This window comes from Coccidioides immitis (genome assembly GCF_000149335.2).
Source record: "Coccidioides immitis RS genomic scaffold supercont3.5, whole genome shotgun sequence".
In the NCBI taxonomy this organism is placed as follows: domain Eukaryota; kingdom Fungi; phylum Ascomycota; class Eurotiomycetes; order Onygenales; family Onygenaceae; genus Coccidioides; species Coccidioides immitis.
In genome coordinates, this window is record NW_004504307.1 from 1,331,930 (window position 1) to 1,404,018 (window position 72,089).

Sequence of the window (72,089 nt, forward strand, 5' to 3'; positions counted from 1 at the left end):
TTAGTCATTATATGGCAAGACCATGATAGCTAATTGGTAGGCTGGAATGCTAAGATTAGCAACTGAAAAGCAGGGTCTAGTAAGTAGTAGGCTAGCTTAGCTTCTAGAGAACTAGCTACTAGATCAGTAGGCTGGGCAGTAGTGGCTTAACTAGAATCAGAATAGTTAATACTGGCTTGAGAGAACAGTTTGTGGCGGTCAGTTATTATAGACACATATATAATAGCTTAAGATGTATCCCCATGTGTTTGCATTCCCTACAGGTCTGGTTGACCCCTGGATGGGCCTAGAACTCCAGAGCTAGAGTGGCTGAGGGCCAGAAGCTACAAGATAATATTAGATTTTCATAGAATCTAGGAAAATATCTTGAAGTCTTTGATGCAGAACTGTTTGCTATAGATAAAGCATTTAAATTAGCAAGTTCTATCTCTCAGTCTTAATCAAGATTAATATCAGATATCTGGATGTTTTCTGATAGTCAAGCTGCTATTCAGAGACTCATGAATCAAGATCTTAATTCTGGCTTATATTATCTTCAATCTATAAGAAAAACTGCTAAGTCTATTAAAAATCAGCAAATTAATCTACATCTTCATTGGGTTCCTGCACATATAAATATACATAGAAATGAAGAAGCTGATCTAGCAGCAAAGAAAGCTACAGAATTAAATCAAGTTTATTCTAAAAGATATATATCTCTTACTTATATAAAAAGACAAATAAAAGAACAAGTAATAATAGAGTGATTTGAAGATCTTTTTAATAGAGAAAGCTTTACAAATCACTACTTTCAATTTAAAATAAAATCCAGATAGAAAGCATCTACTCTTTCTATATCTAAGAAGATATGGTCAACTATTTACTAATTAAAGCTTGATCATGAATATTTCAGATCTTATCTAATAAGATTATCTGACTACTCTTTCAATTTATACTATTTCTGTAATTGTGTTGAAAATCCAAAGCATCTACTATTAGACTGCTCAGCTTATCATACTGAAAGAAGAAAAATTCAAGAAAAACTTAATATTTCTCAACTATCTTTAAATTTTATTTTTGAAACTGAATTAGACTTAAAATGGCTAGTTTTATTTCTGAAATGTACTGGAATAGCTACTAGACAGTGGCTTTTTTAAATATGCTAATTTTATTTTTTTTGATTTGTATTATATTGCTACAAGAATTATTATTTTCCTTTAAAATTAATATTATGTCCTATCTGCTATTTGACTTTTGTGGAGAAAGAACATCTTATATTGTCTTGAAATACTTTGAATTTTTTCCCTTATTCAGTTCCTACAATGTATACTAAGTAAATTCTAACAGAGAAGCTGTTAGATAGTCTTTATAGTTACTGACTGCATAAGACTATAATAAATAATAATAATAATAATAATAATAATAAGAAGAGTTTAAATAATAAATACAGATTACAGAAGACTTCATGTATTACAGAGACTATAATTACAACATCAAGAATTACCAGCATTGCAGATGTGATACTGAGAAAGAAGAATGGAAGATGTCAGCTCTACAGAATATCTCATATGTGAAACATTCAGACCATGCCAGAATTCATTAAAGCTTTTGCTATAAAGACAATTGCTTTATTCATCAAGATAGAAAGAATAGCAGATATTATCTATAACTATTAAAGAAGCTGCAAGCAATTCAGAAGCAAGATAACAGTAATAATAAAGAATATTAGTTAAGCAAGAAAGAAAAGCTTACACCAAAACTGAAAAAAGAGCTAAGCTGGAAAATACTAGAATTTAAGAAACATAAAGAAGATGTTATAAAAAAATTAAGTCTTATGAAAAGCAAGATACTTGAAGAGAAAAATTGCTTAACAGTAAGAATATTACAGATCTGAGGCAACCAGTTGCACTGAACAATATGTAAAGAAAATAATAAATTATTAGCAATAATAATATGTAAACAGCACTGAAGTAAAAAACAAAAAGAGATGAAAGAACCAGATCATTCTTATTATGATAAATTTAAGTATAAATATCAATACAAATTTCATAAAAACAAGATATTTTGGAAAATGACAAGATCCCTGCATGGTTTAGAAGAATGTAAAATCTGCACAGAATATAAAGACAACAAGTACATGCAAAGAATACATAAAATCTGATGTATTAACAAGAAAAATTGCATAATATATAATCAGGCATCTAAGATAACTCTTGTTGATTCAGAAAATAAGTGAACTGTTATAAATGAGAGTTTATAAGCAGTATGAATAGGCAAGCAAAACTGTTAACTATTAATGAACAAATCTGTTATCTCAGAGTTATAATAATCTTACTTGAATCAAAGCACACAACAGTCTTAGTGAACTCAGAAGCAATCAGACTATTTATTAATAGAAGATTCACCAAACAAGCTGGCATCATAAAGCAAATAAAGAAATACTCCTATCAGTTATCAGAACTGGGAGAGAGAACTCTGGATAGAGTTAAAAAAGAGACATACTCTATTAAAATGAAAATAGAACAACACTACAAGAAAGTACATTTTAAAGTGACAAATCTAGAGAATTATGATATAGTCTTGAGATACTCTTGATTAAAACAGCACAATCCAGAAATTAACTGACAAGAAGAAAAAATTAGACTGACAAACTGTAAATACTCTTTCAAACCAGAAAGTCATAATCAGAGACCCATACTCAGAAATGACTTAGATAAAATACTGGCTGTAATAAGCCAGATTAATCAGAAGATATCACACAAAGAATAATCAATTAATGCTAAAGAGATTTATGAAAATCTAATTTATAATAAAAAAGCAGATCAAACTATAAAGAACTTTAATAACTTGGTGCAGCTGCAAGTACAAAAAAATGATCAGAATGAAAAAATCAAAGAGACTCTACCAGAAGAATTTTGAAAATACATTAATATATTCAGAGAAAAAAATTAAAGTAACAGCTTATTAAAGTATGAACTCTGAAACTATAAGATAAAGCTACAAAAAGGAAAATAACTGACAAAACTGCTAATATACAGGTTAAACAAAAAAGAATCAGCTGAAGTAAAAAAATATATCAAGAATAATCTCCAGAAAGATTATATAAGAGAGTTAACATTATCAGTAGAATATCTAATACTGTTTGCATTAAAGAAAGACAGAACTCTACAACTATATATAGATTACAGACAGTTGAATAGTATTATAGTCAAAAACTGTTATCTAGTACTACTGATCAAGAAAGTACAAGACAGATTGAGAGAAGTAACATGGTTTACTCTAATTAATATTAAAGACATCTACTATCAGATACAAACTAAAGAAGACAACAAATAAAAGACAGATTCTGAAACAAAATATCTTGATAATGTGGTTATATACATCAAAGAAAACTGAAAGAATCATACTGTAAAGATTAAGAAAGTACTAGAAAAACTACAGAAGTACAATCTATCAGCAAAACTAAAAAAGTATGACTTTCATAAGAAAGAAATTGGATATCTTGAACATATTATGTCAACAGAAGAAATACAGATAGAATCAGGAAAAATTAATAAGATACTATAGTGGCTGACACTAAAAGAAGTCAGAGAAGTGCAGATATTCTACAGACTAGTGAACTACTACTGACAATTTATACATGAATTTTTGAAGAACACAAGATCACTTATATAGCTATTCAAGAAAGATAAACTATTCAAGTAAATAATAGAGTGCCAACAAGCATTTAAAATAATAAAAGACAAATTCAGAAAAGAAGAAATGAGAAGACATTATAATCTGACAAAAAGATGTATAATTGACATGAATGCATCAGATTATACAATAGCAGAAAGACTACAACAACCAGACAAACAAGAAAGACTAAGATTAATTACATGCTACACAAAAATAATAATACCAGCTAAACAGAACTACAATATCTACAACAAGAAACTACTGGCAATAGTAGTATCACTAAAGAAATGGAAGATCAAACTGCAAGAAAACTAACATCAAACAGAAATTATTTCAGACTACAACAACCTGCAATACTTTATAATGACAAAAGAGCTTACAAGAAGACAAGCCAGATAGTATACAGAGATACTAGTACACTACAACTTCAAGATAAGACACTACAAAGATACAGAGAATGTCTGAATGAACATACTAAGCTAAAGACCAGATCTGATAAAAAAAGAACCGAATTCAAGAACACTCTTTAAAAAGTTAAAAGAAATAAAGAATATGATTCTGGACCAACAGACATTAAGAGTAACAAGAATCATTACAGAAAAATCAAATATTAAAGAAAAGATTAAAGAAGCAATAAAGAAAGACAAATACATAAAAAAAATTAACAAAGAAAATAAACACTTTAAGAAAGAAGACAGAATAATACTATATTATGAACTGATATATATATTCAAAAAAGTCAGAAAACAAGTAATGATACAAGAATATGACACAGTTATAGCAGGACATTTTGAGACTGACAAGATAATGAAGAAGATTACAAGAACTTACTATTGGCCAGAAATGTAAATAGATATTCAACAACATGTTAAAGAATATAAGATGTATGCACAAAGCAAAGCCAACAAACATCAATTATATAGGAAACTGCAACCAATATCACAACTGCAAGAACTATAGAAATCTATAGTAATGAACTTCATCATAAAACTCTCAAACTCAAAGAACATGAAAGAGAAAAAGTACAACTTAATACTAGTGATCACTAACAGATTGACAAAATACAGATACTTTATATTATTCAGAAAGATAATAACAGCACTAGATACAGCAATAATAGTACTACAAAATATACTTGCCAACCACAGAATACCAGAAGAGATAATTACAGATCAAGACACCAGATTTACAAGCAAATTCTGAATAATATTAATAGCTTAACTGGAAATTGAACAAAAAATATCAACAGTCTACTATTTACAAACAGATGAACAGACAGAATAATTAAATCAAATCTTGAAATAATATCTGCAAGAATATGTTAATTACTAACAGAATAATTAGATTATACTACTGCTTATAGCACAATTAGCTTATAGTAGAGTAAAGAACATCACTACAGAAATGACACCATTCTACATAAACTATAACAGAGAATCAGAAATACAGAAACAACTAAGAATTGCATAATAAAAAGCTCAAGAAGCAGAACTTACAGCAATACAACTACAAGAACTGCAGAACCAGATGAGACTAGATATTAAATTTCTGAACAACAGAATAAAGCACTACTATAACAAAAGACACCAGAAGATACCAATCTTGAAAGAGGGGGAAAAAGTATTTCTAATTTAACAGAATATCAAAACTAAAAAACCTAGCAAAAAACTTGATTTCAAAAAAACTAGAATCATACAAAGTTACAAGACAGATCAGAAAAGTTAACTACAAACTCCAACTACCCAAAAAGATGAGAATACATCCAGTATTTCATATCTTATTATTGGAGAAAGCACTGTTACATGCTAAAGAAATGTGCATGAAGATCAACAAAGAACAGAAATATAAAGTCAAACAAATACTGAATTATCAGAAGATCAGCAGAAAACTTCACTATCTAGTAAAATGGAAAAAGTATAATATCTCAGAAAACATCTAAAAACTAACAGAAAATCTCAGAAATGCTCAGATGATTGTTGTAATATATTATTAATAATACTCTCATCTAGCAAAGTATTAACAAACAAATCAGAGATAATCAGAAGAGAATCTGAGAAAAAAAGATCACTTAATGAAGTAAGCAGACTCTGAATCTCTGTCTGCTCAGCTACTTTTTTCTGCTTTTTCTTCTCAAGATATTTCAAGTTCTCTACAGACTTCAACTCAGATTCAAGAAATTTACCAGCCCAGTTATAAAGCAGCTTTTTCTATTTTTAAAGATAAAGAAGATAAGAGAGAGTTTCTTGCTTGATATACTTAAGCTTGTTCTGAGCCTCAAATAATTTCTGATAATTAGCAGCAGAAGAACTATTATTATAAATACAACAGTAACCAGCATAAACACACTCACTACATCAAGAAGAATAACTTAATTTTAAACAAGTCTTACTCAATAAAGAGTATCAAGAGCAGGAAAAAAGCATTACAAATCTGAATCACTTAATAGCAGAAAGAAGATTATTCTTGTGAACATTAAAAGCAGATAACATGATGAAAGAAAATTATAAAAACACTCATTAAGAAGAAAGACAAGAGAAAATCAAAAACTCAAGAAAGAAAGAACACTCTTTTATACTCTAAAAAGTAACAGACAGAGTGATTGAAAACAATATACTGTAAAAAAGAAGAATAATATTATGAATTCTGCAGCACAATGACAGAATACACAGAATAATTGAATGAAATCTGACAAGATAAAATTATGAACTGTTGTAAAAGAACTTTAAGATGAGAATCATGTGACCAGCAATAGAACTGATAAGCTGACTAATTACACTAAGCACAATAGAATTAATCAGAGAATATAGCAAATGTATTGTGGTAGAATGAATAGAACAGCTTAGTGAGACTATCACCAGAGAAGCATCATGTATATAAGAATGCTTATTATCAGAGATCTGATGAACTTGTTCATTGTGATCAATTTTCTTACTTATCTACTAGATATCTTTGAATCAGATACTTTCATATCTTGATTACTTTCTATACCATTGAAGTTCTGTAATACTGTATAACTATACCTGATCCCACTACTCTTGAGAAGATACTATAGCCTTGCTCTGACTCTGTTACACCTGCACAGAAACTCTTTGTCATCAGAGCAAGACTGCTGGCTCAACCAAAGCATTATTAAATTATTGATTACTACCTCAATCTGTTATTACTTACTGTAATACCCTTCAACCCCCAAGAATTCAAGAGTGTCACATGAATACATAACAGCATTGCACTTATTTAGATCTTTTGTATTCCAAATCTAAAACAATTTATAAAGTCTATATTAAGTTCTCTTCTAACATTCTAAATACTCCAACATATGATTGCCTAAATCAGTACAATGCCACCAAGACCTATAAGATGAACCATGATAACATTTCATGTTACAGACCCAATAGAGATAGAATCAATGTAGAGAAAATGAACATTGATAAAGATGCTGGTAGCAGTAGAATCACTATTAGTGAGATACCAGTGAATGACACAGATAATGAAAATGCATTTCTCAATGTTTTAGATAAAACTCAAAAAGAAGAAACTCTTGAAGAAAAGAAGACATGTTTGCAAAAGAATCTAGCAGACATATGTAAATAAAATAAAATATGCAGACTGCAGAAACAGATTAAACATGAACAGATGTTAACAAGTAATGATTTTTCTTCAGAATTTCTCTTGCAGACATGACTGATGAAGAAATCAGATGACTTTAAGAATGTGAAACCTCTGAAAGCATCTTACTATTATGGTAAATCACTTGATAAGTGTAAAAGATGACTAATCTTAATGAAACAGTATTTTTGTCTGAGGAAATCACTATGAAAAGCAACAGATGCTGTTAGAATTAACTAGATATTCAGCCATTTTCATGATAAACTTCAGATGCATTGGCAGATATTGAAAATAGAAAAAGAACAAAATACTTATATCATGGAAAGAGTTTAAAATATAATATAAGAATAATGTTAAACTCAAGATAACTTGCTGTTGAGGTACAATGCAATAATATTATAATGCTACTTAGCAGAAAGATCAATCAATATCTTTATTTTTTATATACATTGCTGAACTCAAACAAGATTTAAAAAAATCTACTGAATGAATTTTTCTGTATACTCTTTCTACAGATAAAACTCAAAATAATTATTTAAGCTGAACTTGATAAGTTGCAATACTAATTAAAGATAGTTGTGAAATTATAAGAACAAGTAACTCTTATTAAGTTTATTCTAGAAAAGAAAAAGTAAAGACAGAATAACAATAACTTGAACAAAAAAAAAACAGAAAATCTCAATCTTTCAAGAAAAAGATGCATTTCAATAGAATAATAAAGAGAAACTCTTACAGTTAAAAATAACATCTGCAAAACTACTTCTGAAGATATCTGAAGAAAAACACAAATAATAAATAGAGAAGAGGCTCTATCTAAGATGTGGCCAATCAGACTATAAAGTAAAGTTTTGTTTGAATGCCTCCAACAAGTCTCAGTGGACAGACAAAAAGAATGAGAACTGAGTAAAGGCTAGAGCTGCAAAGCCCATGCATAAACCAGGCCAAATATTAGAAAGATAGAGTATCAATTTACTAAAAAAAACAAGCAGGTGCAGTATATGTCTGTTGATCACACTAACTATACTGTTGAGTGATTTTACAGAACAAGCTACACTGTTGAACTCAGATACTACAGTGGACAGCATTTTCTACAAACTGATGTTCCAATTGGACTGGAATCAGCTAGAGATGCCCATAGAAGTTATTAAGATGTTGAATGGAGCTGAGACTGACTGGTATAATATCTATAAAATCCAACTCATTATAATAGACTTCATGAAGACCACAAAGATGGTAAAATAAATGTTTGCAGTAATTAATATGATTGATATAAATGTAGTTCTAGACATGTCATGATTGAAAGATTTCAATCTGGATATTGACTGGAAGAACAAGATGTAACATTATTAGTCTTTAGAGAAAACAGTAGAACTTCTGAGTACAGATAAATTTCTTCAAGTAGTGCATATTAAGAACAAACTCTTCTATACTATTTTCATGTCAGATGACAATCAAGTCCTGACAGAGGTGCCTGAGTAGTTAAGAGACTATAAAGATATTTTCTCCAAAGAAAAAGTGACAGAATTGCCAGAATTAATAAAGGTCAGTCATCTGATTATTCTTAAAGATGGCTGTAAACCCTCATACATGCTAATCTATAAACTATCACCTAAGCAGATAGAGGTTCTACAAGAGTATATTGAGAACAAGCTCTGTAAGAGTTGAATATATCTGTCACAAAATCTGGTGAAGGCTCCAGTGTTGTTTGTGCTCAAGACTGACAGAGAACTCAGGCTCTGTATTGATTATTATAGTCTTAATGTAATTATAGTGAAGAACTGTTACTCTCTGCTGTTAATAGACAAGATATTAAGCTGGTTGGCAGGAGCACATTACTTTTTCAAGGTAGATCTACATGATATCTACCACCAGATTAGAATTAAAGAAGAAGATGAATGAAAGATTATGTTTTACATAAAGTTTAGAAGTTTTGAGTATCTTGTCATGTCTTTCAGATTATCAAATGCACCAGCAACCATCCAGTTCTATATTAATAGAGTGCTGGCAGGCCTGAGTGATGTATGCTGTATAGTTTATCTAGATGATATTCTTATCTTCTCAGTCTCAGAGAAGAAACATGAGAAGCATGTTAGATTAGTTATGAAGTGTCTAAGAGAATATCAGTTGTTTGCAAAGCTTGCTAAGTGTGCTTTTAAAAGATGAACAATCTTATATCTTAAATATATTATTAATACTGAAGGTATTAGAATAGACTCAAAGTAGGTACAGATAATTATAAAGTGATCTTTATCATAAAGCTTTCATGACATTCAGGTATTTCTGAGCTCCACAAATTTCTATAGAACATTTATATGTAAGTACTTGATTATTGTAGTGCTGTTGACAGATCTCTTGAAGAGCAGTAAAAATAAAAGAAAGAAAGAATCTTTTCTTCTGATATCTGCTGTCAGAAAAGCATTTTGTGAGTTGCAGGCAGTCTTCTTCAGAGAATCTGTCATCTGATACTACAATTCAGAATGTAAAATATATTTAGAGATGAATGCTTCAGAATATGCTACAGATATAATATTAGTACAGCTTTAAAGATAAGTGACATCTAGTTATCTACTGATCATTCAAGTTTGATCAGGCTCAATATGTTTATGGCATGCTAGATAAGAAGATGTTGGCCATTATCTGAGTGTTTGTTCATTAGTGACAGTACTTAGAAGAAATAAAGTATTCTGTAGAGATTATTACAGATCATGCAAATCTTTATTTATTTATAAAGTTCATAAACAAGATGGCATAATAATAACACATAAGATGAATTAAGATTCTTGAAGTGTATAACTTTGAGATTCTCTACTGCTCTGGAAAGTATAATCCAGCTGACACATTATCATGAAGACCAGACTATATCAAACTAGAAGAGAACATTGGTCTGCTGATGTATATGCTTAAATGATATGATGTGGATAGTATTCCAGAGTGGAATCCATTTGAAGAAACTTTCTTTAACAAAGAAGATATCTAAAAATAATATAATATAAATAATGTTCCAGAATGGGGCCCATTTGAAGGAACTTTCTTTAATGAAGAAGATATTCAAGAATATGCTACTTGTGCTGTCTAAAGCAGCAGGATAAAGATGGTGCAGAGGAGATCTGGTGACATCAAGATGATAATTAAGTCAGTTCAAGAAGCACCAGTTAGAGATGCTAGAAAGACTTAATATAAAAATGATAGGAGATTCTGAATTCCCTGTATGCATGCAAATACAGTAACAAAAGATGAAAAGATCTATAATAAATTAACTGTAAGCATGTTGAATCTATTACTAGAAGTACAGGAAAATGATCTCGCTGTACAAGCAAGATTTACTGAAGCAGAATTCTAGCAGTCAGAGTGAAAGATAGATAAATGAGATCTTTTAATAAAGAGCAGCAGAATTTACATTTTCAGTAATCTGGCTCTTAGGCAGGAACTACTACAAGTCCACCATGATAACATATTTGCTGATTACTTTAATGTAGTAAAGATATTTGTCTTGCTCTGGCAAAAATACAAATAGCACTTAATGAGACAAGATATCTAGATATATGTATATGAATGTCAAACCTGCTAACAAGAGAAGACTCTGATGTACAAATTATATAGACTGCTTGCTTTATTGTCAACATCCAATGGTCTCTAATGTTCAATATTTATAGACTTTATAACAGATCTTTCTTCAAGTAGAGAGAAGAGAAATCTATATAATACAGTTCTGATTATTATAGATTAATTTATAAAGCTTGCATGTTTTCTTGTGTGTAGAAAGAAGATTGATGCATCAGAGATAGCAAATCTCTTACTAAAGAAGATGTTTAAGAACTTCAGATTTCCAGATAATATTATCTCAGATCAGGAATCTGTCTTTATAAGTGAATATTAGTCAGAACTATATTTCTACATGAAAGTTAGATAAAAACTTAGCATGGCTTTTCATCTACAAACAGATAGTCAAACAAAGATACTAAACAAGATCTTGAAGAAATATCTCTGCATCTATTATAGTTATAGACAAGACAATTGGGAGAAATGACTTATATATGCAGAGTTTGCATATAACAGATCAGAACACTTTATAATGCACATGTTCCTATTTAGAGTAATGTATGGCTTTGAATCTAGAGAACCAGACAAGATTTAGAAGTTGACTGATGATGTACAAATAATATCTGATGAAAGACTGAGAATAATCTCTGCATTAAGAGATAGTCTGGTAGAATGTTTAACAAAAGCAAAAGAAGATCAAGTACAGTTTTATAACTGCAAATAACAAAACAAGATGTATACATCTGGTGACAAAGTGATGTTATCATCAAGAAACTTACAAATAATACATCTCTGTAAAAAGTTAGATAACAAGTACTATAAGCTCTTCTCAGTAGTAGAGGCTGTAGAAAATAACATATATTGACTGAAGCTTTCTTCAAGCTATCGGATTTATAATATCTTCTATATCTCATTGTTGGAACTATATTGTATGAGAAAAGGTGAGACACCAATGTATTCTCCTACAGTACTGGTGAATGACCATCATGAGTGGAAAGTAGACAAAATCTTGAACAACAAAGTGCACTATTGTAAGAAACATTACCTAGTGAAATGGAAGGGATTCTTTATTAAGAAATTGATGTAGGAACCTGAGAAAAATCTTAAAAATGCACAAGAAGTTCTTAAGAATTATCTATAAAAGAAGTGAAGTTATTCTAAGATGAATGAATCTATATACAAAAAGAAGACTAGATGTGCTAAAGATTATCACATGTAACAAAATCAAACAACTAATAATAAGAAGAGGTACCATGAGGGTGCTCAAAATGTGACTGTGATGAAGATGAACCAGCCAAAGATGAATATAGTTCTGGAGTTACCAGAACCAGTAGTATGATAGTGAATGGTACTGCAATAGAAGTAGACTTAATGAATAAAAAATCATGAGAAGAATGAATTGTATCTATAATGCTCTGGAAACCAGAGAAGATAATGTCAGCCAGACAGTTGATGAAAGATGTAAGATTAATCTAAACAGAGATTAGTCTAATAATAAGTAAAAATAATAAAGAAAATCTATAAGACTGCTTTCTGTAACATTCTGAAGAGCTTTGGCTTCATCTGTTAAACAAGTAATGAAATAATTAAGTGAAACTCAGATGTTTCTGATTTTATTTTTTATCTGAGACAGGATGATACAAACTGGAGTTGTTAGATAAAAAAGCTCAGATAAACTATCTTTAGTAGATTCTGTTTCAGACATAAGATTTACAGTTTTGATTTCATGATATGATGCAGAATGATGGTGCTTTATAGAAGATTCTTTAAGATGAGAAGTAGTCTGGTGGCAACAGTATTTGGCAGCTCCAGAGTTAAGTTCATAGAACTCTTGCATGAGTACACTTATGCACTTTATATTATATGAGTGACACAGATCAGCTACATTGAAACTATAGTATTTCTCTTGAAATCTCAAAAGCTGATGAACAAGTTCAACAGCAGATTCTAGAACCTATACTTATGTCAAAATAACAAGAGAGACAGATGAAGAGACATATACATCATAACAGATTTGAGTCTGATATTCTAAGTAATATGCACATGATTCTTAACTAGTGTCCCATATATATGATGTGGATTTATCTAACTGGTCTGTAAACATTAAGTATATGCAGATTGAATACAGAAGAGCATCTTTCTCATCATAAGAAATAGAATCTTTTAATGATGATATTGTGATGAGCTAGACTGAAGAGATAATGATGTCCACATCTAGACAAAGTAGAAGAAAGAGAAGAAGAAAGAGAGTGAAGAACTCTCTATTTATATTCATGCAGTAATGCACTAAAGTTGCTAGTTCTATAACTTGTTGATAAACAAATGTGACAATGAACAACAGATGACATAGCAACCAGATAAGCAAACAAACAAAGAGATAATAACATGATAAAATGCTGGACTTTTGTAATAAAATGATTAATATTCTATAATGAAGAATATGAAGGATGTCTACTATAACCAGTAATGATATGCATGTGGGATATCTATATAGACAAGTAATAGAGATGCAGAAGCCTGCACATTCAAGAATCTATAACACTTTGCCAATGACAGAAAAGCTATAATAATGTATGAAAAAACCATCTTGATGGCTCTATGTCTCAGAGTTCAAGCTCTCTGGAGGGAAACAGTATTATGAATATAGATCTAGACCAATCTTGCATTAGATAATATTGGATGTTTGAGACACCACATGACCATATTTTTGAATGTATAAGAATCACATAATTCTCACAAATCATGTGAATCTTACTGTTTAGTCTTCTAGTTAGCAGATCTATATGTTTTACACATGACTCTCTTCTATCAGTTGTGGGCATCATACTCATTTAGCTCTTTCATATCCCAAATCTAGAACAATCTACAAAGCCTACATTGGATCCTCTTTTAATATTCTTGAGGATTAGACCATTCTTAATCTGAATTTTCATGATATTCATTTCAATCTATTGATAGATAACTTGATGGTTCTCTGAAAAGAGTTTTTATAAAAGCATTGCATTTCTCTTTAAATAAGATAGCTTTATTTTCTATTTTATTTTTAAAGTTTGAGAATTCTAGAATAGAAGTTTTTTCTACTCTTTTTTCTTTAGTATATTTATATACTTTAAAAATCTCTTTTTCTTAAGCATTCTCCAGAAATTCATTTCAACAAGATGACTTTGCCTCTTTAATAGCATTAAAGTAGTCATTTCTAGTTTGTTGAAAGAACTTTAAGCTAACTTGCTTATTCTTCAGTTCTCTAAAAACTTTTATTATAGCTTCTCTCTTGATTTTTAGCTCATTATTCTAGTAAGGCTTAGATGTTTCAGTTATTTTCTTTTTGGAAATGTGTTTCTTAATGAAGATTTGAATTAGATTTCTTAATTTAATTGCTTCTAATTCAAGTTCTGATGAAGTATTTTCTATTGAAGTCCATTGAAACTTTTCTTTTTCTAGATTTTGAAGAAGAGATTTATTTACTTTATCTCAATTAGCTTTCTGAAAGTTATATTCATTTGAATAAAGTGAATTTTCAACAAGATTTTCAGTATTTAGTTCAATACTGAATTGAGTAATTTCATAATCAGAGCTAGAGTGAAGAGCTTCATCAATTCACCACTTACATATCTTTTAAGTTAAGTTGGTGGAGAAGAAGATTAAATCTATAATTAATTTCAATAATAGATTTGATCTGAAGAAAGTTTCTCTGTCTATCTCATTTATTAAATTTATATTATTCTTTTCAAGCTATTCTATTAGTTTTTCAGCTTTAACTAAATTAACTATATTTGAATTCCACTATGAATGGTAAGCATTTATATCTCCAGTAATAATAAAGCATTAAAAAGCTGAGATATTTACTAATTCTCTCTTAATAGTTTAAAGATTTGAGTTATTCTCTAGATCTTTTTCATTATAGATATTTATCAGTTGTATGGTTTCAAACTGATTCTATTTATCTTTAATATCTATAACTAGAAAATCATTACTAGAGCATATGTCAGATCTTAAGCAGAGTTGATATCTGAACTATTTTGTAGCAAAAATAGCTGCTCTAGATCTCAAATCTTTGTTTTCAAGAAGAATGCAATAATATGCATTATAAGAGACTGTAAACTGATTATTATTATTATTATTATTATTATTTATTATAGTCTTATGCAGTCAGTAACTATAAAGACTACCTAACAGCTTCTCTGTTAGAATTTACTTAGTATACATTGTAGAAACTGAATAAAGGAAAAAATTCAAAGTATTTCAAGATAATATGAAATGTTCTTTCTCCACAAAAGTCAAATAGCAGATAGAACATAATATTAATTTTAAAGAAAAATAATAATTCTTGTAGCAATGTAATATAAATCAAAAAGAAATAAAATTAGCATATTTGGGAAAGCTACTGTCTAGTAGCTATTCCAGTACATTTCAGAAAGAAAACTAGCCATTTTAAGTTTAATTCAGTTTCAAAAATAAAATTTAAAGATAGTTGAGAAATATCAAGTTCTTGTTGAAGTTTTCTTCTTTTAATATGATAAGCTGAGCAGTCTAATAGTAGATGCTTTGGATTTTCAACACAATTACAGAAATAGCATAAATTGGAAAAGTAGTCAGATAATCTTATTAGATAAGATCTGAAATATTTATAACCAAGCTTTAATTGGCAAATAGTTGACCATATCTTCTTAAATATAGAAAGAGTAGATGCTTTTCATCTGAGTTTTATTTTGAATTGAAAGTAGTAATTTGTAGAACTTTCTCTATTAAAAAAATCTTTAAACTACTCTATTATTGCTTGTTCTTTTATTTGTCTTTTTATATAAGTAAGAGATATATATCTTTCAAAACAAACTTGATTTAATTCTGTAGCTTTCTTTGCTGCTAGATCAGCTTCTTCATTTTTATATATATTTACATGTGCAGGAACCCAATGAAGATGTAGATTAATTTGCTGATTTTTAATAAACTTAGCAGTTTTTCTTATAGATTGAAGATAATATAAGCCAGAATTAAGATCTTGATTCATGAGTCTCTGAATAGCAGCTTGACTATCAGAAAACACCCAGATATCTGATATTAATCTTGATTGAGACTGAGAGATAAAACTTGCTAATTTAAATACTTTATCTATAGCAAACAGTTCTGCATCAAAGACTTCAAGATATTTTCCTAGATTCTATGAAAATCTAATATTATCTTGTAGATTGTATACACCAGTACTAGCATATTAATTTTCTTCAGCTTTGAATCTATCTGAATAGAGAATTAAAGATCAATTATCTAGATTTTTAATTTTATTTATATGACTATCTTTAGCTGTTTTCTTGTCTGAATTTTCAATTTGAATATCTATCAAATCAGCTAGATTTTCAGATCAAGGTGCATTCCATTTTGCTTTGATTCTCTCTGTTTTTAGAGAAGGTAATATATTTGAGATCATTGAACAAATTCTGAATAGTTAACTTGAATACTTTTTTTGTTTATTAATTTTTTTTCTTTTTCTTTTTCTTTCAGTTGATGTTTGTACAACATATTTATTATTTAATTCTGATTGATTCCAATCTAAAAATCTTCCCCAATCAAGATCAACACCATTATTATAAGATGGAAAGCTAGAAGATACTCTTTTTCTGATTGCATATTCTTTTGACATTTTTAATAGTCTATAAGTATAGTTTCTGTATAGTTTATTAAATCTTACTTTAGCAGGAGAAATAGCAGCTTCAATCTCTATAGCATAAATTGGAGAAGTTTTAAAAGCTTCTAGAACCTTTCTTAAAGCAGAGTTCTGAAGTTTCTCATACTTATAGAGAAGATTCTTTTGATTCTTCCACTAATCTGAACATCATAATCAGCTACTGAAGTAATAGAAGCTATATAAAGTTGTCTTATAGCTTGAAAAGTAAGATCTTTTTCAGTATTTGAAAGTCTGATTATTTGATTAAGAACTCTTTCAGCAGCTGATATCTTAATTTCAATATGGTTCTTGAAAGTAAGAGTATTGTCAAGCCAAATACCTAACCATCTCACTAGTTTTTTTGGTTTAAAAACTTGATCATGTAGTTTAACTGAGTTATCTTTACTAAATAATTTAGTAAAGTGGATTAACTCAGTTTTTTCCATATCAAATTAAACTACATGAGAATCTTGTCTATTAGATATTACTTGTAAAGCTTTATCTAACATAAAGCAGTTTTCTTCTATTAAGAAAGAGAAGATAACAAGTCCAGTATTATCTATATAACTAGAAATTCTGATACCTTTAAGATCTAGATTATTATTATTCTTAAAGAGAAATATAGTATATATAGAGAAAGGTATTGGAGATAGAGGTGAATCTTGAGGAATTTCAATATTTATAGATATCTTTTCTTGTTGTTTCTCACCATCAAAAACCAGTTAGATTTTTCTTGTTTGCATAAAATAAAAAATCCATATAGCTAGTGATTTAGGTAGTTGCAAATCAGAGAAGACTTTTCAGAGTCTATTTAGTGAAATATAGTCAAATGCTTCTTTTATATCAATAAAGAGAGCTGAGGCTACCAATTTATTAGCTTTTGCTAATTGAATATCATGTACTAAACTTATTACAGCATCTATAGCAGAGTATTGCTTCTTTTCTCCAAACTGATCAAAATATAGTAGTTTATTTTGGGAGGCCCAATAAGAAAGTCTAGAAGTAATAACTCTCTCTATAACTTTTCTCAAGCAGTTAGGTAGAAATATAGTTCTGTAAGATTTTGGTAATGAAGCTTTTCTATTTGGTTTGTTTAGAATAACTTCAGTAGCTTTTCTTCAGATTTCTGGATGATATCTCTTTTCAAATAGTATAGAGTATAACTTGAAAAATCTATCTTTAAGTACTAGATAGATTTTTTGTAGTATAAGAAAGAATATACTATCTGGACCAGGTGTACTGATTTTGAAGCCTGAAAAAATAAAGTTCTTGATCTCTTTTTCTTGAAGATTAGACTATTTCCAATCTGGATTTTCATGATATTCATTCCAATTTATTGATGGATAACTTGGTGGTTCTCTGAAAAGAGTTTTTATAAAAGCATTACATTTCTCTTTAAATAAGATAGCTTTATTTTCTATTTCATTTTCAGAGTTTGAGAATTCTAGAATAGAAGTTTTTTCCACTTTTTTTTCTTTAGTATATTTATATGCTTTAAAAATCTCTTTCTCTTGAGCATTCTCCAGAAATTCATTTTGACAAGATGACTTTGCCTTTTTAATAGCATTAAAGTAGTCATTTCTAGTTTGTTGAAAGAACTCTAAGCTAACTTGCTTATTCTTCAGTTCTCTAAAGGCTTTTGTTATAGCTTTTCTCTTGATTTTTAGCTCATTATTCCACCAAGACTTAGATCTTTCAGTTATTTTCTTTTTAGGAATGTGTTTCTCAATAGAGATTTGAATTAGATTTCTTAATTTAATTACTTTTAATTCAAGTTCTGATGAAGTATTTTCTATTGAAGTTTATTGAAATTCTTCTTTTTCTAGATTTTGAAGAAGAGATTTATTTACTTCATCTCAATTAGCTTTCTGAAAGTTATATTGATTTAAATAAAGTGGATTTTCAACAAGATTTTCAGTATTTAGTTCAATACTAAATTGAATAATTTCATAATCAGAGCCAGAATGAAGAGCTTCATCAATCCACCACTTATGTATCTTTTAAGTTAAGTTAGTAGAGAAGAAGATCAAATCTATAATTAATTTAAATGATAGATTTGATCTGAAGAAAGTTTCTCTGTCTATCTTATTTATTAAATTTATATTATTCTCCTCAAGCTATTCTACTAGTTTTTTAACTTTAACTGAATTGACTATATTTGAATTCCATCAGGAATGGTGAGCATTCATATCTCCAGTAATAATAAAGTATTGAGAAGCTGAGATATTTACTAGTTCTCTCTTAATAGTTTAAAGATTTGAGTTGTTCTCTAGATCTTTTTAATTATAGATATTTATCAGTTGTATGGTTTCAAACTAATTGTATTTATCTTTAATATCTATAACTAGAAGATCATTACTAGAGCATATGTCAGATCTTAAGCAAGGTTGATATCTGAACTGTTTTCTAGCAAAAATAGCTGCTCTAGATCTCAAATCTTTATTCTCAGGAAGAATGCAATAATATGCATTATGAGAGACTGTAAACTGATTATCTGAGCTCATCCATGGTTCCTGAAATAAAATATAATTAATTTTCTGTTCAAACCCAATATCAAGACATGTATGTATTGACTTTTCATTTCTTTCAACATTATTCTGAAGAAAGATCAATTTTGAAAAAGTATTTGAAGTTTTATTTAACATAAATTAGTAAATAGTGGTCTAACTTCAATCTTCTTCTTAGAGATTACAACTTGATTTTCATCTTCAGAATCTGTTTTCTGAGATCTTTTAGAAGCAGGTTTAGTTCTGGAAAGATTCTGCTCAGCTCTTACTAGTTGCATTGATTTACTAGTATTTTGTGCTGAATAGTTGAATTTTTTGAAGAAAATACACCCTGTATTTTTAGCCACATGATTTTCTAGACAATTAGCACATTTTAATGTAGAGTGTATACATTTTCTTCCAGTAATCTCACAAATTGAGTATTCATGCATACTTGTTTGATGTTTTTGAGTACAGATATTATATCTAGCTTTTTTTTTACAGTTTGGTGCTGTATGTCCATAGATTTGACAGTTAAAGTATTATACAGTGCTTCTAAATCTTTCTGACTGTTTGTATTTACAAACTTTAAGATTCTGTCCAGCAATTACCACTGTTTTCAGATTTTCAGCTATTGTAGTATTTTGAACATAAAAGACAGCAGATGCATGTCTTTTCTATATTCTATTTTCAGCAGAAGATAGCCAGATTGGAATTCTTTTTAAAGAGATAGAGTTAAAAATTTCTATCTCTTCTAAAAGAAGAGATAATCCATTCTCTATATTAAACATCTCTGTAGAGATACTATGAACTACAAAAACTCTCCAGTGCTCATCTTTGTGAATTTTCATACTCTCTATATCAAAGTTCATTAGATCTGAAAATATAGATATTCAAGTTTGCTTATGTTTTTGAAGAAAATCAGCTGAAAAGTCTTCTGTTGTTATTAGAATTAGAGATTGGCCTCTAAATAACTTAGCAATTGAAGAAATAACTGGTTTTTCAGTAATATTTGCTTTAGTAAAGCTGTCATTTATTTTATTTCTGAAGAAGAAAGCTTGGTTACTGATCTCTTCAAGTATCTGAGTATTCATCTTGAGAATTAGTCTTCTTTCTCTAAAGAGTTTTGGCTCAGAGAACTGTTTTTTATCTTCTTTATCATTTACTTTAGAGAGTAAAGAAGATTTAACTGAAGATTCAGTATTTAGTCTAGTTTTTAAAGCAGAAGAATATAATTTGAAAGCATTACTAGCAGATACTTTCTCTTGAGAGCAGCTTTGTGAAGTATTACTACTGTCAGTAGCTGCTTTTTTCTGATTTTCAAGCTGTATAATTCTTTTCTCAAGATTTTGAAGTTCAGAGTTTTTAAAAACAGTAGTATCTTCTTTTTCTTTAAAAGAAAAGATTTTTTGTATACTCAAGATACAAGTATTTAGTTCTTTTTGCACAAGAACATGATTCTTCTTCTGAGATTCTTTAGCAAGAAGCTTGAGAATTGACTTTAGATCTTGCTGTTCAGATTCAGAAGAAGAATCAAAAGTAGAAGACATTTTAACTATATTTTAAGAAGTATCTTCTTGAATAAGAAAACAGAAGATAATCTTTTAAAATTACTTTCTTAAGAAGATCTTCTGAGATTATTTTGTATTTCACTTGCTAGTTAACCCAAACTAGTTCAGTTGTTTTACTGAGAGCTGAAAATCCTAATGTAGTAGGTTTTTCTTTAGCCAGAGCTACACCTATTAAATTCTAGACTAGTTTTTTGAGAGAACTAGCAAACTATATAGTTTTTTTTGAAGACTTTGATTGCAGGAACAGCTTCTAGAATAAAAACTATTGGAAAACTATTAGAAGAGTAGAGAGCAAGAGGGCAAGCTAGTAAATTTAAGAGATATGAGCAATTATGTCTCAAAAATAAGTTAAATTAATACTAGTAAGTATACTTTTTGAAGAGAAGTATCAAACTAGAGAGCTTTTTACAGAAAAGCTTTCAGAAATCAGCTGAGAATATTCTTAAATTTAGTAGTAAAGACTTACATTCAAGATGCCAGAGCCAATACTATAAAAATAAGATATATTCTAAGCAGAAAAGTAAGAAGGGCAGCTGGTTTTTTCAGATATAGCAGCACTAGAAAGCTAGCATATCTTTTATCAGATGGAAAAGATAGCAAACCTGTTAGGTCACTAGAAATCTAGCTTGATTTTTTTCTTAAATGCAGAAAAATTAATAAAAACTGCTCTGATTTGCAAGGTAGCCTATATTATAGCTTGTTCCTGGTTCAAAAACTTAGTTACTATAAGTATTTGAAAAGCTATTTTTCACTAATTAGTTCTGATTTCTCAGCTACCAAACAGTATAGAACATACTAGTATTTAGTAGAGATTGGTCAGAATTTGCAGAGATCAATTTGACTCAGCTATACCAAGGGTATCAAGTTGATAGAGCTGATTTAGTGCTGGCATGAGGCCTGGAGAGCAAAGATCAGATGAGAAGGGGTAGAGAGATAAGATGGAAGTAGATAAGATAAGATAAGAGCTCTAGCTTAGCTTAGCACACCTCAACAAAATGTGAGTAAGCAAGAGTCTTGACAAGGAAAATCAAAATAGGAGAGTGTTCAGTAAAAGATTTTTCAGATAAAAAGAGTGTAATAATACAACAAATAGTAAAGATATAGTAAAGAAAATTTAGTAGTTTGTTTAAAGAGTGTTATTGAGCTTGTCTCTCAAAATTCAGATGAAAAGATTATATGATTGCTGAGTAATAGTGTGAGAAGTGTTTCTGACAGGCATGAGACTGGCACCATTTATTTCCACTTATATCTCAATAACCAGCAAGGCAATTCACGTGAAAATTGGAGAGCTTGTTAGGTAGAAGAATAGCTTTCAAATGAATGTAGTTTTATCCATTTTGAATAAGAATTCACTGAGTTGTGAAAAGAGTGTGTGTTGTGGCTAATCTAGTTGACTTTCTTGACTTTCATAGTGTAATTCTTTCAGTCTCTCTTGGTGTATATAATTACATCATCAAGGTATTTTATTTCAGAATCTGTCTTCCATTTATTGCCTTTCTTGATTTATATCTGATGGTAAACATCTTTGATGTTTATTAGAGTAAATTATATTACTCCTCTCAATCTATCTTGCACTTTCTCAATCAGTAGTATCAGGTAACAGCTTTTAATCATAATGCTGTTCAACTGTCAGTAATTTATATATAATTATAGAGTTTCATCTTTCTTTGGTGCAAACAGTATTGGATATTCTGTTAGTGATATTAACTCACTTATGTAATCTTTCTGAAGGTTATTCTTAATATATTTCTTCACTTCAGCTGATTCTTTTTCATTCAATCTGTATATTAGCAGTTTCATTGGTTGCTTTTCTTCTTGTTATTTTATCTTATGATTCCAGAATTCATGCTTTAGTAAGCTGTTGCTTACATTTTTTTCTCTAAATACATTAATATATTCTCAAAATTCTTTTAATAGAGTCTCTTTAATTTTTTTATTCTGGTCATTCTTTTATACTTACAGCTGTATCAAGTCATTAAAGTTCTTTATAGTTTGATTCACTTTTTCATCATAAGTTGAGTTTTCATGAATCTTTTTAATATTAATCAATTATTTTTCATGTAGTATCTTCTGATTTATCTGACTTATTACAGTCAGTGTTTCATCTAAGTTATTTCTGAGTGTAGGTCTTTAATTATAGCTTTCTGGTTTAAGAAAGCATCTACAGTTTATCAGTCTAATTCTTTCTTCTCACCAGTCAATTTCTGGATTATGTCATTTCAATCAAGAATATCTCAAGATTATGTTATAGTTCTCTAGATTTGTCACTTTAAAATGCACTTTCTCATGATGTTATCTTATTTTTATCTTAATAGAGTATGTTTCCTCTTCAACTCTATTCAGAGTTCCTTCTCCCTATTCTAATAACTGATAGAGATATTTCTTTATTCATTTTATAATATCAGCTCATTTGGTGAATCTTCTGTTGATAAATAGTCCAGTCACTTGTGAGTTCACTAAGATCATTGCATGCTTTGATCCAATGTTATGTATTTGTGTAACACTCTTGAATTATTAGGGTCAAAAGGTATCACAGTAAGTAATAACAGATTGAGATAGTGATTAATAGTTCAATAGTGCTCCAGTTGAGCTGGCAGTCTTGCTCTGATAACAAAGAGTTTCCATGCAGGTGTAACAGAGTTAGAGCAAGACTATAAGATCTTCTCAAGAGTAGCAGGATCAGATACAGTTATACAGTATTACAGAACTTCAGTAATATAAAAAGTAATCAAGATATAAAAGTATTTGATTTAAAGATATCTAGTAGATAAGTAAGAAAATTGATCATGATGAACAAGTTCATCAGATCTCTGGTAATGAGCATTCTTATATACATAATGCTTTTCTGGTAATAGTTCTGCTAAGCTGTTCTATCTGTTCTACTGCAATACATTTGCTATATTCTCTGATTAATTCTATTGTACTTGGTACAATCAGTCAGCTTATCAGTTCTATTACAGATTATGTGATTCTTATTTTAAGATTCTTCTGTAATAGTCTGTAATTCTGTCTTGTCAGATGTTATTTAATCATTCTGTATATTCTATTATTGTGCTGCAGGATTTATAACATCATTCTCTTTTTTTACAGTATATTATCTCTAATTACTCTGCCTGTTGCTTTTAGAGTATAAAAGAGTGTTCTTTCTTTCTTGAGTTTCTGGTTTTCTCTTGTCCTTCTTCTTAGTGAGTATTCTTATGATTTTCTTTCATCATGTTATCTGCTTCTAATATTTACAAGAATAATCTTTTTTCTGTTATTAAGCAATCTGAATTTATAATACTTTCTTCTTGCTCTTAGTACTTTTTATTAAGTAAAATTTGCTTAAAATTAAGTTATTCTTCTTAGTATAGTGAGTGTATTCATGCTGGTTACTATTGTGTTCATGATGATGGTTCTTCTGCTGCTGATTAGCAGAAATTATTTAAGACTCAGAACAAGCTTGAGCATATCAAGCAAGAAACTCTCTCTTATCTTTTTTGTCTTCAAAAACAGAAAAAGCTGCTGCATAACTGAACTGGCAAATTTCTTGAATTTAAGTCAAAGTTCATAAAGAACTTGGAACATCTTGAGAAGAAGAAGCAGAAAAGAGTAGCTGAGCAGGCAGAGATTCAGAGTCTGCTTGCTTTATTAAGTAATCTTTCTTTCTTAGATTCTCTTTCAGTTATTTTCAATTCATTTGTTAATGCTTTGCTGGATGAAAGCATTATTAATAATATATTATAATAATTATCTAGATGTTTCTGAGATTTTCTGTTGATTTTCAGATGTTTTTTAAGATATTGTACTCTTTTTATTTTACTAGATAGTAAAGTTTTCTGCTAATCTTTTAATAATTCAGTATTTATTTGACTTCATATTTCTGTTCTTCATCAATTTCTGTAGATATTTCTTTAGCATGTAATGGTGCTTTCTTCAATAATAAGACATAAAATACTGGATGTATTCTCATCTTTTTAAGTAGCTAGAGTTTGTAATTAACTTTTTCAATCTGTCTTGTGATTCTGTATAGTTCTAATTTTTTGAAATTGAGTTTTTTACTAGATCTTTTGATTTTGATGTTCCATCAAATTAGAAATACTTTTTCTCCTTCTTTCAGAGTTAGTGCCTTCTAGCATCTTTTATTATAGTAGTGTTTCATTCTTTCATTCAGAAATTCAATGTCTAGTCTTATCTGGTTCTGTAGTTCTTGTAGTTGTATTGCTGTAAGTTCTACTTCTTGAGCTTTTTGTTGTGCAATTCTTGATTATTTCTGTATTTCCAGTTTTCTGCTGTAGTTTATATAGAATGGTATCATCTCTGTAGTGGCATTCATTACTCTGTTATAAGTTAATTATGTCATAAGCAGTAGCATAATCTAATTGTTCTGTTGATAGTTGACATATTCTTACAAATATTGCTTCAAGATTTAGTTTAATCATTTTGTCTGTTTATCTGTTTGTGAGTAGTAGACTGTTGACATTTTTTGTTTGATTTCCAGTTGTGCTATTAATGTTGTTCAGAATTTGCTTATAAATCTGGTGTCTTAATTTATAATTATCTCTTCTGGCATCCTGTGGTTGGCAAGTACATTTTATAGCACCATTATTACTGTACCTGGTGCTGTTGTTGCCTCTCTAAATGATATAAAATATTCATATTTTATCAATCTGTTGATAACTACTAGTATTGAGTTGTACTTCTTCCCTTCCATATTCTTTAAGTTTGGAAGTTTTGTGATGAAGTTCATTACTATAGATTTTCATGGTTCTTGCAGTTGTGGTATTGGTTGCAGTTTTCCATATAATTAGTATTTGTTAGCTTTACTTCATGCACACATCTCACATTCTTTAATATGTTGTTGAATATCTGTCCACATTTCTGGCTAATAGTAAGTTCTTGTAATCTTCTTTATTGTCTTGTCAGTTCTAAAATGTTCTGAAGTAACTATATTATGTTCTTGTATCATCACTTGTTTTCTGATTTCTTTAAGTACATATATTAGTTTATAATATAGTATTATTTCATCTTCTTTCTTGAAGTTTTCATTTTCTTTAATAATCTTTCTTATATATTCATCTTTTCTTATTGCTTTTTTGATTTTTTCTTTAATGTCCAATTCTTCTATAATAATTCTTGTCACTCTTAATGTCTGTTAGTCCAGAATCATATTCTTTGTTCCTTTTAATTCTTTAAAGAGTGTTCTTGAATCTTGTTCTTTTTTCATTAGATCTGGTTTTCAGCTTAGTGTGTCTATTCAGGCATTCTTCATATCTTTGCAGTATCTTATCTTGAAGTTGTAGTGTACTAGTACATCTGTATATCATCTGGCTTGTCTTCTTATAAGCTCTTTTATCATCATAAAGTATTATAGATTGTTGTGATCTGAGATAATTTCTATTTGATGTTAGTTTTCTTGCAGTTCAATCTTCCATTTCTTCAGTAACACTACTATTGCTAGTAGTTCTTCATTGTAAATATTATAGTTCTGTTCAGCTGGTGTCATCATTCTTGTATAGCATGTAACTAATTTTAATCTCTCTTGTTTATCTGGTTATTGTAGTCTTCCTGTTATTATGCAATCTGATGCATTTATATTAATTATATATCTTTTTGTTGAGTTATAGTGCCTTCTCATTTCTTCTTTTCTGAATTTATTTTTTATTGCTTCAAACACTTGTTGGCACTCTGTTGTTCATTTGAATAGTTTATCTTTCTTGAATAACTGTATAAGTAATCTTGCTTTCTTTGAAAATTCATGTATAAATTATCAGTAGTAGTTTACTAGTTCATAAAACATCTGCACTTCTCTAACTTCTTTTAATGTCAGCTACTGTAGTATCTCATTAATTTTTCCTGGCTTTATCTGTATTTCTTTTATTAATATAATATGTCTAAGATATCTAATTTGTTTCTTATGAAAGTCACACTTTTTTAATTTTACTGATAGATTGTACTTTCATAGTTTTTCTAGTACTTTCTTGATCTTTACAGTGTGATTTTTTCAGTCTTCTTTAGTATATATAACCACATCATCAAGATATATAATGACAAAGTCATTTAGGTACTCTCACAGTATATTATTAATTAGTGCTTAAAATATTACTGGTGCATTTATAAGTTCAAATGACATGATATTGTATTCATACAGTCTATATTATATTCTGAAAGCTGTTTTTCATTTGTCATCTTCTTTAATTTGTATCTGATAGTAGATATCTTTAATATTAATTAGAGTAAACCATGTTACTCCCCTCAGTCTGTCTTGCACTTTCTTAATCAGTAGTATCTGGTAACAGTTTTTGACTGTAATGCTGTTTAACTGTCTGTAATTCACATATAATTGTAAAGTTCCATCTTTCTTTAGTGCAAACAGTATTGAGTATTCTGCTAGTGACATTGACTCTCTTATATAATCTTTCTGAGGATTGTTCTTGATATATTTCTTTACTTCAGCTAATTCTTTTTCATTCAACCTGTATATTAGCAGTTTTATCAGTTGTTTTTCTTCTTGTAGCTTTATCTCATGATTTCAGAATTTGTACTTTAGTAAGCTGTTGCTCCAATTCCTCTTTCTGAATATATTAATGTATTCTCAAAATTCTTCTGGTAGAGTCTTTTGGATTTCTTCATTCTGGTCATTCTTTTGTACTTACAGCTGTGCCAAGTTGTTGAAGTTCTTTATAGTTTGATCTGCTTTTTGATTATGGATTGAGTTTTTATAAATCTTTTTGATGTTGATTGATTGTTCTTCACATGATATCTTCTGATTAACCTGACTTATTACAGCCAGTATCTTACTTAAGTTATTTCTGAATGTGAGTCTCTGATTATAGCTTTCTGGTTCAAGAGAGCATCCACAGTTTATCAGCCTAATCTTTTCTTCTTATCAGTTAATTTCTGAATTATGTTATTTCAATCAAGAGTATCTCAAGACTATATTATAGTTCTCTAGATTCATCACTTCAAAACACACTTTCTTATAATGTTGTTCTATTCTTATTTTAATAAGATATGTCTCTTCTTTAACTTTATTTAAAGTTTCTTCTTCTAGTTCTGATAACTGGTAGAGGTATTTCTTCATTTACTTTACAATACCAGCTCATTCAGTAAATCTTCTGTCAATAAATAGTCCAGTTGCTTCTGAGTTTACTAAGACTATTGTACACTTTAATTCAAGTAAGATTACTGTAACTCTGAGATAACAGATTTATCTGTTAGTGGCTAACAATTTTGCTTGCCTATTTATACTGCTTACAGACTCTCATTTATAATAGTCTGCTTGTTTCTCAAGTTAACAAGAGTCATCTTGAGTATCTGTTTGTGTATTATGCAATTTTCTTTATTAGTACACCAGATTTTGTGTATTCTTTATATATACTTGTTGTTTCTGCATTCTGCACAGATTTCATATTCTTCTAAATCATGCAGAAATCTTGTCATTTTCCAAAATCTCTTGTTTTTATGGAATTTGTATTAGCATTTGTACTTAAATTTATTATAGCAAGAGTAATCTGATTCTTTCATATCTTTTTGTTTTTTACTTCAGTGCTGTTCACACATTATTATTACTAATAATCTGTTGTTTTCTTCACATGTCATTTAATACAACTGGTTGTCTTGAATCTGTAATATTCTTGTTATTGGGCATTTTTTCTCTTCAAGTATCTCACTTTTTATAAGACTTAATTTTTTCATGATATCTTCTTCATGTTTCTCAAATTATAGTATTTTCCAGCTTAGTTCTTTTTTTAATTTCAGTATGAGCTTTTCTTTCTTGTCTGACTAATATTCTTCATCATTACTGTTGTCTTGTTTCTGAATTGCTCACAACTTTCTTAATAATTATGAGTAATATCTGCTATTCTTTTCATCTTGATAGATAGAGCAATTATTCTTGTAATAAAAGCTCTAATAAATTCTAGTGCAGTCTGAATATTTTATATATGAGATATTCTGTAGATCTGGCATCTTTTATTCTTCTTTCTCAGTATTGCATCTGTAACACTGCTAATTTTTGATGTTGCAGTTATAATCTTTATAATATATAAAGTCTTCTGTAACTTATATCTATTATTTGAACTTTTCTTGTTGTTTCTGATGAAGTTCACATAAATATCCATAAATTAAGTATTAGGCATATTTCTTGTATTTTAAATCTTGAATTTCATCCATTTTTTGTTCATAATAATATTTACAGTCAAGTAGTCAAATTCTTCAATCATTACTTGATTCATTTCTTGTTCTCATACATAGTTCTTCACATAACTTCTATTTTTCATCATTCAGCTTGCTTCAGCACTTTGATTTACTTTCTGACTGCTGAAGTAACTTCTGATAAGCTTTCATAATTTAATCTTTAAATATCTTTCTGAACTGTTATTGAAGTTCTTCTTCAGTTTGCTTTTTCTAAGTTATTACTTGAAGATACTGTTTCACTTCAGAGTTTTCTTCATTTTCTTTTAAGATTGCTCTGAGTTTCTTGTTTTTTTAATCTGTTTTCTTTACTCTACATTGTCTTGCTTGATATTCTGGCTTGATATAATAGAAGTATAGTTTTTTCTTTTTTCTCTGTTCTTTTTCTTTCTTATCAAAAGTGTCAAACTTCATCATATTCAGCTTTATGAGTGTGTGTTTATAAGAATCCAGCTGTACTTGCTTGCTCTAGCCTTAATTTTCTGTATAATTTAATAGACTGACTCTCTTTTATAGTGCTTTTTCTTGTTTGTCCATCTTTTATTCATAAAGTTGATTTCTGATTCTAATTGTCACTTCAATCATTTTGGTCAGAGTGCATGGTCATCTTTCCAATTGTGCTATTTTGTCTTTAATCTCATCAAATAGCTCTTGATAGAAAGTGTTAGCTAAGATTTCATTATCTTAATCAGTATTGACACAGACTTGCTGGAACCTTATAGTATAGTCTTGTAGTGATATCTTTTATTATATATAATGTAGCTGCTGAGCCACTATATTTCATTTCTTAACTTCTTCAAAAGTGGTTTTCAATGTCTGAATAAAGATGTTATAATTATTAATGATCTTGAGCATGTTATCATTCTGATTATCTTTATCTTTTTTGTAGTAATTCTGCAGATAGATGTTAAACCAATTGAATACTCCTCTATAAAAATATAATACTGTTATTATTATCTTGTCTTTATTGCTGTTGAGTTCTTTGTCTTTTATATTCATGTAGATGTATAGTTGACTCAAGAAAGCTTGTAATTTTTCTCACTTACTCTTGAAGAGTTCTGATAAATTAACTTTAGCTTTATCTTTCTTTTTCTGTTATCTAGTGAATGAGATGATCATGATCTGGACCTCAAGCTGCTTATTATAGTTTTTCAATTTACAGCTCTGCTCTTCAAGTTTCTTGATAATCTGTTCAAGCTGCAAGATTCTATTTATAAGATCTTGAGCATTAATAGCTGGTGCTTTCAATGCAGACATAGTTTCTATATTTTATTAGATCTTGATATGGGATGGAATTGTACCTTTATCTTTTAATATGATATAGAAAGTTTTTTCTTTGTATATAATCTCTGAGATCTCAGGTGTATTCTCTTCTGAGTCAGAAGTAATCAATATGTTATATATTTGTGTGACACTCTTGAATCATTAGGGTCAAAAAGTATCACAGTAAGTAATAACAGATTAAAATAGTAATCAATAGTTCAATGGTGCTCTAGTTGAGCTGGCAGTCTTGCTCTAATAACAAAGAGTTTTCATGCAAGTGTAACAGAATCAGAGCAAGACTATAGAGCCTTCTCAAGAGTAGTGAGATCAGGTACAGTTGTACAGTATTACAGAACTTCAGTAGTATGAAAAGTAATCAAGATATGAAAGTATCTGATTTAAAGATCTCTAGTAGATAAGTAAGAAGATTAATCATAATGAACAAGTCTATTAAATCTCTGGTAATGAGCATTCTTATATATATAATGCTTCTCTGGTGATAGTTCTGCTAAGCTGTTCTATCCATTCTACTGTAATATATTTGCTATGTTCTCTGGTCAATTTTATTGTGCTCAGTGCAATCAGTTAGCTTATCAGTTCTATTACTGGTCATGTGATTCTCATCTTAAGATTCTTCTGTGATAATCTGTGATTCTGTCTTGTCAGGTGTCATCCAATCATTCTGTGTATTTTGTTGTTGTGCTGCAGAATTCATAACATCCAAGTAAGATTATTATAACTCTAAGATAACAGATTTGTCTATTGATGGCTAACAGTTTTACTTATCTATTTATGCTGCATACAGACTCTCATTTATAGCAGCCTGCTCATTTCCCAAATTAACAAGAGTTATCTTGAGTATCTGATTATGTATCATGCAATTTTCTTTGTTAGTACACCAGATTCTGTATATTCTCCACACATACTTATTATCTCTGCATTCTGCACAGGTTTCACATTCTTCTAAATCATGCAGGAATCTTACTATTTTTCAAAATCTCTTGTTTTTATGGAATTTGCATTAGCATTCATACTTAAATTTATTATAGCAAGAGTGATTTAGTTCTTTTATCTTTTTTTATTTTTCACTTTAGTACTGTTTACACATTATTATTACTAATAATTTATTATCTTCTTTACATGTTATTTAGTGCAGCTGATTATCTCAGATTCATAATATTCTTGCTGTCAGACATTTTCTCTTTTCAAGTATCTCACTTTTTATAAGACTTAATTTTTTCATGACATTCTCTTCATGTTTCTTAAATTCTAGTATTTTCCAGCTTGACTCTTTTTTCAGTTTTGGTGTAAGCTTTTCTTTCTTGTTTGATTAATATTTTTTGTTACTGCTGTTACTTTGTTTCTGAGTTGCTCTCAGCTTCTTCAGTAGTTATGAATAATATTCATCATTCTTTCTATCTTAATGAATAAAGCAATCATCCTCATAATAAAAGCTTCAATAAATTCTGGTGTAGTCTAAATGTTTCACATATAAAATATTCTATAGATCTGACATTTCTCATTCTTCTTTTTCAGTATCATATCTGCAATGCTGACAATCTTTAATATTATATTTGTAGTCTTTATAATACATGAAGTCTTTCATAACTTACATTTATTATTTAAACTCTTCTTGTTATTTCTGGTGAAGATTGCATGAACATCTATAAATCAGATATTGAGCATGTTTCTTGTGCTTTAAGTTTTGAATTTTATCCATCTTTTGTCTATAATAATATTTACAGTCAAGTGATTGAATTCTCTAATCATCACTTGATTTATTTCTTATTCTCATGCATAATTCTTTACATAACTCTTATTGTTTATTATCCAGCTTGTTTCAGCATTTTGACTTGTTCTTAGATTGCTGGAGTAGCTTCAGATAATCTTTCATTACTTGTTTTTCAAATATTTTTCTGAACTGCTGTTGAAGTTCTTCTTTGATTTGCTCTTTCTAAGTTGTTACTTAAAAGTACTACTTGACTTCAGAGTCTTCTTTATTTTTCTTTAAGATTGCTCTGAGTTTCTTGTCTTTTTAATCTGTCTTCTTTGCTCTATATTGTCTTGCTTGATATTCTGGCTTGATATAGTAGAAGTATAGTTTTTTCTTTTTTCTCTGTTTCTTTTCTTTCTTATTAAGAGTGTTAACTTTTGTTGTGTCCAGCTCTATAGATGTATATTTATAAGAGTCTAGTTGTACTTGCTTGCTCTGATTTTGACTTCCAGTATAATTTAACAGGCTGAATCTCTTTTATAGTGCTTTTTCTTGCTTTTCCATCTTTTATTTATAAAGTTGGTTTCTAATTCTGACTGCCACTTTAATTATCTTGATCAGAGTGTGTGATTATTTCTCCAATTATACTATTTCATTTTTGATCTCATTAAATAGTTCTTGATAAAAGATGTCAGCTAAGACTTTATTATTTCAATCAATATTGATACAGTCTTGCTGGAACCTCATGACATAGTCTTGTAATGATATTTTTTGTTGTATATAATATAGCTGCTGAGCTGCTGCATTCCATTTCTCAACTTCTTTAAAAGTGGTTTTCAATATTCAAATAAAGATATTATAACTGTTAATAATCTTGAGCATATTATCATTCTGATTGACTTCATCTTTTTTATAGTAATTTTACAGATAGATATCAAATCAATTAAATACTGCTCTGTAAAGATATAATGCTGCCATTATTATCTTGTCTTTGTTGTTGTTAAGTTCTTTGTCTTTCATATTCATATAAATGTATAGTTATTTCAAGAAAGCTTATAATTTTCTCTATTCACTCTTGAAGAGTTCTGGTAAGTTAACTTTAGCTTTATCTTTCTTTTTCTGTTATCTGGTGAATGGAATGACTATAATCTGGGCCTCAATCTGCTTGTTATGATCTTTTAATTTACAGTTCTGCTCTTCAAGTTTCTCAGTAATCTGTTCAAGCTGCAAGATTCTATTTATAAGATCTTGAGCATTAATAGCTGGTGCTTTGGATGCAGATATAGTTTCTATATTTCATTAGATCTTAACATGGAATGAAGTCATATCTTTATCTTTTAATATGATGCAGAAAGTTCTTTCTTTATACATAATTTCTGAAGTTTCAGATATATTCTCTTCTGAGTCAGAAATGATTAATATGTTGTATATTCATGTGACACTCTGGAATCTTTAGAGTTAAAGAGTATTACAGTAAGTAATAACAGATTAAAGTAGTAATTAATAGTTTAATAGTACTTTAGTTAAGCTAGCAGTCTTGCTCTAATGACAAAGAGTTTTCATGCAGATGTAACAGAGTTAGAGCAAGACTATAGAGTCTTCTTAAGAGTAGCAGAATCAGATACAGTTATATAGTATTACAAGACTTCAGTAATATAAAAAGTAACCAAGATATGAAGGTATCTGATCCAAAGATATCTAATAGATAAATAAGAAGATTAATTACAATAAACAAGTTTATCAGATCTCTGATAATAAGTGTTCTTATATATATAATGCTTCTCTGATAATAGTTCTGCTAAGCTGTTTTATTTATTCTATCACAATACATTTGCTATATTCTTCAATCAATTCTATCATGCTTGGTGTAATCAGTCAGCTTATCAGTTCTCTTGCTGGTGACATGATTCTTATCTTAAAGTTCTTCTGTAACAGTTCATAATTCTGCTTTATCAGGTTTCATCCAATCATCTTGTATGTTCTGCTGTTGTGCTACAGAATTTATAACAATACTGCACAGATCTTCTCTCTTATTAAATATTATTTTAGCTTTATCTTCATAATTATATGTAATAAGTTGAATTGAAGATACTACATAATGAAATTATAGAGTGTATTAACTAACTACTTGTATAGAATGGTTACTATACATATTGTTTACATTCTACAGACATATTACTATAGGCAAGCTCAACACATTGTTGCTATGCTGGCTACAGCATAATAAGAATATAAAGTATATTGATTAAGTACTTGTATAGAATGGTTACTATACATATTGTTTACATTCTACAGACATGTTGCTATAGGCAAGCTCAACATGTTATTGCTATACTGGCTGCAGAATAATAATATAAGATTAGTCTTTTTTCTCTTCTTTTTCTCTTTCTCTTCTTCTTCTTTTTCTTGAAAGCTAATGTGTAAGAATTCACTTGTGAACTTCTTACATGGACAAACAACATCTGTAAGGGTCTAGAGTCTCAGCTTGTGAGCTGTTAGCAGTACATGTGTTCTTGTTAGACACTATAGCATGTGCTTGCAAGCACATATAAAAGACTGCCACTACACAAATCTCTTGTTGAAAGCCAGTGGCAATCTTGTCTACAAGTTGTATATAGTTGCCAATACCAGATCTTTTACCTTATGTACTCTTATCTATGTACAATTTCTCTTATAGATAATAGATTCATTGTCATGCTGATCTACATATATAATTCTTACATAATGTTGATAATTCTCTCCTTCTCTGCTAATTTATTTACTGCTCTTCATATTCTTCTATATAACAAACTGCACTGCAACAATGAGTAATATTAAGAGATGAGTGCTTGTAGAATTCTGCTCTAGTGCACATTGTTTACTGACAAGATGTTAGTTTTTTTCATATACATTAATTTTGTACAGCTGGAGAGAAGCAGCACAAGACCACATTAAAAAAATAAACTCTGAAGAAGAGTAATTGATATAAAGCTAATAAAGATGTTGATCTGGCTAACTTTAATTAGAAGAACCTCTGCCCCTACCTCTCTGTTCATAGTTAGAAGTCCAGCACTTATATATCAAAAAGTAACAATTTTTGGTAACAGTCTTGATGCTAATTAGTGAAATAAATACTATCAAGAAAATCTGCTACTTCTAGAGCTTTATCAAGCTAATTCTCTTAGCAGCTCTATTCTAGTAATTGATTCAGGAAATTACTTTGTTCTGTTATTAAGAACATGAATATTACTGATAATATACTGTTATTAAGTTACTTTAGAAGACTGCTAAAGTAATTTTGTGCACTTTCTTTAAGTATAAGTTATTATTAGCAATAGCATCAATAATTATACTGAGTAATATAGACTCTATTATAGCAATGGTGCACTATAAGCATATTATAGTTAATACTGATAATCTGAAGCTTATTCTTAGCATCAGTACCATGATCAGATCAAACTATTTCAGTCTAGTTGATGTGTCTGACTATCTTACTTCAGCTACTACCACTCTTTATTCTGTTATCACCATCTGCTAACTGTATGCTGCCTCTGTCTCTGCCCTGCCTATCACCATCTCTCTGCCTTTCTTCAGCACCAGCAAAGTTTCTGCCCATTATATAGCAGATATTAGAGCTCCTGTTCATTTCACAAAGTCAGTTCTGGAGGAGCAGAAGAAGAAGAAGAAGAAGAAGAAAGAGAAAAAAAATAACAATAATAATAATGATGACAATGATGATAACAACAATAATGGTGATGATAATAATAATAATAAACTTGCTTAGACAGTTTTTGATTATTTGCTAACTTCAGCTATTACTTAGTTTTAATACTTTATTTTTTTTTTTTTTACAATTAAATTGATTTTTCTAAGAGTTCTGCCTTTGGCTCTTCATTAAAAAAGTAACAAAATTTAGTAATAGTCCATACAAAATTTGATCAGTTTGACTCTTGATATAATGAAACTGGGAAATTCAGTCCCATTCTGGTTCTACTATGAATCTAGCCAGAATGGGAAATAGAAGCTTACCTTCTCTGCTGAAATAAGATATGAGACATAATTTTTTATTTGAGAACAGGACCAGGAAATAATTTATGAGATACAAATAAGAATAGAATCTCAAGCTCTTGAGTAGAATGGGACATAAAACTGAGATTTCATATTTTGGATTCCAGCTGTTTCTAAATTCAGAACCAAGACAAGTCTCAGTAGGAAATGGGATTCCATCCTAGTCCTGAATACCAGCCTAAAATAGTAACAAGAAAATTAAGAAATCAGATACTAATAGTCAGAAGTATAAAACTCTACTTCATATACAGTCTTTGTATAGCATCAAGAGATTGAGGATTTCCAAGAATTTATAATATACTTTAGTTTTCTACTCACATCTAAATATAGCTTTGTGAGTTTTTACAAAAAATAAAAATGCTACTAGCCTTGAAATTTATTTTAATGTGTAGAGTTAGAACTTCTAAATAGCTAAGAGTACAAAGTACTGGTAGAAGTGGCACCTTGGCTTGGTGAGTAAAAGAGGCAACTAAAGAATGATTTGGTAAAGCCCAGCAGGTTCAGAGCTATCACAGATAGAAGAACTTAACCAGAGCTAATCCAGAGTAACAAGAAAATCAAAAATATGGCTCAGAGTAAAACCAGGGCAATTATGTGCTGTGAAGGGCGCTAAGACTATCTACAGTGCAAAAAGTTATACTAAAATTTGTTGGATGTGGTGGGCCTGATGGGGCTTTGCTGATGTTGAAACTTATTATCTTCTCTAAAAACAGAGAGAATCAAAGCAAAATGGAATGCACCTTGATCTGAAAATCTAGCTGATTTGATAGATATTCAAATTGAAAATTCAGACAAGAAAACAGCTAAAGATAGTCACATAAATAGAATTAAAAATCTAGATAATAGATCTGTAATTCTCTATTCAGATGGATTCAAAGCTGAAGAAAATCAATATGCTAGTGCTGGTGTATACAATCTACAAGATAATATTAGATTTTTATAGAATCTAGGCAAATACCTTGAAGTCTTTGATGCAGAACTGTTTGCTATAGATAAAGCATTTAAATTAGCAAGTTCTATCTCTCAGTCTCAATCAAGATCAATATCAGATATCTGGGTGTTTTCTGATAGTCAAGCTGCTATTCAGAGACTCATGAATCAAGATCTTAATTCTGGCTTATATTATCTTCAATCTATAAGAAAAACTGCTAAGTGTATTAAAAATCAGCAAATTAATCTACATCTTCATTGGGTTCCTGCACATGTAAATATATATGGAAATGAAAAAGCTGATCTAGCAGCAAAGAAAGCTACAGAATTAAATTAAGTTTGTTTTGAAAGATATATATCTCTTACTTATATAAAAAAACAAATAAAAGAACAAGCAATAATAGAGTGGTTTGAAGATCTTTTTAATAGAGAAAGTTCTACAAATCACTACTCTTAATTCAAAATAAAATTCAGATAGAAAGCATCTACTCTTTCTATATCTAAGAAGATATGGTCAACTATTTGCCAATTAAAGCTTGGTCATGAATATTTCAGATTTTATCTAATAAGATTATCTGACTACTCTTCCAATTTATACTATTTCTGTAATTGTGTTGAAAATTCAAAGCATCTACTATTAGACTGCTCAGCTTATTATACTGAAAGAAGAAAAATTCAACAAGAACTTGATATTTCTCAACTATCTTTAAATTTTATTTTTGAAACTGAATTAGGCTTAAAATGGCTAGTTTTATTTCTGAAATGTACTGAAATAGCTACTAGACAGTGGCTTTCCTAAATATGCTAATTTTATCTTTTTTTGATTTGTATCATATTGCTACAAGAATCTTTGTTGTTCTTGGAAATTAATATTATATACTATCTGTTATTTAACTTTTGTGGAGACAAAACATTTTATATTATCTTGATATACTTTGGTTTTTTCTTTTTTCAGTTTCTACAATGTATACTAAGTAAATTCTAACAGAAAAGCTGCTAGATAGTCTTTATAGTTACTGACTGCATAAGACTATAATGAATAATAATAATAATAATAATAATAATAATAAATTCTTTGCAAAAGACTCTCTAGTTTGATACTTCTCTTCAAAAGATATACTTGCTAGTATTAATCTAACTAATTTTTGAAACATAATTACTCATATCTCTTATATTTGCTAGCTGGCCCTCTTGCTCTCTACTCTCTCCATAGTTTTTTTATAGTTTCTAATTTAGAAGCTGTTCCCATGATCACAGTCTTCAAAAAAAAACTATATAGTTTGCTAGTTCTCTTAAAAAACTAGTCTAGAATTTAATAGATGTAGCTCTAGCTAAAGTAAAATCTACTATATTGAGATTTCCAGCTCTCAGTAAAACAACTGAACTAGTTTGAATTAACTAGCAAGTAGAATACAAAATAATCTCAGAAACTTTTCTTGAGAAAGTAATTTCAAAAGATTATCTTTTGTTTTCTTATTTAAGAAGATACTTCTTAAAATATAATTAAAATATCTTCTACTTCTGATTCTTCTTCTAAATCTAAACAGCAAGATCTAAAGTCAATTCTTAATCTTTTTGCTAAAGAATCTCAGAAGAAGAATCATGTTCTTCTGCAAAAAGAACTAAATACTTGTATCTTAAGTATTCAAAAAATCTTTTCTTTTTAAGAAAAAGAAGATATTACTATCTTTGAGAACTCTGAACTGCAAAATCTTGAAAAAAGAATTACACAGCTTAAAAATCAGAAAATAATATTATCTACTAAAAATAACAGTAGTAATGCTTTACAAATCTGCTTTCAAGAGAAAGTATCTACTAGTAATACTTTCAAATTATATTCTTCTACCCTACAAACTGAACTAAATACTGAATCTTCAGTTAAATCTTTTTTACTCTCTAAAGTAAACAGTAAAGAAGATAAGAAACAGTTTTTTAAGTCAAAACTCTTTAAAAAAAGAAGATTAATTCTCAAGATAAATACTCAAGTACTTGAAGAAATCAGTAACAAAGCTTTTTTCTTTAAAAATAAAATAAATAACAGCTTTACTGAAGCAAATATTATTAAAGAATCAGTTATTTCTTCAATTACTAAGTTATTTAGAGATCAATCTCTAATTCTAATAACAACAGAAGATTTTTCAGCTGATTTTCTTCAAAAGTACAAGCAGACTTGAATATCTATATTCTCAGATCTAATGAACTTTGATATAGAGAGTATGAAAATTCACAAAAATGAGTACTGAAGAGTCTTTGTAGTTCATGATATCTCTACAGAAATCTTCAATATAGAGAATAAATTATTTCTTTAAAAAGAACCCCAATCTGACTATTTTCTGCTGAAAATAGAACACAGAAAAGACATGCATCTGCTGCTTTTCATATTTAAAATATCACAATAGCTGAAAATCTGAAAACAGTTATAATTACTGAACAGAATCTTAAAGTTTGTAAATATAAATAGTTAGACAGATTTAGAAGTACTGTATGAAGATGTGGAACAAAAGTTCCTGGAAACTCTATTTTGTTTCAATGTATTGCAGTTACCTGCTGCTCTACCAAAATTTAGTAGGGTAGCAGGTATTTCCTATTATTTAATAAACAGCCTGGTGCCTACTTTTCATTCAAATCTCTCCAAAATTCAAATGTCAAATCTGCCTACTATGTCTTTCAGAGAAATCTCTCTCTATAATAAGCTTATTATGTAAATTCAAGCTGTTGCTTTAATCTCTTATGGAATTTCTATCTTAGATATTTTTCATACTCTCCAGATATCACTTTCTACTTTCTATAATATTCAAAAGCAAGCAAAAGATCATGGCTTTAATCTCAAAAGTGACTTTTAAATTCCTCTCAGTTATATGAAAGATACTTCTAGATCAGGCTGGCTAAAGAAAATAGACACTAAAAAGGCTGGAATTATTGTCTCTGTAACTAAGAGCTGCTCAGAAAGAGAGAAATCTACTGAGATTCTGGTATTTAAAGCTGATATATTCTATTCAAGTGTTTTGCAAATTCTTAAGAAATATGACTTTATTATTGCTAAACTAACTTGAAAATCAGGTCTAACTAAATCTGCAAGAAAAAAAAAACTTAGATTCTATCTTATTTATAAGAACTGAACTTTAAAGAACTGGAAAAATATTATCTGAACTGATAAAACCTCTGTAGTTCTTAAGTATAGAAGAGAAGTAGTTCATGTATGGAGAAAATTCTTAGAAGCTTATAATTTTATCTGTATATATCAGTAATGAAAGAAGTTCTTAGATTTCATGTTTTAAAGCTGCTTTATATACAAGAAGAAGAGACTCTGCCATATTTAGAAATTAGAGACTGCAGCAGCCATATGTCAAGCTTAAAAGAAACTAGATATCTTGAATATTAACTGTAAGATAAAGATAAGAAAGAAATAAGAGCTTGTTAATAAGATTTACTGCCTATAAATTCACTCAAACCATGGAAGAAAGCCAACTTTCAAATTCACTATGAAAACTGGCAAGCTTGTTCAATAAGACAAGAGAGGAGTTGATTAGCATAAGTATCAGGAAGATATTAAGATTTTATCATCTTACTATTAAATTCTCTAGCTAATCTAATACTTCTTTCATTCTAGAAGGTTCTTCTTGCCAAATTATTCTCTTTTATCAAGAAATATCTTGAATCTCAACTGTGAGAATCATATGTGTAGATTGGTGTGACAATAAATCTATAGAAGAAATTGTATGTAGAAAAGAGTACACAAGTTAAAAGATCTGGTATTGGCAACTATATATAACTTGTAGACAATATTGCTACTGACTTCTAACAAGAAATTTGTGCAGTGGTGGTCTTTTATGTGTGCTCACAAGCATGTGACTTAGTGTCTCACAAGAACACATATACTTTCAACAGCTTACAAGCCAAGACTCTAAGCTCTTATAAGTGTTGTTTGTCTGTGTAAGAGGTTCACAGGCAAATTCTTACACCAACTCAATACTGTTGTTCAAGAAGATGAAGCTTTAGCATATATTTATTTTTATTAACAAAAGCTTTACAATATATACAAGATCAATCACTTACTTTAGCTTGGCAATTCACCAAATTTGAATATGATTGATTCTGTCTGAATGTAGCTCAAGCAACATACAACTGCTAAAGATGCCCCATGAGAATCTAAGACTGCAGAATATGAATAAAAGAAAGTCTGAGAAGAGCTGCCACAAATAAAGATTCAACAGTAGATTGAGCAGATTCCATATCATATTCAAGAGATTATATGCTTGAAAGAGGGTAATAAGTATAAAGAAAGTGGTTATAAGATGTTTTACATATGAAAGAGTCAATAACTTAAGAGAAAGCTCTCTCAACAGCAGAATCTTGAGATAGATTCTTAGGCAGCTGGTCTAGAGACTTTGAAAGCTGCTGAAGCTCTAGCTGCTTTATATAATTTAGGTAGAGAGGATTCTTAAAAGAATACTGAAGATGAACAAAATTCAGATAAGAGTAACTAGTTAATTTCAGAGGTATTTTAAGTTTCTTAGCAAATTTAGTGAGGTAGTAAGTATTTGTAAAACAGTATTGTCTGTATAAGCTTTCCAGAAACTTTTGTTTTACACCCCTGTACAATACTTTAACTGTCAAATCTGTAATTATACAGCATCAAACTGTAAAAAAGAAGCTAGATGTAGTATCTGTACTCAAGAATATCAAACAAGTATGCATGAATACTTAATTTGTAAGATTAGTAAAAGAAAATATATACACTCTACATTAAAATATGCTAATTGTTTAGAAAATTATGTAACTAAAAGCACAGAGTGTGTTTTCTTCAAAAAATCCAACTATTCAGCACAAATTACTAGTAAATCAATGTAACTAGTGAGAGCTGAGCAGAATCTTTCTATAACTAAATCTGTTTTTAAAAGATCTCATAAAACAGATTCTGAAGACCAAAATCAAGTTGTAATCTCTAAGAAGAAGATTGAAGTTAGACTATTATTTGTTAATCTATATTAAATGAAACTTCAAATACTTCCTCAAAATTGATCTTTCTTCAGAATAATGTTGAAAAAAATGAAAAGCTAATGCATACATGCCTTGATATTGAGTTTGAAAAGAAAATTAATTATATTTTATTTCAGAAATCATGAATAAGCTCAGATAATCAGTTTACAATCTCTTATAATGCATATTATTGTATTCTTCCTGAGAATAAAGATTTGAGATTTAGAGTAGCTATTTTTGCTAGAAAACAGTCCAGATATCAACCCTGCTTAAGATCTGACATATGCTCTAGTAATGATCTTCTAGTTATAGATATTAAAGATAAATACAATCAGTTTGAAACCATACAACTGATAAATATCTATAATCAAAAAGATCTAAAGAACAACTCAAATCTTTAGATTATTGAGAGAGAACTAGTAAATATCTCAGCTTTTTAATACTCTATTGTTACTGGAGACATGAATGCTTATCATTCATGGTGGAATTCAAATATAGTCAATTCAGTTAGAGCTGAAAAACTAGTAGAATGGCTTGAGGAGGATAATATGGATTTAATGAATGAGATAGACAGAGAAACTTTCTTCAGACTAAATCTATTATCTAAATTAATTATAGATTTGATCTTCTTCTTCACTAATGTAACTTAAAAGATATATAAGTAATGAATTCATGGAACTCTTCACTTTGATTCTGATTATGAAATTATTCTATTTAGTATTGAACTAAATACTGAAAATCTTGTTAAAAATTCACTTTATTCAAATCAATACAACTTTTAAAAAGCTAATTAAGATGAACTAAATAAATCTCTTCTTCAAAATCTAGAAAAAAAGATTTCCAATGGACCTTAATAGAAAATACTTCATCAGAACTTGAATTAGAAGCAATTAAATTAAGAAATCTATTTCAAATCTCCATTGAGAAACACATTCCCAAAAAGAGAATAACTGAAAAATCTAAGTGTTGATGAAATAATGAGCTAAAAATCAAGAAAAAAGCTATAACAAAAGCTTTTAGAGAACTGAAAAATAAGCAAGTTAGCTTAGAGTGAGTTCTTTTAACAAACTAGAAATAACTACTTTAATACTATTAAAGAGACAAAGTCATTATATTGAAATGAATTTCTGGAAAATAACCAAGAAAAAGAGATTTTTAAAGCATATAAATATATTAAAGAAAAAAAAGTAGAAAAAACTTCTATTTTAAAATTCTCAAACTCTGAAAATGAAATAGAAAATAAAGCTATCTTATTTAAAGAGAAATACAATACTTTTATAAAAACTCTTTTCAGAAAACCACCAAGTTATTGACCAATAAATTGAAATGAATATCATGAAAATCCAGATTGAAAATAATTTAATCTTCAAGAAATAAAAATCAAGAACTTTATTTTTTCAAGCTTCAACACCAGTACATCTGGCTCAGATAGTATATTCTTTCTTATATTATAAAAAACCTATCCAGTACTTAAAGATAAATTTTTCAAGTTATACTCTATATTATTTGAAAAGAGATATTATCCAAAAATCTGGAGAGAAGCTACTGAAGTTATTGTAAAGAAATCAAATAAAAAAAATTCAATATTAAAATCTTACAGAATTATCTCTCTTCTTAACTGCTTGAGAAAGATTATAGAGAAAGTTATTGCTTCTAGACTTTCTTATTAAATCTTTCAAAATAAACTACTATATATTAATTAGTTTAGAGAAAAGAAGCAATGCTCTGCTATAGATACTGTAATAAGTTTGGTACATAATATTTAAGTAGCAAAAGCTAGTAAATTGATAGTCTCAGCTCTTTTTATTGATATAAAAGAAGTATTTGACTATGTTTCACTAAATAAACTTTTAAAAGTCTTCTTTAATTTACAACTATCTGAACTACTAGCTATATAGATTTTTTATTTTATGCAAACAAGAAAAATTCAACTAGTTTTTAATAGTGAGAAACAACAAGAAAAGATATCTATAAATATTGAAATTTCTCAAGATTCATCTCTATCTTTAATACTTTTCTCTATATATACTATATTCTTCTTTAAGAATGATAATGATTTAGATCTTAAACATATCAGAATTTTTAGTTATATAGATAATACTGAACTTGTTATTTTCTCTTTCTCAATAGAAGAAAACTACTCTAAGTTAGATAAAGCTTTATAAGCAATGTCTAATAAATAAGATTCTCATGTGATTTAATTTAATATGGAAAAAACTGAGTTAATCTACTTTATTAAATAATTTAGTGAAGATAATTCACTTAAACTACATAATTAAGTTTTCAAACTAAAAAAAGCTAGTAAGGTAATTAGATATTTAGCTTGATAATATTCTTACTTTCAAGAATCATGTTAAAATTAAGATATCAGCTGCTAAAAGAGTTTATAATTAAATAATGAGACTCTTAAATACTGAAAAAGATCTTATTTTTCAAGCTATAAGATAACTTTATATAGCTTGTATTATCTCAGTAGCTGATTATAATATTCAGATTTGGTAGAAGAATCAAAAGAACCTTCTTAATAAGTATAAGAAACTTCAAAACTCTGCTTTAAGAAAGATTCTAGAAGCTTTTAAAACTTTTTCAATTTATACTATAGAGATTGAAGCTGCTATTTCTTCTGTCAAAGAAAAATTTAATAAACTATGCAAAAACTATACTTATAGATTATTAAAAATGCCAAAAAAAATATATAATCAGAAAAAGAGTATCTTCTAGCTTTCCACCTTATAATAATGATGTTGATCTTAATTAGAAAAGATTTTTGAATTGGAATCAATCAGAATTAAATAATGAATATGTTAAACAAACATTAACTAAAAGAAGAAGAAGAAAAATCAATAAATAAGAAAAGTATTCAAGTTAACTATTCAGAATTTGTTCAATGATTTCAAACATATTATCTTCTCTAAAGACAGAGAGACTCAAAGCAAAATAGAATGCATCTTAATCTGAAAATCTAGCTAATCTGATAGATATTCAAATTGAAATTCAGACAAGAAAACAGCTAAAGATAGTCATATAAATAGAATTAAAGATCTAGACAATAGATCTTTAATTCTCTATTTAAATAAATTAAAAGCTGAAGAAAATCAATATACTAGTGCTGATGTATACAATCTACAAGATAACATTAGATTTTTATGAAATCTAGACAAATATCTTGAAGTCTTTAATGCAGAACTGTTTGCTATAGATAAAGCTTTTAAATTAGCAAGTTCTATTTCTCAGTCTTAATCAAGATTAATATCAGATATCTGGGTGTTTTCTGATAGTCAAGTGGCTATTCAGAGACTCATGAATCAAGATCTTAATTCTGACTTATATTATCTTCAATCTATAAAAAGACTGCTAAGTATATTAAAAATCAGCAAATTAATCTACATCTTCATTAGATTCCTGCACATATAAATATACATGAAAATGAAAAAGCTGATCTAGCAGTAAAGAAAGCTACAGAATTAAATCAAGTTTGTTCTGAAAGATATATATCTCTTACTTATATAGAAAGACAAACAAAAGAACAAGTAATAATAGAATAATTTGAAGATCTTTTTAATAGAGAAAGTTCTACAAATTACTACTCTCAATTCAAAATAAAACTCAGATGGAAAGCATCTACTCTTTCTATATCTAAGAAGATATGGTCAACTATTTGTCAATTAAAGCTTGATTATAGATATTTCAGATCTTATCTAATAAGATTATCTAACTACTCTTCCAATTTATGCTATTTCTGTAATTGTGTTGAAAATCTAAAGCATCTACTATTAGACTGCTTAGCTTATCATACTGAAAGAAGAAAAATTTAACAAGAACTTGATATTTCTTAACTATCTTTAAATTTTATTTTTGAAACTGAATTAGACTTAAAATGACTAGTTTTATTTCTGAAGTGTACTAGAATAGCTACTAGATAGTAGCTTTCCCAAATATGTTAATTTTATTTTTTTTTTGATTTGTATCATATTGCTACAAGAATTATTATTTTCCTTTAAAATTAATATTATGTTCTATCTGCTATTTGACTTTTGTAGAGAAAGAACATCTTATATTGTCTTTAAATACTTTGAATTTTTTTCTTTATTTAGTTTCTACAATGTATACTAAGTAAATTCTAACAGAGAAGCTGTTAAGTAGTCTTCATAGTCACTGACTGCATAAGATTATAATAAATAATAATAATAATAATAATCTGCAAGAGAAATTCTGAAGAAAAATTAATATTTACTAATTTTTATTTATATTTGATCTGCTTCTAAAGCTTGTTTTATTTTGTTTATATATATCTGCTAGATTCTTTTGCAGATATGTCTTTTTTTCTTGAAGTATTTCTTTTCTTCTAGTTTTATTTAATGTATTCAAGAGTACATCTTTATTAACTGTATTATTAACTGGTATCTTACTGATAATTACTTCACCACTTTCAATAGCTTTATTATTATTTATTTTCTTTATATTAGTGTTTGTCTTTATTGGATCTGCAATATGAGATATTGTCATAATTTATCTTGTAAATCTTGTTAATATCATATCAACTTAGGCAATCATATGTCAGAGTGTTCAGAATATTAGAGAACTCAATATAGATTTCATGAGTATTTCTAGAATTAGAGAAGTTTTCAGAATTAAGATTACAAAAGAGCTAAGTAGATCTGATACCCACAACTAGTGAGAGAAAGTCATGCATAGAATATAAAGATTCTTTAACTAGAAGACTAAATACTAAGATTTCCACAATCTGTATAAATCATACAATTCTTATACATTCAGAGTTATAGATTATATGAGTTTCTCTGAGCATCTGATGTCATCTGATGCTTGATTAGCCTATATTCATAACATTATAGTAGTTGGAATAGAAAACCTGTATTTGTGTTATTGTATTTGTTTAGTTTGTATCTAAAGCACATGATTAATCTAGCAATTATGTGAGAACATGCCTGCATAGTTGCTGACAAAGCAGCTGGAACAGTAGATAACATAATCAATCAATCAATCATTAAGTAGTTCTTGAATTTTTTTGAATCAAGACAAATGTCATTGTCTTTCATTTTCTCTGACAAGTGTTATGCTAATCTGTGAAGAATAATTCTTACATCCACTTTTGATTAATAGTTTAAGTAAAGTGACACTTTTGTTCTTGTATAAAATGCTTTGTAGTAAATAATCAAAGTCACTTCCCAACTACAAGCTTTTATTAAGTTCCTTTTCTTTTCTCTTTTTAGACCTAAGTTACTAGAATTTCAACCTAATATACTACAATTCACCATATTCCCAATCTCCACTTTGTATTTTAAGAATTTTGTCCAGCTCAAGCTGGTATTCTCGCCTGAGGTCATTCACTGTGAGAACTATTTGTGTGGTAACTGAATGTTGCCTCATAGCTAACTGATCTGTTGGCCATGTTGGATCCATCATGCTAACTCCTTCCTGTGTTGTAGGAATGGAACTGGAATGTGCACTGGGCAATGACATTGGATCAACAAGTATATAAGCCTCGCTGCTTTTGATTGATGCCAATAAATTGGTCAGTGAAAGTAGTTCTCCCAGTATTTGTGTACTTTGAGCAAATGTTGCGTCTTTGTTGTTCTTGGTGTTTGTTCTTGCGTAGGTCATTTCTGACACTCCGTCATTGTCTGTATTACGTAATAGACATAACATTTGGTATGAGACACTTGCAGCTGCGAGAAGGTCATTTCGAGCGATGTAAAATGCCTTCAGCGTAGAAAGATAATCTATCGAACCGGCGGATAAACCAAGTTCATTCGGGAGGAAATCGGGAAGCCCTCGTTTCTTAGTGATTGATGCCAAAATATCATCAAGCCGACAATATGTCCCTGGTTCTAGAGACAGCGGAAGCCGTAACATTCTCTTCAGGCCCCTTGTCGTCGTTCCACACGCAAGAAACACAGACGTAAGAAGGGATGTAAGCGCTGATGGCCGAAATGCAGGGTCCGGATCCCTTGAAAGGGCTATGTACACTCCATCGAAGTGATAAGTCTTCAAATAGGAATGAAATAGTCGTGATGGCAACTCCGCACGGAGATTGGAAGCTGGCTGAGTGCTGGCGCGGTTATATTCGGCGAATTCCAAAGAAAGGGAAGTAAAGAAAGCAGCGGAAATAAATGACTGAGCTCGTTCAAAGAGGCCCGTGATATGGAGGAAATAGTTAGAAAGGCCGCTATGAAAATTTGCTACCGAGGTCATATCAACGAGTTTCGCTGACATTTCGTGCAAATCCCCAATGGGCCTTCCGTAAGCTAATGGTATCGTGAAAGTTAGCTTGCTGGGGGCACAGAATTGCAGGCATGATACACTTACATAGACTGTAAGACGCTTTTTGAAAATTACCCACCGCCCCGTCGAAGTCACATTTGGCTAAACAAAGCCGCCCTTTGACATAAGTGGACCAGCCTGTGTCTGGTTGGCAGCATAGGAAGTCAGTCGCAAGGTCTATGTTGCCATCAACAATCAACCGACACTGAATAAAGACCAGGATATGCTCGAATGAAACCCTCCCCGTACTCATAGTCCAAGAGACAATGGTACAGACCTGCTGGGTAAGACTATGCATCAGAGAGGTGCTTCTAGTTAGAAGTCGGGTATGTACCGCGAAGAGGTCCTCTAAAATAGAGATTCTACGCTCACATCCCGGTGCCAATTGTACGTTTGCGGCGATCCGGGTTTTCGCATCTCGACCGTGGTCAATGCTTCGGTTTCGTTGGGAAACACGAACCCTCGATACGAGCCAACTTAAATTTTCATACTCCTTAAGTAAACCAACGAGGGCATCAAACAACTCTGGTCCGCTGAATTCCGCTATGGCTTCAGGGCGCAGTTCTATTTCAATGAAAACGATCAACAGTAGCAAATCGAAAACGATTTGTTTGGTAAGACAAATGACCTCTGTTGCCCCTGTCATAATAGCGTCTCGTCCAAACTCCGTAGATAAGTAGCCCGAGTCCGTGCTTTGGAATCCCGAAGGAATTGTATTAATGATGGCTAGAAAAGAATCGGTCCGCAGTCGATCAAAACCAATAGAATTTTCGATATCTTCATGAATAGCGTCGTACATGCTATCCGTCAAAAGGTAAGCAAATCCACATCGATCATGAAAAGCCGTAACCCGCTCGAAAGCGGAAAGCGATGGCTCCATTACAAGTTCAGTATTCAATGTCGTTTGGCAGTTTTGGATGAGTTCCTGCGTCAATCTGTTTCGAAATGAGGCTGCTAAGCCGATGATTTTAGCCGATTCATCTGGGTGATCCCCTAATTCGAAAACCAAATTGCGATGTGGCCAGATTGTCTTCGCGTGGTGTAAATTGTTGCGAAACAAATCAGATTCATTGTGGAGGATAATCTCGGTGCTAGTGCATTCGCGAACTGAGGCGCAACTGTCGCTGAATATTATCCACGGAAGGTTTGAATTGAAATCAAATGCGAACGAGATCGGCTGAAACCTCTTCTTATTGATTTCATCAACTAATAGCCAAAATTGGCGCCAGGCCGTGTCCAGATCGTTAAAATACTGAGAATAGTCAATAATCGCGTCTGAGGATTTGCATAAAGCCACTGAATCCCGTATGGCGCGATATATACGTTCTTGCAAATTTTCTGGTTCACCCTGGAAGCCACGTCCCACACCAGCCCTTACAGATTGTAAGAAAATTGACAGTGCTGTTTCCATCACCTGGGGGGGGTACCTTCCTGGGAAGAAAATAAATTCCAACCATTCCGAAGTAACATCCGTCGTACAAGGATGTGACAAAGTCGGCGGAAGGTCATGATGGAGCTCCAAGGCCATCTTGGTCCAATTTTTGCGCCACGCATTTGGCAAATCCAACAGATCAAACTGTATGCTGTACAGTTGGTAGAATGTACTGCTTCTCCACAGTACCCATAAGACCATGTTTCTTCCATCGTCAGTAGACGCGATTTCGAAGTCAACTATATTCCAAAACAGGCTCCCGGGAGGTTCAGGATCCACGGCTTGTAATTTGATATCGGGGAAAAGGTCTTCAATGTCCAATTGGCCAGTCAAACTTCCTTTCAGGACCCAGAATTTGAATTGACCTTCGTCGTAAGGAGAGTATGTTATCATGTAGTACATACCACCCGGAAGAGCTCTCTCAGCTGTAAAAATTTTGATGAAGGTACATTCAGCCGGACTAAGAGTAATAGGATGCACATCTCGTTGACGGCTCGTCCGGTTCAGCAGGTCTTTCGATGCAACCAATCGATGGCTAGCCAGATTCCAGGCTTTGATAGAATGGTTTAGAGAGACAACGAAGGCAAACGCTTGATCTGGAGTGGTAGAAATAGCATTGGGTGTATTCGGGTCCAAAGATTTGCCATTATACTGAATCGAGTTCGAGTTGCCCCAGTTAACTAGTCCACGCAAGGAAGCACCCCACGATCTTTCATCGAGAGTTAGAAGGGACCAACCAGATCCTATAGAGAAACTGTTATTTCCTAGTCCTGAACAAAGTTTTAAGTTTGATAGTGGTCCAATGCTGCTTACCATCGTCCTCAGAATTTCGAGTTAGGCGCAGTAAACTGCCGGTATTAATCGAGATAAAAAGCTCAAGACGACTGCCAGCATACAGTCGATGAGGCTGAACGAAGTTCAATGGCGCGGGACGGCAAGACTTACACCATTTGGCGACGTTTCGGTCGATTTGGCTTTGACTTAGGAAAAATTGTGATCGGATATCAATAGTGTACAACTGTTTTGAAGCCGTAATAACAAAGATATTGAATCCATGATGGTCATCTCCATCCGCGAAAGCCACGCCATGAGGTATGATAGTGTCAGGGAACTCTAGCCGCAACGTATTAACTGCCTCCTGATGATCATGTATGTTCTTTATTAAGTCCACAGAACGAAGTTCAAGGATCCGATCAGCCCCAATGACTCTCCAAAGTATAGATCGAGGGTAACATTTGTGCTTGCGACAATAGACGGATGCTTGTGTGGCCAGGAGTTCGTTCGCAAACGTGTCCCCGACCTGAGCAACCTGCGCACGGGATGACGAATCTTGAGTTGAAACCTCGATTCGACCATGGGTGTGTTGCGGGGATGGTATTGAGATATTAACAATTGATGTGTTAGGTCGAATATTGACCTTGGCCTCCTTAAAAAGCTTCAGCATCCTTAACAGAGGGGAAGGCTTGCCACTCTTTGGAATAAAGATCAAACACCCATAATCTTATATTCACAACAACGTGAATTAATACAAAAGCCAAAAGGTTTTCTGTGCCACTGCAAAACACCAGATAGCAGAGAGCAAAGTACATTGTATTGCCTCTTTACTCCGTACTCCGTACAGAGTACTGAGTTACAAATTAATTGATTGATTATATCATCCACCATCCTAGCTGCTTTGTCAGCAGCTATGCGGGCATGTCCTTAACATAATCCACAAGCGAGCGAAATCCGCAAGCGAGCGAAAGATTAAATTAAGGCATCCCAACTAACTAGAATTTAACCCAAAATATCTACACTCAACAACCCCTAAATAGATTAAATTACATTGCAATAGGACTGCAGCAGCTTCTTCCTGTATGGCCTAAAATATGACAGTTTGTACATCTTGGTGGTGCCTGCAAATGTGATGCAGGCTCTGAGACTGTGGGCTTAAAGAGTTAAGTGACTGACTGTTCAACGGATTAAGCAGATGAAATGGCAAGCTCAGCAATCTCTTCCCAAGTTAGACCTTCTTCACATTGAATTCAGCACTTAGATCTTGTACATTTTTGCTTCTCTTTCTTAGAGTGGTATCCGGTTCCGGGATTTCCCATCCCAGTCCCAGATTCCTGTCCCAATTCCCATCCCAAGAATGGGATCGGGTTGAAGCTCAGCTCAACAGAATGGGACTGGGTTGTTTAACAGCATATTGGAATGGTTCCATGGGAGCTGGAATTGGGATGGAATTGGGACCAGAATCAAAATCTAGCTAATAGAACAGTCCTGGGACCTGGCCATGACAAAATGGGATAGGACCAGGATTTCAATATTATATATGGGACAGAACCAGTAAAGTATAGAATGGAACTGGAAATCCTGGTCTCATTTGTATTGTCAAAAGATAACAAAATTTGGTAACAGTTATAACATAATTTTATCAATTTATTCAACTTTAGAAAAGTAATAAAATTTGATAATACTCTTTGCATAATTGGATTATATTGCAAGCTATTAGACTTTAGCTACTTGAGTCTATCTATTAATAACATTAATATATTTTCTGTTTCTCATCTGAATTAAGTAGTGAATTTAGCAGGCTTGCAATCTCTTTCTGTATAATTTCTGAAGTATCTTAATCATCTTGATTATCTTGAATAACTTTCTTGGCCAACTTCTTATATAATATGAGTACTTTATCTAGTATATGCATCTTGTTTTCATGTTTAAGTAGTATAATCTTCTTGATTGTAGATGCATGAAGTCATAATTATTAATAATAATATGTATTTTAAGTAATATTGAAAATCTGTTCTATCTCAACCTTTGTAAAAAATACAGCCAGAATATCTCTTGCCATCTGAGTAACAGTTAGAAAATCAGGCTCTAGCATTCTTCACTGTTTCAGAATTAAAGCTCAAGATAATATCAAATTCTTATTATTTAAATATTACTGTATTTCATTTTGGAAATTTGCTTATCTTTAATAAGATTTTTCAAAAATCATTTACTCAATATTCTAGAGAAGTTAGCAGAGAGAAAATCAGAATAATACTTATAACAAATATACATCATTCATATCAAGTATTACTTTTCTTGACTGTTCATATTTCTCATAATACTTTTTGTAAAACCTCAAAATATATTATTAGTATATTCTATGCTTATCACTAGTCCAATTCTCTAAATTATATACTCTCATGCAGTATAATAAATAAAGAGCAGCAGCTACAGCTAGCAGCTTACTTTTTGAATGTTTAGTATTATTATAGTATTTCTGAAATTTCAAGCTGGCAGCTTTAATAGCTTCTTCAATATTCTCTCTTGTTATTAATTATTGGATCTTGTTCTCCTCTCTTTTTAAATACTGGAAAAGATGATTGTAGATTATCTATACTAGATAAATTATTGGGCTTGTTGTTTTGAACAGTATCTTGATAAATCAACTGAATAGCTGCAACAGTTCAACTATATACTCTATCTGCTTCCAGTCATGATTCAATAAGTAAAGTCTTTAATATTTTGGTGATAAGTTCTGAATTTATGAGTTTACAGCTTGTTAAAGCAACAAGATATAAACACATATTTTATAAATAAAATTTCATCTTGTGCAAACATCTTAAATTATCTTGTGCTGGTTCTCTTGTTGATATTCTTGAAAACATGCAGTAAGTTGAGGGGAGACATTGATTACATTAATAATAAGATGAATCTATTGTTAAGCAAAGATTAGTAAATTAACTCAAGTATATCAAGACTGTTATCAAATTTTGTTATCTTTCTAAGAGTATTTGTAAATATGTCTGTTGATGCTAGATTATCAGTAATTAAGCTCTTATTAAAGATAGTGAGTAGAGTATTATTGTCTGGCTGAATCTTGAGATTGCAAATCAGCTCTTGAACTACAAGTTGAATCATATAAGCAAGACAGAGTATTGTTCTACTGTCTGCATCTTAATCAGTTGTCTTGTTTAACTGCTGCAATGCTGGTCTCAACTGATATATAAGATGTGCTTATATGATATTATTATTTAATGCATTGTTACTTGTAATTGCAAGAAGATTGCTCTTAAGTCTTCATACTGCTAATAATTATTAGAGAATCTCTGTCATATTCTTGCTAGTATAAGCATTCTCTAAACTTTCAAAATTCAGTAAATGCTTACAGTACTCTCAATTCTTTGTAATGTAATAATCATTAATTACCATAAAGACAAGATTATTGGAACTTGTCTAATTATCTACTGCCAGAGATATCTTGATTATTGGATTATAGTTAAAGAGAAGATTTTAAAATAGCTGATTGTATATATCATTCATGACCTAATATAATATTTCTTGTGTGAATATCTGTAATGCTATTGCAGGGTTAAGCATGGTTATTAATATGTGAAATGCTGGATTCTTGATAGCACAAAATAAGAGATTTAAGAATATTAATATTTGCACAAGTTACTGAAGAAAATTATCTTGATTGCATTCAAGAACAGACAGATCTGAATCTGTTTGAGAATGCTTTAAAAACTATTGCTAAGATATCAGAATCATTACTAAAATTCATTACATTTGAAAAATTAGAATTCATGATCTATTATTATGTTAACTAGAGTATTACTCTGTCTATTACTAGTTTTTGTACAATCTTTGCTGATTAAATGCTTCTTCAGACTACTTGTACTGTTTTAAGAAAAGCTTGAATAACTAAGAAAGATTTAGCAATGCTTGTAAATCATCTCTGAAGTACTTTTAGAATGCTCTGTTATCTGATTAAATTTTGGCCAAAAATCAGAATAATGTTGCTTTGTCTTTTAGTTAAGGTTATCACAGTTCTTATTCTTAATCAACTGAGCAGCTTCAGTAGTCAATCATTAAGTAACAAATAACTTATAATGCTGCTTCTTCCACAATACAAATTATTTTTTTCCATGTTGAACTATAGTTAATTCTGAAGAAATCTCTGTAGATTTTGCTTGTTTGCTAGCTTCAGTCATTTAATTAGGTTTTTTTTTTTTTACAATCAAATTGATTTTTCTCTGAGTTCTGTCTTAGTTAAAAAGGTAACAAAATTTGGTAACAGTTCAAGTAAAATTTAATAATCTCCAGCTAGTTAGGCCTATTCTACTCTGCACAGTAACCAACTACAAAATCATCATTATCTATAAAATGGAACATTCTTCTTCAGGAAAATAAAACATTTTGCCAATTTAATAGTACTCCATTCTCAAATTAATATAAAAAAAGAACTAAAAACCTAACTTTCTTCTCTAGATATTAATAATTCAATTATCATTCTTCTTACTATTCTTCTTATTATTCTCATTAGAGAACAACACAATCTCAAAATCATCTTTCTTCACCTTCTCTAAAGCAGGCAGACTATTGTTGTCTTCAATTAAATTCTGTAATTAGCTCAGAAATTCTCTCATTCTTCTTCTTAATTCTCTCTCTTGATATACTGACTACAGCAAGACAATTATAATCATGATTCATGATCTTGATCTCAAGCTTGACTATCATTTGTTGGAACTAGACCTGCTTATATACAGCAATAGAATGCTGCAGCTGGCTTGTTTTGGCCTAAATATGTCAGAACTGTTATCAAATTTTATTACTTTTAAATTCTATTTTCTTGTCCTGTCAAGCTTCATTCTCAGTTTCTGTAATCTCTTCTCAGTAATACTTCTTCTTCTGTTCTCTCTTCTTTTTCTGAAATACTATAAGCTGGTGCTTATAATACTTCTTTAACTTACTCTTAACAAATTACTTGACTATTAACTATTTAATAGCTTTATTTTTAATTATCTTGCAATTCTTCTTACTGCTATTCTGTCTGCAATAAATGTCAATATAATTCAATGCAAACTACTGAGAATACATACCACTTATATTTGGCTCAGATTCTCTTTAGTATATTATAGTATGTCTTGCAATCTGTCTCTTCTATCTTGAATATATCTTTTTAATAATCTTTCAAGATCTGGCAGTACTTCTATGCTGCACAGATCTTCTCTCTTATTAAATATTGTGTTAGCCCCATCTTCACAATTGTATGTGATGAGTTGAATTGAAGACACTACATAATGGAATTATAGAGTATATTAACTAACTACTTGTATAGAATAATTACTATACACATTGTTTACATTCTACAGGTATATTACTATAAGCAAGCTCCACACATTGTTGCTATACTAGCTACAGAATAATGAAAATATAGAGTATATTGATCTAGTACTTGCATAGAATAATGACTATACATATTATTTACATTCTACAGGCATATTACTATAGGCAAGCTCAATATATTGTTGCTATGCTGGCTGCAGGATAATAATATAAGATCAGTCTCTCTTCTCTTCTTTTTCTCTTTCTCTTCTTCTTCTTTTTCTTCAGAACTACTGTTGATAATTCTTCTCCCTCTTCTGGTTATTTACTGTTCTGCAAACCTCCCATACAAGAACCTGCACTGCAACAAAATGGGTTGTATTAAGAGATAAGTGCTTGCAGAATACTGCTCTGGTGCACATTATTTACTGACAAGATGTTAGTTTTCCCTGTATGTGTCCATTTTGTACAGTCAGAGAGAAGCAGCACAAGACTGTATTGAAAGAATAAACTCTGAAGAAGAATAATTAGTATAAAGTTAATAAAGATGTTGATCTGGCCAACTTTAATCAGAAGAACTTATGTCTTCACCATTCTGTTTATAATTGGAAGTCCAGCACTTGTATGTCAAAAAGTAACAATTTTTGATAACAGTCTTGATGCTAATTAATGAAATAAATGTCATCAAGAAGATCTATTACTTTCAGAGCTCTACAGAGCTAATTCTTCTGATGACTCTATTTCAGCAATTGATTTAGGAAATTACTTTGTTCTGTCATCAAGAACATGAATATTACTGGTAATATTCTACTATTGAGTTACTTCAGAAGACTGCTGAAGTAATCTTATGCACTCTATTTGAGTGTAAGTCAGTATTAACAATGGCACCAACAATTATACTGAGTAATATAGACTTTGTTATGGCAATGATGCACTGTAAGCATATTACAGTTAATGCTGATGACATGAAGCTCATTCTTGACATCAGTATTATAACTGAGTTGAACTATTTTAGTCTGATTGATGTGTCTGATTGCTTCATTTCTGCTATCTCTGCTTCTGCTGCCATCACCTGCCATCTGTATTCTGTTCCTGCTCCATCAACTACTGCTGCTGCTCCACCACTACTATCACTGCCCACCACTGCCTCTCTGCCTTTCCCTGGTGCTGACAGGATCTCCACCTGTCAAATAATGGGTATTAGAGCCTCTGTCCAGTTCACAAAGCCAGTTCTGGAGGAGCAGGAGAAGAAGAAGGAGGAGAAGAAGAAGGAGTAGAAGAAGAAGAAAAAGAAGAAGAGAGAGAAGAGAAAGAAGAAGAAGAAGAGAAAGAAGAAGAAAGAGAAAGAGAATTATGACAATAACAAGAATAATAATGATGATAAGAACAATAACAATAATAATGATAATAAACTTGCTATTTAGGCAATTTTTAGTTATTTGCTGGCTTCAGCCATTACTTAGTTTTAATACTTTGTTTTTTTCTTTTACATCAAATTGATTTTTCTAAGAGTTCCATCTTCATCAAAAAAGTAATGAAATTTTATAACAGTCTCACACAAAATTTGACCAGTTTGACTTTTAACATAATAGGGCCAGAAAATCTGGTCTCATTCTGGTCCCACTATAGACCTGGCTGAGATAGAAAATGGAAGCCTATCTTCTCTGCTGGAATAGAACATGGGACATAATTTTCTATTTGAGGACAGGACCAGGAAATAATTTATGAGATAGAGATGGTAATGGGACCTCAAGCTCTTGAGTAGAATGGGACATGGGACTGAGATTTCATATTTGGGATCCCAGCTGTTTCTAAATTTGGGACCAGAATGAGCTTCAATGGAAAATGGGATTCTGTCCCAGTCCTGAATACTAGCCTACTCTTTCTCATTTGCAGCAAATATATTCTGATATTGCTTCTTCATAATAGTGGCATTAACCATTTCATATTTACAGGCCTTGATAATTTGGTCAAATTCTTCTGTTAAGCTCTGGGGTGAGCTCTCAAGCTCCTGCTCCATAAGATTCTTGACCTTATCCACCTGCCTATACAATTGCCAGGGGTTGTAAGATGTTTGTAGAATCCAGAATGACATCAAGTTGCTAGATTGGCTAGCTGGAGAAGTAGAAGTTCAGAGTTGAATATCCAGCTGCTGAAGAACCTGATCTGGATCAAATGAGGCTATTCCAGTAGTCATGGAGCCACTTTGAATGTTCTGAGTCTTGAAGACCTCCATACATGCTGTAAAATAGGCATCCAGAAAATCCACCTTTTTAATAGTATTGATTCCAAGCTGCATTTGCTGTTCAACTAGACTGTCATATGCCTACTTTAAAACTGCAAAAACACTTACATCAAGAGACTGCAAGAGGTGTGATGAATGTGCTGGCATGCACAGAGAAATAATCTTATTCTTTTTGCAGATATAATCAAATTCTGAGGTAAGATGACTGTTGTGCCCATCCAGAATAAAAAGTATATAAGTGCCAACTCTCTATGGATTTGCAGCAGGAATAAATAGCTTAATCAGCTATTTAATTTCTATCTCATCTGTGGTCCAGCCATTAGAACTAACATCAAGTCTCCAGCTAGCTGAAAGTCCATCAAACCAGTCTTCCTGTAGATTTTGCTTCTTAAGAATGATGTACAGGGGTAAGGCCCAGCCTGAGACATTGACTGATTCAATTACTGTGACTCATTCTCAATTTCCAGGCTGTAGAAGCTTTGCTCAGTTACAGCACTCAGTACTAGTAATAATCTTGATAGTTATGCAGAGACTCATTGCAAATTCAGTCTCATTAAAGTTGTAGATATCTTCTATTAGAATTCTATGCTCAGTAATTATATCCCTCAGAGTATTCTCACATTTTGCTTGCTCATGATTATAGCATCTGGAATAGTGGTATTTGAGCTCCATACAGTATTTAATCAGATTTGACACCTAGTTCTGGCCAACACAGGGGGGAGAAGAGGTAGGATCTTGCATGGCAAGAAGATGGTTGGTCATATTCTTAACAAATGCTAGTCAGGGGGGGATTCCTCATTTAGCTAGATCTAGAATTCATTGAACTAGCTGATTCTCTTCAGGCTCAGTTAATTTGGTTGAATTTGTGTGTAGACTGATTCATGCACATCTTTCTTTCATTCAATAATATAAGATAGTATAAGGCACATTAAATAGCCATGCAGCTTTAGCAATTGAGCTAATTTCTTGCTTTTTAAGTGTAGAAATAGCAAGTTCAGTCCTGCTGTCTATTTCTATAGAGGATCTTGCATTTTTATTGCAAATTGGTGGCATTCTGATGTGTTGAAGTAGATGGTTGAGGAAGTTGAAAAAATATCTTTCACTTGCTTGCAGATCTCACTTGCTTGTAGATTATATTAGTTATGTGATCACCAGCTTGGTCATGTGCTCTAAATACAAACTAAACAAATACAATAACATAGATACAGGTTTTCCATCCTAACCACCATAATATTATAGAGCAAGAAATGAAATGTATATAGAAAATATAGATAAATTTCTTAATATTATTTAGCTAGTACATTTTAAATACTATATATTTCTGCTGCAGTATTTATTTATTTTATATCACTCTTTAGAAGAACTTATCACTTTACTGACTTTGTATTAGTATATCAGAATTACTTAAAAGTTTAATATTTATTATAAATCTGACTGTTCTGATACTGTATTTTTACTGTAAAAGTATTATTTTCAGATTTATTATTCTTCTTTTCTCTTTCTATATAATATTCTCTCTAAGCTGGTATAATTTAAAGTAGTTAATTAGAATATATTTCACTAATTAGGTTTTTCTTTTATACTTATATTTCTTATTATCTGTTTTCAAGATTTATATTCTTGATAAAAATTACTTTAGATTCATATTTCTGATCTATATCTGAGTAAGGATAAATAATAATAATCTTGTTAATTTTATATAAATCTTGAAAATATTCTTGATTAATTTTAATATTATATTATAAAGAATTTAGTTAGTACTTTTCCTGTACTTTTTTTTTTATATTTATATTATATATGCTGTGATTGTGTTTTCAGATAAATTAACAGTATTTTGAAGTAATATAATCTACAACTGAGTAGAATATTTAAGCAAGCAGAATATTAAATTTAAAATATTTTTAATTTTTTAATCAAGCCACTTTAACATACAAGTATGCCACTAATTTGCAATTAAAATGTGAGAAACTCTATAAAGATAGAGAAAAGACTTAAGCTCATAATATCTGCTTTTAAAAATAAAGAAATATTCTCAATTTGTGAAGCTATATACTTATTTAATATGTTATACTCTACTTTTATCTATTAACTTAAAAAGAGACCTGTACAGATAAATTTACACACAAATTTTATAAATTAACTAAGTCTGAAGAGAATCAGCTAGTTTAATAGATACTGAATCTAAATAAACAAGAACTACTTTTGTAACCAGTACTTGTTGAGAATATAGCTAATATATTTCACAACTGAGTGGGGGACAACCAAGCAGGCAGGACACCAAAATTGCCATATAGTAATTGAATAGGTTCCAACCTGAAATATATATGCTCAACAATGCTTAATTAAATTAAATCAAATTACACTAGAATTAGAGCATTTTGTTCTTCTATGCCTGTGAGAACCACAATTACTACATCTTGGTAAAGCTTGTAAGTATGGTGCAGGCTTAGAAGCTGCAGAATTAGGAAATTAAATAATAAACTATTCAACAGATTTAGCAAACAGAATAATAAGATTCTGAGCTTTTTCTCTAGTTAGATCTTCTTTGTGTGGAGTTTTGCAAGTAGATCTCTTGCACTTTTGCTTCTCTTTCTTATTTACTGCAAAAATATTTTTGATATTGCTTCTTTATAATAGTGGTATTGATTATTCTATATTTACAGATTTTGATAATTTAATTAAATTCTTTTATTAAGTCTTGTAGTAAGTTCTTAAGTCTCTGCTTTATAAGAATCTTGATTTTATCACCCTATCTATATAACTGATAAAGGTTGTAAGGTGTTTGTAAAATTCAGAATAATACTGAGTTACTAAAGTAACTACTTAGAAAGTAAAGATTTCAAGCTGAATATCTAGCTGCTGAATAATCTGATCAAGTTTAAAGAGAGCTATTCTAGTAGCTATAAAGATATTTTGAATATTCTGAGTTTTAAAAGGCTTCTGTACAGACTACAGAGTAGATATTAAAAAAGTTTCTCTTTCTAATAATATTGAAATCAAGCTACATTTGCTGTTCAATCAGATTTCTATATACTTACTTTAGAACTGCAAAAATACTGATATTCAGAGACTGTAGAAGATGAGATAAATGTGCTGATATGCAGAGAGAAATAATTTTATTCTTACTACAGAGTACAGATCTGATTTAAACTCAGAAATAAGATAACTACCATGTCTGTTCAGAATAAGAAGTAGATAGATGCCAACTTTGCAGAAATTTGTAGTAGAAATAGACACTTTAATAAGTTATTTGATTTCTATCTTATTTATAATTTAACTATTAGAATTAATATAAAGTTTTCAGTTATCTGAAAGCTTATCAAACTAATCTTTCTGTAGATTCTACTTCTTAAGAATAAGATAGTGGGATAGAGCTCATTTTGATACATTAACTAACTTAATTACAGTAACTTATTCTTAATTTTCAGACTGTAGAAGCTTTGCTTAGCTATAGTACTCAGCACTAATGTAATTCACAAGTGAGCAAAATCTTCAAGTGATGAAAGATTAAATTAAGGCATCTTAACTAACTAGAATTTAACCTGAAATATCTACACTCAACAATGCTTAAATAGATTAAATTATATTGCAATAGAACTACAGCAGCTTCTTCTTGTATAGCCTAAAATATGGCAGTTTGTACACCTTGGTGGTGCCTATAAATATGATGCAGGCTCTGAAGCTGCAGGCTTAGAGAGTTGAGTAACTGACTGTTCAACAAGTTAAGCAGGCAAAATAGCAAGTTCAGCAATCTCTTTTCTAGTTAGACCTTTTTCACATTAAATTTGGTGCTTAGATCTTGTATATGTTTGCTTCTCTTTCTCATTTGCAGCAAATATATCCTGATATTCATAATAGTGGTGTTGACCATTCTATATTCACAGGTCTTGATAATTTGGTCAAATTCTTTTATTAAGTTCTGGATGAGCTCTCAAGCCCCTGCTCTATAAGATTCTAGATCTTATCCACCTGCCTATCCAAGTGCTGATAAGTGCTACTTGGTGTTTGTAGGATCCAGAATAACTGAAAGTTGCTAGATTGGCTAGCTGAAAGACTAGAGATTTAGAGTTGAATATCCAGCTGCTGAATAACCTCTCTATCCTCACATTTTACTTGCTTGTAATTATAGTATCTGAAATAGCAGCATTTGAGCTCTGTACAGTGTTTAATCAGATTTAGCACCTAGTTCTTGCCAACACACAGAGAAGAACAGGTAGGATCTTGTATGGCAAGAAGATAATTAGTCATATTCTTAACAAATACTAGTCCAGGGGGGATTTCTTATTTAGCTAGGTCTAGAATCTATTAAACTAACTGATCTTCTTCAGGTTCAGTCAATTTGGTTGAATTTGCATGTAGACTAGTTCTTGCACGTCTTTCTTTTGCTTGATGATATAAGGTAGCACATTAAATAGCTGTGCAACTTCAGCAATTGAGCTAATTTCTTGCTTTTTAAAAGTAAAAATAGCAAGTTCAATCCTGCCCTCTATTTCTATAGAGGATCTTGCATTTTTATTGTGAATTGGTGACATTTTAACGCGTTGAAGTAGATGGTTGAGGAAGTTGAAAAAATATCTTTCACTTGCTTGCAGATTTCGCTCGCTTGTGGATTACATTAGTAATAATCTTGATAGTTGTGCAGAAACTTATTGCAAATTCAGCCTTATTAAAGTTGTAGATATCTTTAGTCTAAATTTCATACTCAGTAATTATATCTTCTAGAGTCTTAAACCACTTCTAAATAACTCTTTTATTCTCATATTTTACTTACTTGTGATTATAGTATTTGAAATAGCAGTATTTGAGCTCTGTATGGTATTTAATCAGATTTGACATCCAGTTTTTACCAATACAGGGGAAGAAGAGGTAGAATCTTGTTTGCCAAGAAGATGATTAGCCATATTCTCAACAAATACTGGCTGCAGGGGTAGTTCTTATTTAGCTAGATCTAGAATCTATTAAACTAGCTGATTTTCTTTAGGCTTAGTTAATTTATATGAATTTGCATATAAATTCACCTGTATACATCTGTCTTTAAGTTGATAGGCAAGAGTAAAGTATGATGTATTAAATAAGTATGTAGCTTTACAAATTGAAAATATTACTTTATTTTTAAAAGCAGATATTATGAGCTCAAGTCTTCTCTCTATCTTTATAGAGTTTCTTACTTTTCTATTGTGAATAGGTGGCATATTTGCGTGTAAAAATGGCTTGATTAGGAAATTGAAGAGATTTTGAATTTTGTGTTCTGCTTGCTTAATTGTTCTACTCAGTTGTGGAATACATTAATTATCTTTTTGTTATATAAGATTCTACCTCTTCTCTCTGAATTCCTTCTATGTTGGCAAGAACTGGATATTAAATCTGATTAAATGCTGTAAGGTAGTTCACCACTAAACAAGCCACACCACTAAATGAGCCAAATCTTCCACCACCAAAATTCCTCCAACATTTAACACTTAATATATGACAACATGATCAACAACACCTCAATTATACTTGCAATTGAAGATCTTGAATCACAAGAGGCTCCAAATTATGCTGCAACCACAAGAAAGTACTCAGTCAACTGAGAGACCCTGCACCAACAGCATAAAGGCTTGCAACTTGCTCAGGATGAAGCAGCCTCCTGATATAAGAAAAAGCTCTCTGATATACAGGAGGCAGAGCTCCTGAATTATATAAACAAGCTCTCTAGCCGCGGCCTTGCCATTACACCTCAGATCTTACAAAATATTGTACAAGAGATGACAGGAGAGGATATTGGAATCAACTGAGTTAATTGATTTTGCGAGTGGCATGACAACAAGATCAAATGCATTTATCTCAAAGCAATTGATCAAAATAGGCAGGTAGCAGATAACTATCAGTGCTTTAAGCACTTCTATATGCTTGTAATTTGATGATTTATTTGATTAATTGTGATTGCAGTTGTTGATGCTGGCTAACTAGTTGACTACTTATGATCCTCCCGCCACATTCAACCTATCATTTGCAACCTCTTGATGTTGGAATCTTTGGGCTGCTGGGCAAGGCATATTCCAACGAGCTGGAAGCACTACTACATCACAGAATAGGCTATATTCACATAACAAAAAGGCTGCTAGAGATGTTGAAGAAAGGCAGATTGAACAGGAGGATGCCTGTAAAAAGGCCCGCGAGCAACAAGAGGCTGAAAAAATCAGACATGCTAGACAAAGAGAGGCACAATGTGTTGCTCATGAGGAGAAAAAGGCTTTACAACTAGCAGAGAAGGAAAAACAAACAGTTGAATGTGCTACTAAATGCTGGCAGTCAGGGCATCAAGCACCAGCTTCAAAGCACCGTCGGAAGAACTCCCCTACTAAAGAGCCTCATTGTGGAGAGCTTATACAATCTTTCAAAAGGAGGAGTAAAAGCTCTACAAGCCTCTCTAGCAATGCATTAGGCTCCCTAGCCAAGAAATCTACTGTTGATATTTCTTTAAATTCTTTCCTGTCTACCCCCTGAATCTCTCACTCTGGCCGCAATATTAGGCCGTCCACCTGTTTATTTTCCTAACTACACTAATTTCTATGCTTCAAAGAACACATTCATTTAATATTTAATACCTATTTAATAATAAAGATCTGGTTGTTGAGATATTTAATAAATTTGTTGCGTGGAGCATTTGGCAAAATTTGGCTTGTTTAGTGGTGAACTACCTTACAGAGCTTCAATACTGCTATTTCAGATACTATAATCAAGAGCAAGCAAAATATAAGAATAGAAAGATTATTCAGAAGTAGTTTAAGATTTTAAAAAAATATAATTACTAAGTATAAGGTTCAGACTGAAGATATCTATAACTTTAATTTAACTAAATTTGTAATAGAACTTTATGCAAGTATCAAGATTATTACTAGTGCTAAGTACTACATCTAGATAAAGCTCTTACAGTCTGGGAATTAAGAATAAGTTATTGTGATTAAGTTAGTTAATATAGTAAAATAGACTCTAGATCTCTATCTTATTTTTAAGAGATAGAATTTACAGAAAAGCTAATTTAATAAACTTTCAGATAACTGAAAGCTTGATATTAGTTTTAATACTTAAATTATACATAAGATAGAAATTGAATAGCTTACTAGAGTATTTATTTCTACTACAAATCTCTACAAAGTTGGCACTTATTTACTTCTTATTCTAAACAGATATAGCAACTATCTTTAAATCTCTGAATTTAATTAAATCTGCATTAAGAATAAAATTATTTCTCTCTATATATCAGCATATTCATTTTATTGTCTCTGAATATTAGTATTTTTACAATTCTAAAGCAAGTATATGAAAGTTTGATTGAACAGTAAATGCAGCTTGATTTTAATATTATTAAAAAAAGAGATTTTTTAGATATTTATTTTACAGCTTGTATAAAAATCTTTAAAACTTAGAATATTTAAAGTAGCTTTATAGCTACTGAAATAGCTTTCTTTAAATCTGATCAGATTATCCAGTAGCTAGATATTTAGCTTTAAATCTTTATCTCTCTGAGTAGTTAATCTAGCAACTTAAAATTAGATTCTACAAATATCTTATAATTTCTGTCAGTTGCATAAACAGGTGGATAAGATGAAGAATCTTATAAGATAGAGACTTGAGAGCTTATTACAAGACTTGATAAAAATATTTAACCAAATTATCAAGATCTGTGAATATAAAATAATCAACACTACTATTATAAAGAAGTAATACCAGAATATTTTTGCAGAAAATAAGAAAAAAAAGTAAAAGCACAAGAGATCTACTTGTAGAATTTCACATAAAAAAGATGTAATTAGAGAAGAAGCTTAGAATCTAATTATTCTCTTTACTGAATATGTTTGCTGGTATATACAATCTATAAGATAATATTAGGTTTTCATGAACTCTAGACAAATATCTTAAAGTATTTGGTGCAGAACTATTTGCTATAGATAAAACATTTAAATTAGCAAGTTCTATCTCTCAGTCTTAATCAAGATTTAATATCAGATATCTGAGTGTTTTCTGATAGTCAAGCTGCTATTCAGAGACTTATGAATCAAGATCATAATTTTGGCTTATATTATCTTCAATCTATAAGAAAAACTGCTAAGTATCTTAAAAATCAGCAAAGTAATCTACATTTTTATTGAGTTCCTGCATATGTAAATATATATGGAAATGAAGAAGCTGATCTAGTAGTAAAAAAAGTTACAGAATTAAATCAAGTTTGTTCAGAGAAATATATATCTCTTACTTATATAAAAAGATAAATAAAAGAACAAGCAATAATAAAGTAGTATAAAGATCTTTTTGATAAAGAAAGTTCTATAAATTATTGCTCTCAATTTAAAATAAAACTCAGATAAAAAGTGTATACTCTTTCTATATCTAAGAAAATATAATTAACTATTTGTTAATTGAAGTTTGGTCATGAATATTTCAGATCTTATTTAATAAGATTATCTGATTACTCTTCCAATCTATATTATTTCTGCAATTATATTGATAATCTAAAGTATTTACTACTAGACTGTTCAGCTTACCAAACTAAAAGAAGAAAAATTTAATAAGAACTTGATATTTTTCAACTATATTTAAATTTTATTTTTGAAACTGAATTAGATCTAAAATAGCTGGTTTTATTTCTGAAATGTACTCAAATAGCTCCTCAATAATAGCTTTCTCAAATGCATTAATTTTATTACTCTTTTATTTGTACTACATTGCTACAAGAATATTTGTTTTTCTTTAAAATTGATATTATATACTATCTGTTATTTGACTTTTGTGGAGAAAGAAGATTTTATATTGTCTTGAAATACTTTAATTTTTCCTATTTTTCAGTTTCTACAATGTATACTAAGTTAATTCTAATAGAAAAACTGCTACATAATCTTTATAGTCACTGACTGCATAAGATTATAATGAATAATAATAATAATAATAGTACTGAGTCTGTTAAATAACCTGTTATTTAATTTCTCAATTCTCAGCTTCTGAGCCTGCATTATGCTTACAAACTTTATCAAAATACAGTAATTATAATTTTTTTAGATATAAAAGAACAAGAGTATTATTATTATTATTATTATTATTTATTATAGTAATGCAGTTAATGACTATAAAACTATCTAGAAGCTTTTCTGTTAGAATTTACTTAGTATACATTATAGAAACTGAAAAATAAGAAACATCAGAGTATTTCAAGACAATATAACATGTTTTTTCTCCATAAAAGTCAAATAACAGATAGTAACTAATATCAATTTCAAAGGAAAAACAAATATTCTTGTAGTGATATGATACAAATAAAAGAGTAACAAAATTAGTGCATTTGAAAAAGCTATTATTGAGGAGCTATTTGAGTATATTTTAGAAATAAGATCAGTTATTTTAGACCTAACACCTTCCACAGTAAACTTGAACGCACAGCGAAATCAGACACTTTTGCACATATAAAATCTTCTTAAGATGGCTTGCTTGGCTTCACCAAACAAGCTACTAGTTTCAGGCACCATATAGAGATGCAAGCCATGCTTAGATGTTGTACACAAGCTCTGTACAACTGGAGTAAATAAAATCATACATATTTAGTGCACCTTAAATTATTTGTACAACAAGAAATATAATTATTTAAACTTGAAAGAGAGATATTATATAATGTAACAGCTTTCTGTTCACTTAGTTCTTGATTCTTTACTGCTAAAGCAGGCTAAAAAAGTGTGTTTGTACTTGTTTTTACTGTAAAATAAATGTACAACAATGAAGACTTAATTTTTCACTTTTAGTAATCTGGTGCTAGCTGTATAATTTTCTCTGAAGAATATTGAAGCGGGGTACGATGGGATGCCTCGTCAAAGTAGGCGAGTTGGTTGAGATGGTGAGAGCACAAGAAGGATGAAAAATCACAACATAGTAAGGATGGTAATGGCCAAGTAGTAAGAACAGAGAAGCATGCCTTAACAGACACCTAAGCTCATAAGGAATAATAGTACTAAAGAGCCTGTACTAATACAGGCAGCTCTAATAAGAAACAGTAGCAAGCTTCATGAACAAGAGATCTTCATATTCTCTAACTAATAACCAAACTAGCAATAAAGAATGAGTGTGTGGAAAAGTACAAAGGTGCACAAAGATATTGAGCAAGATGCAGGAGCTATGAGTGGTTTATATAGCTCAGAGATAGTAGCTGGGGGGGTTTTGCACCTCAGACTGGAACAATCTTTGTCCTAATATGATACTGAAATCCCCACTACATTTCCTCCTGGCTTTCACTGTTGGTGTCCCCTGACAACAGGCAACATATGAAACAAAACAAAGGCAATTTAGTAAAGAAAATAAGAGGCTAAGAATTAGTAACAATCTGGTAAGAAAAGAGATAGGAAATAAGAATAAAGAGAGTGACAGCAGCAATCTCTAATAGTAATCATCATGATTCTCTTCTTCCATCAAGTTCTTGGGAGAAGGGGAAGGCCAAACTGATGCTGGGTCAATGTTGTTGTGCATGCAATGCCAATAGAATTTGTTACCAAAAGCTTTCTTTTCAATTTGGTATGTCTTGACAATGGCATCCAAAGCAATTTGTGTGACCTTTAGATGCCAGTTATTAATGAAGTCCTGAGCCTTCTTCTCTTCTGGTCCAAAGAGGGTATCAAGCTCCTCAATCACTATAGGGTTGTCCCATCTAATTCAGCCTACCAAGGCATCTGATATAGCTCCTAAGCCTTGCAATTGAATAGCAGTAGGGAATCAATATGGAACTGATGTGTAATGGTTTGAATGGCCAGAAGGTAATGATGGCCCTGGAACTAGATCTCTATGTGCAGTGGAGAGCTGTAACCAGGTATCAGCTTCATTGACTTCAAGATGTTCATGGTCCTTCTGGATTGCCACATACCAGGGTAGCATAGTATGCTGGACCTTTTTGCATGGACTGTGAGCTCCATGGGGCAGCAGAGGGCTTGTAATTTGGACATTGCCAGGTTTGCAAATGATGTCAGTCCATCTAATACCAAATTTTCTTTTGTTGTCTTTGGTATACATTGTATTCTTAATGCAGTGAACATAGCCATCAGTGGATAAGCCTTGTTCTTTGACTAGTTTCCACTAATCCTCTAGATGGTTATGCATTCCTGGCAAGATTTCTGTGCAGTTGCTGGACTCTTCTGCTGTTAAGGTCAAGGATTCTTGTATTATGTTAACACCCCTTCCAGTAGTAATAGCATCTGGAACATTGACATTGATATGGCAAAATCCAGTTTTATCCCCTGGCTTAGCATACTTGGCGTAATATGAATAGGAGATTAATTTCCAAGCATGGTCAGGTCTTGTCAGCATGTACCATAGGTAGTACACAGGGTCCTGGCACATGAGTTGTTAACTAATACTGTGGTACATTGTTCTCAACCATCTGTAATTGTTGTGACCTCCCATCATTCACTGATGATGATAGTACATATTGTATTCATTATTGACCTGAGTGAGTACTGTAGTGGTGGTGTCTTGTAACCTATTGTTCCACCAGTGCATTAGCTGGAGAATAATGACAGATCCAGTGGTCTCCCATTCCTTCTGAAGATTGCTGGTGGTGAACTTGTTAACTTCAGTGATCTGTGTGTATTAGTTAAAGTCAAACATTCTCATGTTTGCAATCAGAGAGATAATTGGCTGATGTTTGAATTTGTAAATGTCTAAAGCATCTTCAGCTCTAGCCAGTCTATTTGCCAAACAGAACCAGAGGTAGGTGCTGTCATTGGTCTTGACTGAGCCAATGTTGTGACAATTTCTATGAATGTGAGCCAAACAGTTGAGAAGCTCCTCCCTATTAAGTGTGTGAGTCTGTAACCTGAGTTTTGAAGCCATTAGTTTTGCATGATCATAGCATAGGTAGATATCAGCTTTCTTATTGCTAAATGCCTTTCCTAATTGCTCTAGAATGCAAATAAGCTCCAATTCTGAACATGTTTTAATACTCTTTATCTTTTGCAGGAGTTGCTGTTCAAATTCACAGCAATGGTGAGTACCAGAGTGTACTGCCATGACAGATTCTTCATGCTTGTGTCAAGGTATCTCTTCATCACTTTCAGAAGGAATAACAGACTCATTATTGTTGTCTAAGCCTTGAAGGGTTTGGTGTGCTGACATGACTGCAATTCTTTCACTGCAGCACTTCAGAGCTTCTGATTGGCTGGATGGATTGGCCAGTGTGCTGGTGAATCTAAATGGTGGCTGTGATTGGCCAGTTTCAAATCCATGCAATCTAATTGACATTGTGCTATGTATAGAGGCTCCCAACATGTTGCAGCTATGTAGCATAGACATTCCACTCATTGGAATGTCTCTTGGTGATCTTGGAGACTATGGTCCTTCCAGTAGACCTTGGGGGCTGCTTGCAGTGGGAGGGCTTCTAGCAATATCCTGAATTGAATGTTGGGAGCTAGATGACTGTGGAAGAGCCAACAGCTGTAGAAGACTGTAATTGCCAATGGTAAGGCCCCATCAGCATAGGACATCTCTTGAAGGAAGTTCACATATGTGGTCAACTTCTTTGTTGGCTGTAGTATAATTGTCTGGCAATATAGCTAAGCTCTGGTGATGTCCAGCCCCTGTAGCATCTAGTCTTTGGAGCACTGCACTGTTAATATTATTGGTGAACTTATCCCAATCCTTGTAGACATTTAGAGTATGGTGAAGCTTTTGTGCTGCCCACAGACTCTCTACTTTTGACCATATGGCATCAATCCTGTCAATACTCCATGTAGCAACAAGTCTATTCTTGATCTTTTGCATATCAATGCAATGTTGTTTGACATCCAGGGTAACCTTTTGAGCATCATGGAAATCAGCTTTGAAATTAGTGTGTGTAATGTGTTGCCAAGCTCTGGATCTTTCAACATATTGATAGAAATGGGCCACTAAGTCAGTAATCATGTCAGTCACTCACATCAGTGTGTTCATTAGCTCAATCTGTAGGCTGTAGCAATGGTGCAGAGCTTGGTTATCAATGTATTCCATAGCTGCTGTTAGGTTATTGAAGAAATGGCCATCCAGGTTGACTCCACTGTCTCTGGTAACAACCAGGCCTTGGTTTTTGGGTGCAGGGGCTAGAGGAGGCAAGTTGCTTCATCCAGCCATTTTGAAGAATATCAGTGATCCAAAAAGAATTGCAAATGTCAGAATAACAGAATAGAAAGCAAGAAGAAGTGTTAAATGTTGAAAATGTTGAATCTGTGAAAAGAATCAAGTTTGAATGTAAAAGACAGTAGAAGCTTCAGGGAAGAAAAATCAGTCTTTAAATATCTCCTGAAAAATTCAGAAAAAGTGAAGGCTTCTGCAAATAACAAAGAAAGAGAAACTTCCCAAATAAGCAAGCAAAAACTTCACTTTTGCAAACAAAACACAACAAATTAAACATCTTGTGGAGGTATAACAACAGCAAAGCTCCAGTCATCTGGTATAACAGTTGGTAATCGCGTTTGCTCTTAAACATCTTGTGGAGGTATAACAACAGCAAAGCTCCAGTCATCTGGTATAACAGTTGATAATCGCGTTTGCTCCATTTCTTCTTGGTCATTTTCATTTTTGCTCTCACTCTGACCTTGGTCATCCCCCCTATTCAAGGAGCTAACATCCAAGAAACTGCTAGAGGGAATATTAGGCTGGCTTCTTGTGGCATATTTTTGAGGAACATTCTCCATCTCTTTATCTGAATCTGCTGGGCTATCACTGAGCTGCTCCATTCCAGATCTCATAAGGTACTTCTTTAATCTGCTTCCTGCAATAGATCCTTTGATTTCAGTGCTGTCTAACTCTTCAAGGTGATAGGAACCTAGTTCTTGATTGGCAGACTTAACCCTATAGGGTCCTAGCTATTGAAAGTGCAGGGTGTTGTTCCTAGACATATTCTGTTCTCCTTTGGTATTGTGAAGCAAGACAAGGTCTCCAGATTGAAGAGGGTTGGTCCAAATATTATGGGTATCATCAAAGTATTTCTTATTCTTAGTGTGCATTTGGAGCTGATGATGTGCTGCTTCCAGAACATTCTCATCTTGTTGTTTGATTTGGTGTGCATGCATCAGAAGAAGGTCTTCAGTCATTCAGACATTTTGCCATGGAATTGTTTGCCAAGTGGAAATCTCAAGTTCAACTGAAAGAACTGTCTCCTGGCCCATTAGCAATCTATAAGAGGAGATACCAGTACTAGCCTTAGTCATCATTCAATCTGCCATCAGAATTGCAGGAAGATGTTTAATCCAATCCCTTCCAGTACCATTGGTGGCTTTAGCTAATCCATCAGCCAAAGGCTTATGACCAACTTCCACCATACCATTTGCAGAAGGATTATAGGGCAAAATAACAATGTGTTTGATGTTGAATTTCTTCAGTAAGGTCTCCACAACATTCTTATTCTCTGGTCCTCCATCCATAACAAATTTG

General features: G+C 30.9%; 3 protein-coding genes across 3 annotated transcripts; 1 reads left to right on the forward strand and 2 right to left on the reverse strand.

Annotated features, from left to right (window-relative positions):
- Positions 1–29,474: 29,474 nt before the first annotated feature.
- On the reverse strand, positions 29,475–29,951 carry CIMG_13562 (uncharacterized protein; the record flags this gene model as incomplete). The annotated part of the gene is made up of 2 exons (XM_004444774.1): positions 29,475–29,588; positions 29,823–29,951. 2 exons carry the CDS (start codon positions 29,949–29,951, stop codon positions 29,475–29,477), a joined length of 243 nt encoding a protein of 80 aa, XP_004444831.1.
- A 16,791-nt stretch (positions 29,952–46,742) lies between these two features.
- CIMG_10332 (nuclear pore complex protein Nup160) lies at positions 46,743–50,929 on the reverse strand. The gene is made up of 3 exons (XM_001239309.2): positions 50,156–50,929; positions 47,956–50,085; positions 46,743–47,894 (listed from the first exon to the last, which is right to left on the reverse strand). The coding sequence occupies exons 1-3, from the start codon at positions 50,784–50,786 to the stop codon at positions 46,891–46,893; spliced, it is 3,765 nt and encodes a 1,254-aa protein (XP_001239310.2). The 5' UTR covers positions 50,787–50,929; the 3' UTR covers positions 46,743–46,890.
- A 5,375-nt stretch (positions 50,930–56,304) lies between these two features.
- CIMG_13563 (uncharacterized protein) lies at positions 56,305–56,700 on the forward strand (the record flags this gene model as incomplete). The annotated part of the gene is made up of 1 exon (XM_001239310.1): positions 56,305–56,700. The coding sequence occupies one exon, from the start codon at positions 56,305–56,307 to the stop codon at positions 56,698–56,700; it is 396 nt and encodes a 131-aa protein (XP_001239311.1).
- Between the last annotated feature and the right edge of the window lie 15,389 nt (positions 56,701–72,089).

Coding starts and splice junctions, on each gene's coding strand:
- CIMG_10332 (XM_001239309.2), bottom strand. CDS start 50,786: ATGCTGAAGCTTTTTAAGGAGGCCAAGGTCAATATTCGACCTAACACA. Junction 50,086..50,155: donor TCGAAATTCTGAGGACGATG/GTAAGCAGCATT, acceptor GTTTCTCTATAG/GATCTGGTTGGTCCCTTCTA. Junction 47,895..47,955: donor AAAAGCGTCTTACAGTCTAT/GTAAGTGTATCA, acceptor CGATACCATTAG/CTTACGGAAGGCCCATTGGG.